The sequence below is a fragment of the Muscardinus avellanarius genome (assembly GCF_963383645.1).
Source record: "Muscardinus avellanarius genome assembly, chromosome: 14".
Lineage (NCBI taxonomy): Eukaryota > Metazoa > Chordata > Mammalia > Rodentia > Gliridae > Muscardinus > Muscardinus avellanarius.
In genome coordinates, this window is record NC_137800.1 from 66,634,582 (window position 1) to 66,695,529 (window position 60,948).

At 37.8% G+C, this 60,948-nt stretch overlaps 1 protein-coding gene across 1 annotated transcript; it reads right to left on the minus strand.

Annotated features, from left to right (window-relative positions):
• Positions 1-32,178: 32,178 nt before the first annotated feature.
• On the minus strand, positions 32,179-49,038 carry LOC308273180 (adenosine 3'-phospho 5'-phosphosulfate transporter 2; the record flags this gene model as incomplete). Its single annotated transcript, XM_080710271.1, has 9 exons — positions 48,823-49,038; positions 45,812-45,933; positions 41,188-41,342; positions 39,676-39,783; positions 38,783-38,880; positions 36,122-36,214; positions 35,613-35,724; positions 33,562-33,631; positions 32,179-32,329 (listed from the first exon to the last, which is right to left on the minus strand). The coding sequence occupies exons 1-9, from the start codon at positions 49,021-49,023 to the stop codon at positions 32,179-32,181; spliced, it is 1,110 nt and encodes a 369-aa protein (XP_080566397.1). The 5' UTR covers positions 49,024-49,038.
• Between the last annotated feature and the right edge of the window lie 11,910 nt (positions 49,039-60,948).

Consider the following 60,948-nt stretch of genomic DNA (forward strand, 5'->3'; position numbering starts at 1 on the left):
TCTCACATTATATGGAAACACTAACTCAAAAAGTATAATAGAACTGAACTAAAACCAAAGCTTAAACAAATATTCCAGAAGAATGTATATAAAAATTTGATATTGGATAAAACAAAGATTTATTGGAAATCATCAAAAGCATGATTTAGGGGGAAAAGATAAAATGGATTAAATTTAAAAATTCTTCTCTTTGAAATAAAAGAAAGAATGAGAGAGAAAAAACAAAGAAAAAGAGGAAGAAAAGAAAGGGAAAAAGAAAGAAAAAAAGAAAAAGAAAGAAAGAAAGAAAGAAAAAAAGAAAGATAGGCTCGAAATATAGGTTAGTGGTATTTGCCTAGCATAGTCAAAGCATTGCATTCAATCCTCAGAGACGATTTTTTTTTTCTTTTGGTAGTACTGGGGGTGGAACCCAGAGACTTTCTACTTCCGGGCTATACTCCCAGACTCATTTTATATTTTATTTGGAAACAGGGTCTCACTAAGTTGCTGAGAGCCTCACTAAGTAGCTGAGGCTGGCTTCCAAAATGCATGATCCTCCTGTCTTAGTCTCCCAAGCGTGGAGATTACTAGCGTGCACCACCACACCCAGCTCAGAGCCAATTTCTTTTTAAAGAAAACATACTAAAAGAAAATATTTTCAAAATATATATGTGATAAGAAACTCGTATTCAGAATACATCCTTAAAAACTCATAAAGCTCAATAATAAAAAAAACTCAACAAATAAGCAAAAAATTTAAACAGATATATTGCCAAAGAAGACAAACAGAAAGAAAACAAGCACATTAAAGATACACACATTATAATTATTAGGGAAATGTGTATCAAAACTGCAATGAAATCACATACATTACGGATAGGAAAAGAATTTGGAAGCTTATTAATAAAGTCAGACACACACTTAACATAGACATAAACATTCCCACTCCTAAGTAGTTAAATGAAATCAGACATGTTTACATAAAAAACTGTTCATAAATGTTTAGGATGACAAAAATTATATGACAAAAATTAGATATAAAAACAAAAATTAGAATGACTCAAATGTTCACCAGCAGGTAAAACGGTAAAACTGTGGTGCAATCATACAATGAAAAACTACTTAGCAATGTAAAGGGATACGGTACTGATACAAATCGTAATATATTTTAATTTCAAATTCATAATGCTGATCCTGCTGTGAGGCAAGGCTGGTGCTGGGGCCTCCAAGGCCAGGATTGGAGCCAGCCGAGGGGTTAGGCCGGAGCGAGGGCAGAATCGGGGCCTCTCATGAGGCAAGGCCGGTGCTGGAGCCAGCGAGGTCGGGATCAGAGACCTCTGGGTGGCCAGGCCACTACTGGGGCCATCAAGAGTGGAATCAAAACTTGCAATGCGGCATTCACAGAGAAATATCACAGAAAATAAAAACCAGATGCTTCCCCTAATTAGCAAAAACTAGGAAGAAAGGGGTAATAGGAGGAGGTCAAGGTGTAGAAAGGGCCCTATAGAGAAGCAATTAAGGTGACCAATCAGAGGGTATGGGATGGGGGAGGATGGAACCTCTTTAAAATTCATGAGGTACATAAAGAAATGTATCAAAGATAATCACCAATCAAGCATGGGATCGAGGGAGGAGGAAGGAATGGGATGGGGACTGAATTAGGGCTAATTGGATGATGTGTGCTTGTATATCCTCTCAAGTCTTGTATTCCAATGTGATATATGATTATAATGCATCAATAAAAATTAAACAAACAAAAACACAATAAATAAATTCATAATGCTAAGCAAAAGAAGCTAGATTCAGAAGGATGAACATACTATTTGATTTCACTTTATATGACAGTCTGGAAAAGACAGAACTGTAAAATCAGAAAATACATTGGTTGTTTTTTAGGGGTTAATGGGGTAAAGGGGTTACATGCAAAAAGATGACAATACTGCACTATTCATCTCTTTATAGTGATGGAGTTATATGTTACACTTTGTGTGTTATTATCTGAATTCATAGAATTATATATGATAAAAATGAATTTTGCTAAATGATGCCTATGCCTCAATAGATCTGTCTAAAATTAAAAACATGATAAGAACAAACAAAATTCTGATAAGTGTGTCAAGGGATAGGATTTTGCTTTCAGTTTGATCATTTCTAACAACCAAATTGTATTTTTTTTCTCCCTTAAAATGACTAAGGAAACAAATGGGCTGTCAGCTTTCCCTGCCATGAAAATTCTGAGGGAGTAGTGAAATGTGAACCCCTGCTTGCTGTTGTGATTGCCTTTATGTGTCTCCCCTTACTTATTACAAAGGCTTAGGATGTAATGAAATGGTAACCTGGTAGCTCAGTGAGATATTAAGACACCCTGGGGAGAGGAAGCCTTTTGCTCTGTTCCCATTATTTATTCAATAATTGGTGGGATAGAATAAATGTTCCACAAAGCCACAGATAGTGTTTTCAGAGAAATCTCAGTTTTTAAGAAAATCTAGGATTTAATTAAATTGTTAAGTTGTATCCCACTTATTGACTTAAAATTGTCATTAGAGACCAGTGTGGGGATGCACATCAGTAATCCCAGTGCTCGGGGGGCTGAGATGGGAAGATCACAGGTTCGAAGCCAACCTCAGCAACTCAGCGAGCTTCTCAGCAGCCTAGGGAGACCCTGATTTTTTTGGTTTGTTTTGTTTTGTTGGTGGTACTGGGGTTCCTGGAAGCCCTTCTATCTCCAGGCTACACTCCCAGACAATCAGAGAGGCTGGCTTTGAATCTACACGATCCTCCTGTCTCTGCCTCCCAAGCATGGGGATTATAAGCGTGTGCCACCACGCCTGGTGTTAGTGAGACCCTGTTTTTTTTTTTGTTTTGTTTTGTTTTTTGTTTTTAAAAAAGACTGGGGTGAGATCATGAGGTAGAACGCTCCTCAGTTCAATCCCCAGTAGTATACACAAACACATACACAAATTGTCTTTAATGGTTCTTAGTCAGCTCACCTCTGCATGTGTTAGCACCAGAATTTTCAGATATTATGTGGAAAACAAATATTAGCCAGTCTCTAGAAGGCCAATAGACTTTCTGATTTGAAAGTTTGCAATGAATACAAAAGAGTTGAGAAATATTAACTGAATTATACAAAGTCTTACTTAACATATCTAATTTCCAGAACGTTCTATCTCCCTATGAGACCTCACAGGAGTTAAACAATTTGCCAACAGCTGGTAAGCATCGGGAATCATATTTAAACACAGGTTTTGCGACTCTGAGGTTAGTGTGCATTATATCGCTTTACTTTGCCTCCTAGAAGTTCACAAATATGTAATCCAGGATGCTGTGTTAAATCATGCCAAGAAAGGCCAGCAGTATTTCTTCTTAGGCTCTAGTGCTGTGGAGCTGAATACAACAGTTTTTAAATTAATTCTTAGGTGGCACTCCATTATCATTAGATTGATTTAGCTCAGCTACATTTTTAATATTTCAAAGTTGGAAGATATATGGCACAGGATTTCATTTTCTTTTATGACTTTTTAAAATACTGTAGAGATGAGGAAGGAAAATACCCAGTGACATTCTTCACCAGCACACAACATTGCTTTTCTCCTTCCTGCCATGGCTCCAGCCTCTGGACTCTCTCTCTTTCCTCTTCTTTGTGGGCTCCATCTGCTTGCCCAATAGATGCTGGTGTTTCTCAGCACTCTGCCCTTGGGTCTCCTTTTTTCTCAGTGAGTGTGAGTGGATCACGACCTGTCCCATCTCATTCATCTGTTTCTACTACCATCCATAGATTAGTGACATCCACTCTGATACACACCATTCTCATCTGTAGAACCGAACCATAGATCCTATTTTTCTCATTGGACAGTGCTGCCCGTATGACCTATAGAAATGCAATCCCAACATGCTCCAGAATAAACAGCCACTTCCCCACACCTGCACTGGGTCGCCAGCTGCTCCCCACATTCTTGTTGTCCTCAGCGGTACTTGGGAGTCATTCTCAGGAGCTTCCCTTGCTCCTCATATCCAAGAACCCATCCAAACTTGATGTTCTTCCTCTTTTATGTCTCTCAGAGTCTTCCCCTCCTCTGTATCCCTTCATTCCAGCGCCCATCAAGTCTAACCTGCATTTTTCTCCTGCATGTCCTGACAGAACCCTCTTCATCTCTGATTTCTCCCTCATTATCCAGGTGTGCTGTGGGGTCATAGTAGTTCCAGTAAAAAGCTCCACAGTGGCTTCTTACTCTCTAAGGAGAAACCCAAACCCCAAAGCCTACTGCTTCCATCTGCAGCCCACACTCATTGAACCTGAGTTTCCCTGCCCTGAAATACTGGAACCCCTTTATTATTAATCGTCTGCCACTATATGTTGATGCTGCGAACTCCATCCGACCTCTCAGTGCTGGCATCTTAAATCATCTCCTTGAATCCACTTGTCATCATGGCTTTGTATATCCTTTAGCACTTAAAATTATTTCCTTTTATTTTTGCCTTCTTTCTCCCCAATTTTCCAACAAGGAAGCAAATAATCTAACGTTTAAAAAAAAACACCTAAATGAATAATATCCTCACTTTATTTCCTCTCTTCTACTTATTTTTCTGACATGATTCAGGTGAACACAGGAACTTTAAAACTTCAAGAGGGTAATTATTGTTTAATGTGCAAGATTGTCAATATTAGGCATAACTTTATTGGTTTGGGGGCAAGGAAGTCTGGGGCTCTTGGTTTGTAGACATCTTCACTAAGAAAAGAAGCTGTTCTTCACCTATGGTGACAGGACTCTTAAAATTCGTTTTCTTTGCTTGTGAAAAACAATGATTAGTAGACTTTTAAAGTATAATTTCAGATTTATAGTATAACTGGAAAGTTGCATATAGAGTTCCATATAGGAACCCCATTGCCACCCCATACATAATTTCTTTAATATTAACATCTCTTGCTAGTGTTATACTTTTGCTTTGTTAGTTATACTTAACACACCAATATCAATCATTATTATTAACTTCATTCTATAGCATACGTTAAGGGTCACTCTTGGTGTTTTTATTTTTGATGGGGTTTGACCAGTGTGCAATGACGTGTACCTACCATTAGAGTGTCGTAGGGATGGGACTGGTGTCACCTGCACTTTGCCTGTTCATCCTGCTGTCTCCTTCTCTTCTCCCCCAACCCTTGGCAAATACTGATCTTTTACTGTCTTTGCAGTTTCACCCAAACTTCAAGCCAAAGTTTTCATTGCCCTTGTAGGAAAACCTTTTCTAGTTTTCTTAAGATTAAGAAAGAACGTCTTCATGAAATTTGAATTATTTTTCATTGTCAGGAAATATACACAGACAACATTTTTAAGAAAATTAGTAGTCTTTGGCCAGGGATGGAGGCACAAGCCTATAATCTCAAGAATAGGGAGGCTGATACCATTCTGCTTAAAACAACTTTTTTTTTCTTTTTTTCTTTTCTTTTCTTTTTTTTTTTTTTTTTTTTTTTTTAGTACTGGGGATTAAAGACAGGGGCATTCTATCTCCCAGCTACACCCTGAGCCCTATTTTTATTTTGAAACAGGGTCTCATGTTGCTAAAGCTGGCCTGAATCTGCCATGATGCTTGTCTCAGCCTCCCAAGGACTGGGATTATGGGTGTGTACCACCACACCTGGTTCCATTGACATTTAACAACACCTACAGCAAAGAATGGAGTGTATGGCTACCACTACTGCTTTGGAGGGAGTCATCATAAAATCAGTTTAATAAAGCAGGTAAAAGCATGACTGAAGGGCTACTGTGCCACAGCATATGGCACGAAGCAATGATATATGGTCAGTTGATGGGAAATGGTGTTAGGAATGGAGAAGAATTGGAGGTTTAGATGAGATATGACCAAAGTTAAAAGAGAAATTCCATTCAAACTGATGAAAATGTATTGAAGGTCCATTTGTTGGATTAATTATAACCTGTCGCTCAGCTAGCATGTGACTTGTATTAAAACTGACTTTATCCCCTTTTCCTCTTCTCTTGATAACAACTAAGATGTTCCTATCAGTCTACTGACCAAAGGAATGAAGACCAGAGGACAGCAAGTCCAAGGAACTTATCTCAAGAACAATGTGAACATAAATTATATTTTTTGATAAATACCTGGAACTTTATTTTGTTTATTTTTTGCGGGTCTGGGGGTAGAACTCAGGGGCAATCAACCTCCAAACTACACCCTCTGCCCTATTTATTTATTCTTTATTTTTGAAACAGGGTCTCACTAAGTTGCAGATGCCTCACTAAGTAGCTGAGGCTGTCCGCAAACTGCGATCCTCTGGTCTCACCCTCTCTAATGCTGGGATCACAAGCATGTGCCACCATGCCCAGCAATACCTGGAACTTTAAAAGAAATTTTTTTCCCTTTGATTTTCAGAAAAGCAGCCTTTTTCTTTTGAATTTTTTATTCTTATTTTTATTTGGTAGTGCAGATTAAACCTAGGATCATTCTACCCCCAAGCGACACCACCAGCCTTTAAAAAAGTTTTTTTTTTTAAAAACTGAGGAACAGTGTCTCATTAAGTTACTGAGGTCTCTGGCTAAATTGTTGAGGCTGGAACTTCCGGGAAGATGGCTACCGAGAAAAGCAGCATTACGAGTCCTGCTAACACTTGATCTCTATTGCCAGAAAATCAGCGCTTTTCATAGTCAGAAAACACTATCAGCAGAGAATAAAAAATGTAAACATAAGGGACAGAGAAAAAGAAGACTAGAGGAACAACCAGAGATCAGAAAAGAAAACAGCCTGCATTGTGGTGGCAGATGCTGCACCGTTGCCATCTTGCCTCACAGCACCAGGCTCCAGAAAGGAAAGGTAAACAAGGAGCTGAAGTGAGCAGCTGCAGATCATTCAAGTGTAATTCAGCAGTTCTTTCAGCACAAAGAACATCTAAAACTCCCAGTGGCCAAGCTCATCACGCCTTCCAGGGACTCAGAAAGGAGCTCAAAACCAGAAAAGAAATACACCAGGCTCACGGCTGAGGGTGTGGCAGCGGCGCCATATTGCCAGCATCAGCGGGGAGTTCACACACCCCTGACAGCTCCAGATCAGTGCACACAATAACCGTAAGTGAAATGTGGCCCCTAAAGGAGAAATCCCAGCACTGCACGCCCAGGGACTTGCGCAGCTTTGATAATCTCCCTGGGTCTGAGATTTTGCAGTCCAACCCAGTGAAGGAGTAGCTGTGGCAGAGATACCACACCCTACTTGCAGATCCCTATGGGGAAACGCCCAGCCTGACACCCCCAAGGTCTCGTGCAGCCTCGATTAACTCCCTGGGTCTGAGCCTTTACGATACAACCCAGTAAAGGAGTAGTGGCAGTTGAGATTACCACAAACTCGAGATCCAGAGCACCCTAAGTGAAGTCATGGTGACCCAGGGAAGAACCCAGAGAAGGCACAAACTTCTGAAATCATGGGAAAGAGGAACAATAATAGAGCAATGAATGCCCACAACCCCATAATATCAGAACCTGATAACATAGAAATTCACAGATCTCTAGAAGATCAAATCAGGAATATAACTGTAGAAATAATACAGGACTTTTGAAAAGAATTTAGAGAAAGTCTAAAAGAAATAAAGGATGCAATCATTGAAGTAAAGGCATCAATTCAAACTATAAACAATCGATTAGACCACATGGAGAACAGAATCTCACTCCTAGAAGATGATCACTCCAAAAACAAATGCATAATTTATAACTTAGAAAAAAAATCAAACAGCAGGAATCTGACATTGAAGAAATATGGGCCCATTTCAAGAGAGCTAACCTAAGAATAATTGGAATAGAGGAGGGAAAAGAAGGTGAAACCAAAGGGATCAACAATCTCTTCAAAGAAATAATAGCAGAAAATTTTCCAAACAGAGCAAGAGGTCGATACACAGGTCCAGGAAACTTATAGAACTCCCTTTAGATAGGATCAGAGAAAAGGTTTCCCACGCCACATAACTGTCAAAATTACCAATGTAGAAGCCAAGGAGAGAATCTTAAAGGTAACAAAAACAAAAGGCCAAGTGACATTCAGAGGCAAACCAATTAAAATCACTCCAGACTTCCCAAACCAAGTCATGAAAGCCAGAAGGGCTTGGAGTAACATATTCCAAAATCTGAAAGAAAACAACTTCCAGCCAAAAATTTCCTACTCAGCAAAACTATCTATCAGGGGAAGATGGCGACGGAGGAAAGTGGCACTTACAAGTCCCGCTAAGAATCCAACTCTACTACCTCAAAACCAGCGCCTTTCAGAGCCAGAAAACACCACAGCAAAGAAATAAAAACGGTAAATACAAGGGACAGAGAAAAAGGGCTGGAAAAACAAGACACCGGAAAAAAAACAGCCCGAAGTGCTGCGCCCGCGCGGCGCGGAGCGGCCGAAGCAGCCGGAGTGGCCAGAGCCGCAGCGCGGATTGGGGGGAGCCGCGGAGCGGAGCGGCCTGAGCAGCCGGAGCAGCCAGAGCCGCGGCGCGGAACGGCCGGAGCGGCCAGAGTGGCCAGACCCGCGGTACAGAGCAGCTGGAGTCGCGGTTCCGAGCAGCTGAGCAGAGCGGCCAGAGCAGCCGAGCGGAGCGGCCAGAACAACCGGAGCAGTAAGAGCTGCAGCGCGGATTGGCTGGAGGGGCGGCGCGGAGTGGCCGGAGCCGCGGAGTGGAGCGGCCGGAGCAGTCGGAGCAGAGTGGCCAGAACAGCTGAGCGGAGCGGCCAGAGCAGCCGGAGCGGAGCGGCCAGAACAGCCGGAGCAGTCAGAGCCGCGTCGCGGAACGACCGGAGCGGCCGGAGTGGCCAGACCCACGGTGCAGAGCAGCCAGAGCCGCGGTGCAGAGAGGCCGGAGCAGCCAGAGCGGCCAGAACCGTGGTGCGGAGCAGCCAGAGCCGCGGCTCAGAGCGGCCGGAGCGGCGCGGCCTACATCTCCCCTAGCAACACCAGGCTCCAGAGAGGAGGGAGACTCAAAACAGAGCTCAAATCCAGAGAGGAGGTACTCTGTCCTCGCGGCCTAGGATGCAGAAGCAGCGTCTTACTGCTGGCGGCAGCAGCGAGTTCACCGGACGGCCCTAGACCAACCCACTCAACCAGCCACCAGGTGCCTGAGAGGAGGGGTGGACAGCGAGCCGAGGTGAACAGGTGCTGAACAGCCGGGTGGCAGTCAGCAGTTTTGTTGGTGCAGGGAACATCTAAAGCTCCCAAGGGCTGGGCGCAGCACAACTGGCAAGGACTCAGAGCAGAGTTCAAAACCAGAGAAGAAATACGCCGCATCACGGCCGAGGGCGTGGCAGTGGTGCCATATTGCCAGTGGCGGCAGCAGCGAATCCACCGAGTTCACTACAGCTCCAACAGCGCACACAACAACCATGAGTCAAATTGCGGCCCCTAGGGGAGAAAACCCAGTACTGCACTCCCAGGGACTTGCACAGATAGTCTCCCTGGGTCGGAGATTTTAGCAGTGCAACCCAGTGGGGGAGTGGCAGTGGCAGAGATATCATACCATAGTCACAACTCCCCACTGGAGAACGCCCAACTTGGCACCCCCCACGGTCTAAGCAGCCTTGATTGACTCCCTGGGTCTGAGACTTTGTGATACAACACAGTAAAGGAGTAGTGGTGACTGAGATACCATAGACTAGAGATCCAGAGCATCTTAAGTGAACTCGTAGTGACTCAGGGAAGAACCCAGAGAAGGCACAAACTTCCAAAATCATGGGAAAGAGAAATAACAATGGAGCAGTGAATGCCAACAACACCACAACATCAGAATCTGATAACACAGAAACCCAAAGATCTCTAGAAGATCAAATTAGGAAAATAACTTTAGAAATAATAGAGGACTTTCGAAAAGAATTTAGAGAGAGTCAAAAAGAGATAAAGGATGCAATTAATGAAGTAAAGGCCTCAATTCAAAGTATAAACAACAGATTAGACCACATGGAGAATAGAATCTCGCTTCTTGAAGATGATCATTCTAAAAATGAACGCATAGTTTCTAATTTAGAAAAAAAAACCCGACAGCAGGAATCTGACATTGAAGAAATATGGGCCCATTTCAAGAGAGCTAACCTAAGAATAATTGGAATAGAGGAGGGAAAAGAAGGTGAAACCAAAGGGATCAACAATCTCTTCAAGGAAGTAATAGCAGAAAATTTTCCAAACATAGAGCAAGAGGTTGATACACAGGTCCAGGAAACTTATAGAACTCCCTTTAGACAGGATCAGAGAAGAGGATCCCCACGCCACATAATTGTCAAAATGACTAATGTGGAAGCCAAGGAGAGAATCTTAAAGGCAACAAAAACAAAAGGCCATGTGACATACAGAGGCAAACCAATTAGAATCACTCCAGACTTCCCAAACCAAGTTATGAAAGCCAGAAGGGCTTGGAGTAACATATTCCAAACTTTGAAAGAAAACAACTTCCAGCCAAAAATTTCCTACCCAGCAAAACTATCCATCAAATTAGATGGGGAAATAAGAAGCTTCCATGACAAACAGCAACTGAAGGAATTTATGTCTTCAAAACCAGCGCTAGAGAAAATACTCAAGGAGATTAACTGCAAAGAGGAAATGGGTAATTCACGCCAGAACCAAAGAAACAAGAATTCCCATCCAGCAGACAACTAAGCAAAGAAGAATAAACAGTATCTCAAACAGAAATAAGATCTTAACATGTTGGGAATTAAAAATTATCTCTCTATAATCACACTGAATGTAAACGGCCTCAACTCCCCAATAAAAAGACATAAAGTGGCAAAATGGATTAAAAGCCAGAATCCATCCATCTGCTGCTTACAAGAAACACACCTCACAAGTAAAGATAGGAACAAACTCAAGGTAAAGGGCTGGAGCAAGGTAATCCATGCTAATGGTACTCGAAGACAAGCAGGAGTAGCAACTATGATATCAGACAAGTTAGACTTCAAACCCAAACTTATTAGAAGAGACAAAGAAGGTCACATTTTACTGGTAAAAGGAATAGTCCAGCAAGAGGAAATAACAATAATCAACATCTATGCCCCAAACATAGGGGCAGCTACTTTCATAAATCAAACTCTTTGTGACATGAAGCCACACATAAATCCCAACACAATAATACTGGGAGACTTCAACACACCTCTCACAATACTAGACCGATCTTCCAGACAAAGGGTCAGTAAAGATGTCTCAGAACTAAAGAACACCATTAACCAAATGGACCTTTTGGACACATATAGAATATTTCACCCAACTACAGCAGAGTTTACATTTTTCTCAGCTGCTCATGGAACCTTCTCCAAAATAGATCACATCCTGGGACACAAAATGAGCACTAGCAAATTTAAAAAATGTTACATACTTCCCTGTGTCATTTCAGACCATAATGGACTGAAACTAGAAATCAACTATAAGAAGACCCAGAGAAACAACATAAACATGTGGAGACTGAACACCACACTTCTGAATGAAGAATGGGTCATAGAAGATGTAAGAGGTGAAATCAAGAAATTTCTAGAAACAAATGAAAATAAAGAAACAACATATCAAAACCTCTGGGACACTTTGAAGGCAGTATTAAGAGGAAAATTTATAGCACTGAGTGCTCACATAAGAAAAACAGAAAATCTTCAAATAAATAGCCTTATGACACACCTCAAAGCCCTTGAAAAGCAGGAACAATTGAACCCCAAAGCCAGCAGAAGACGGGAAATTATTAAAATTAGAGCAGAAATTAATGAAATAGAGAATAAAAAAACAATACAGAAAATCAACAAAACCAAAAGCTGGTTTCTTGAAAAAATTAACAAGATTGATAAACCACTAGCCAACCTAACTAAAAAAAAGAGAGAATCAACCCAAATTATGAAGATAAGGGATGAAAAAGGAGAAATTACGACTGACAGCATAGAAATCCAGAGGATTATCAGAAACTACTTTGAAAAACTATACTCCAACAAAATGGAAAATCTGGAGGAAATCGACAACTTCCTAGATAAATACAACCTTCCTAAACTGAGTCAAGAAGATATAGAACACTTAAACCAACCAATAACAATCAAAGAGATTGAAATAGCAATAAAGAGCTTACCATCAGAGAAAAGCCCAGGACCAGATGGTTTCCCAAGTGAATTCTATAAAACCTTTATAGGAGAACTAATCCCAATACTACTCAAACTATTTCGGGAAATAGAAAAAACCGGGACTCTCCCAAATACATTCTATGAAGCCAACATCACACTAATACCCAAACCAAATAAAGACAGTTCAAGGAAGGAAAACTACAGGCCTATATCTCTGATGAACTTGGATGCAAAACTATTAAACAAAATACTGGCAACACGCATTCAAAACCACATCAAGAAAATCATTCACCATGACCAAGTAGGGTTCATCCCAGGGATGCAAGGCTGGTTCAATATACGAAAAACAATTCATGTAATTCATCATATAAACAGAATCAAAGACAAAAACCACATGATCATCTCAATAGATGCTGAAAAAGCATTTGATAAAATTCATCATCCATTTATGATAAAAACACTGCAGAGAATTGGAATAGAAGGAACATATCTCAACATTATTAAGGCAATCTACAATAAGCCCACTGCCAACATCATATTAAATGGGGAAAAACTTCAAGAATTTCCCCTAAAAACTGGAACGAGACAAGGATGTCCACTATCACCACTTCTCTTCAATATAGTACTAGAGACTCTAGCCAGAGCAATAAGGCAAGAAAAGGAAATCAAAGGAGTACAAATAGGAAAAGAAGAACTTAAGCTTTCACTATTTGCAGATGACATGATACTATATTTAGAAAACCCAACAAACTCAACCAAAAGGCTTATAGAACTGATCAACAAATTCAGCAAGGTATCTGGATACAAAATCAATCTTAAAAAATCAGAAGCTTTCCTGTACACCAACCATAAATCCACTGAAAAAGAAATTCAGAAAACACTTCCACTCAGGATCTCCCACAAAAAAATAAAATACCTAGGAATACACTTGACCAAGGAAGTAAAAGATCTCTACAAAGAAAATTATAAAACACTGAAAAAAGAAATCGAAGAAGATCTTAGAAGATGGAAAGACCTTCCATGTTCATGGATTGGCAGAATTAATATCATTAAAATGGCCATCCTCCCAAAAGTGATCTACAGATTTAATGCAATGCCCATTAAACTACCAAGATCATTCCTCACAGACATAGAAAAATCAGTCCTTAAATTTATCTGGAATAACAAAAAGCCCAGAATAGCCAAGGTAGTTCTCAGCAACAAAAACCACGCAGGAGGAATCACAACACCTGACTTTAAACTATACTACAAAGCCATTGTAATAAAAACAGCATGGTACTGGCAAAAGAACAGATATATAGACCAATGGAGCAGAATAGAAGACCCAGAAACAAGTCCACACACTTTCAGCCAATTGATTTTTGACAAAGGGGCCAAAAACATACACTGGAAAAAAGATAGCCTCTTCAACAAATGGTGTTGGCAAAACTGGTTAACCATATGCAGAAAATTGGATGTTAATCCCACTTTTTCACCCTGTACAAAAGTCAACTCACAATGGATCAAAGACTTGGAAATTAAACCAGAGACCTTGAAGCTCCTTGAAGAGGGCATAGGTCCAACACTACAACACATAGGCACAGACAAACATTTCCTTAACAAGACCCCAAAGGCACAACAAATTAAAAGGAGAATCAATACATGGGATTGCATGAAACTGAAGAGCTTCTGTTCAGCAAAGGAAACTATCAAGAACCTCAATCGAGAGCCAACAGAATGGGAGAAGATTTTTGCCACCTACACCACTGATAGAGGACTAATATCTAGAATATACAGAGAACTCAAGAAACTCAACACTAAGAAAACAAAGCATCCAATAACAAAATGGGCAAATGAACTAAATAGACACTTCACAAAAGAAGAAATTCAAATGGCCAATAAATGCATGAAAAAATGCTCAACATCACTGGCAATCAGAGAGATGCAAATCAAAACTACCCTGAGATTTCACCTAACTCCAACTAGAATGGCCATCATTCAAAACACAAACAACAACAGATGCTGGCGAGGATGTGGAGAAGTGGGAACTCTAAGACATTGTTGGTGGGATTGCAAATTAGTGCAACCACTCTGGAAAACAGTATGGAAAATCCTCAGAAGAATGGGAACAAATCTTCCATTTGATCCAGCAATACCACTGTTGGGTATCTACCCAAAAGAAAAGAAACCAAACTACCAAACTAATGCATGTGTATCTATGTTCATAGCTGCACAATTCACCATAGCCAAACTATGGAACCAGCCAAGATGTCCATCAACAGATGAATGGATTACAAAACTGTGGGATATGTACACAATGGAATTTTACTCAGCCATCAAAAAAAACTCAATTACATCATTTTCAGGGAAATGGATGGAACTGGAGGACATTATGCTAAGTGAGATTAGTCAGGCACAAAAAATAAGAAATCAGATGCTTTCCCTAATATGTGAGAGTTAGGGAGAAATGGGTCATAGGAGGAACTCTTGGAAGAGGATCAGTAACTTTTAACTCTGTTTACATTGTCTTTGGATATACAATATTTTTTTTTATTTTTTAGGGAGTTTATTTACTCTTTTGTTGCCTGTGCCATTGAAATCATATCCAAGAAATCACTTCCAATTTCAATGTTGTGAGGTTTTATGACCCAGATTTTCTTCTAAAAGCTTATAGTATTAAGATTTATATTTAGGTCTTTTATCTATTTTGAGTTAATATTTGTATATGTGTTAGGTAAGGGTCCAATTTTATTCTTTTTCATTTATTATTATTTTTCAACAATATTTAGTTAAAAGACTAGTATTTCCTCCACCAAAAGTTCATGGAAACCTTGTCAAAAATAACTTGACAATGTATGGAAGAATTTATCTCTAGGCTTTTATTTAGCCCCAATGGTTTATATATCTGCCTTTAGAACAGTACTACACTGTTTCAATTATTGTAGCTTTATATGGTTTGAAATCAGAAAATATACATCTTCTAGCTTTGTTCTTCTTTGAGACTGTTTTGGGTATCTAGAGTCCATATTCCATATCAGGATAGATTTTTTCTGAAAAATAAATAAATAAATGTATGATAGTTTCACCTAAAAAAAAAAGAAAAAAATATTCTCTGGTAAGAAAGAAAGCAAAAAGAAATATTGAAATGTTATCTTTAAGTCATCAAAAGTTTGGTACCAGACAAATGAAACTGTTATGTGAGATTATCAATGTTAATATTGTATAAATTGCTATAATACTAGATGTCAACCAGTAAGCCAAGCGTGGGAAGGAGGGATGGGGAGGGAAGGGGGTGGGGATCGTGGTAGGGGCTAACTGGGCGAGATGTGCATGTATGTCTACAAAAGTGTTTTCTTTATACCACTATGATGTATGAATACATTGCACCAATAAAAAATAAATTAAAAAAAAAACTATCTATCAAATTAGATGGGGAAATAAGAAACTTCCATGACAAACAGAAACTGAAGGAATTTATGTCTTCAAAACCAGCACTAGAGAAAATACTCAAAGAGATTAACTACAAAGAAGAAATAGGTAATACATACCAGAACCAGAGAAACAAGATTTTCCATCCAGCAGACAACTAAGGAAAGGAGAACAGATAGTATTTCAAACAGAAATAAAATATTAACATGTTAGGAATTAAAAGTTATCTCTCAATAATCACGCTGAATGTAAATGGCCTCAGTTACCCAATAAAAAGACATAAAGTGGCAAAATGGATTAAAAACCAGAATCCATTCATTCATCTGCTGCTTACAAGAAACACACTTTACAAGTAAAGATAGTAACAAACTCAAGGTAAAGGGCTGGAGCAAGGTAATTCTTGTTAAGTAGCCATCCTAACAAATGTGAAATAATATTTCACTATAGTTTTTATTTATATTTCCTTAATGATTAGTTATATTATGCTGATGATGAGTGATATGTGTTTATTGATCATATAAAAATCTTTGGAGATTCATTATCTGTTTTAGTCTTTTACCTATTTCTAAATTGTATTTCTGCTTTTATTGTTGCTAATTCTTAGGATTTCTAGTTGGAATATTAATATACTTTTAGATATAGTATTTGGAAATATTTTATCCCATTCTAGCAGTAACTTTTAATTCTGTTTACATTGTCTTTGGATGTACAATAGTTTTTTATTTTTTATGAAATTTGTTTGTTTATTCTTTAGTTGCTGGTGACTTTGGAATCATATCCAAGAAATCACTGCCAATTTCAATGTTGTGAAGTTTTATGACACAGATTTTCTTCTAAAAGTTTATAATCTTAAGATTTACATTTAGGTCTTTTATCTATTTTGCATTAATATTTGTATATGGTGTTAGATAAGAGTCCAATTTTATTCTTTTTCATGTAATTATTATTTTTCAACAATATTTAGTGAAAAGATTATTATTTCCTTCACCAAGTGTTCTTGGAAACCTTGTCAAAAATAACTTGACCATATATGGAAGAATTTGTTTCTAGGCCTTTTATTTTACTCCACTGGTTTATATATCTGCCTTTATAGTAGTACTACACTGTTTTGATTATTGTAGCTTTATAAGGTTTGAAATCAGAAAATGTACATCTTCTAGCTGTGTTCTTTTTTGAGATTTCTTTGGGTATTTAGAGTTCATATTTCATGTTAGGATAGATTTTTTCTGAATAAAAAATAAATATAAATAAATAAATAAATAAATAAATAAATAAAATAGGGATAGTGTTGTAGCTTAGAGATAGAATATCCCTGGGTCCATTTCCTGGCAAAAATGAATATGATTAATAATATGATGAAAATGTTCATTATATTCCTTTATAGGATAATAGTAACATGAAGTTTCTTTTCTGAAAAATATTGGTTTTTAAAAGTCAGTAGAATAGTGGAAGGGGTTTGAAAGGGAGGTAGGAGGGGTAAAAGGAGGCTTGAGAAATGACACAGTTTAAATAATGTTATGTCCATGTAAAAAGATTTTACTACCCATCTCACTAACACGTGAATGAGGGGGGCGGCAGAGGGAAATACATCAAGTGCTGTGTGCATATGTGAATAATGTTTCACTTTGAATTTCACTGTATTGTATAATCAGAATGCAACATTAAAAGTATTAAATCTAATTAAATATTTAAAAAACCTAAAAATAAATAAATAAATAAATAAATAAATAAATTGCTGAGCCTGGCCTCAAACCTTCTATCCTTCTGTTTCAACCTCCCAAGTACTGGAATTCTAGGCCTGTGCCGCCATGCCCTCAGCTGATTTGAACTCTCATTCACTGATTTTCTCATTCGCTAGTAGATCAATATGATCCCTATTTTCTTCTTCCCTAAAATTTGTCCCAATTATCTGATTTGGCAAAAAGGGGCAAGTACCAAGTTTTCAGCTAAAAAAGCAAGATAATTTTGGTCAAGCTTCGCTTGGATAGGAAGCTGAAAGAGGAAGTGGCTGTGAGGAAGCAGAATGGAAGATAGGATGGTGGTAGAGAAGAGTGTGGTCAGAAGAAAGTTTCCCAAAGATCAATGTGTTTATAGAGCTTGAGGGATTTCTAAGTGCCTTTCTATTTTGCCACAAAGTTATCCTTATAATATATTATTGTCATCATCATCATCATTATTATTATTATTATTATTATTATTATTATTATTATTGTGCTAGAGCTTGAAACCAGGGGCTTTCAGATAGATCTCTGAGCTGCCCTATTTTTTTTTAATTTTGAAACAGGGTTTCACTAAGTTGCTGAGGGTCACATTAAATTCCTGAGGATGTCCTCAAAACTATGATCCTCTTCTCAGCCGCCCAGGTGCTGGGATTATAGGCACGTGCCGTCATGTACCTGGTTCATATGGTGTTATTAATATAGTAGTGTTTTAAGATATCAAAGATCTTTTGCTGAGATCAACAGATTAGAGTGAATAGAAATGATTCTGTAGTTTTCTCCCCGGGCTTTCTGCAGTGAAATGCTTGAAAGCCTACTCTTTCTGTGCTGAAAGTATGACTTGTAATTCCAACACTATTTTAGTCTCAGCAGAGAGGGAGTTTGCACACGCATTTTCTATAAGTGAGGCAGATTCCCATTAGGTTGGAAAATTAAGTATATGATTCATAATAAGAGATTGCTGCCTTTGAAATCACTTCCTACCATAATACTGGCCACTTCATTAGTGGTAATTAGAAAGAAAAAATAGAAATGGCTATTTGAGGGGAAATTAGTGCTTAATTTCCAAGACTGCTTTATTTTAATGGATGCAACTCTGGCAAGATTTTATACTGAAATTGCAAACCTAAGAATGATAAAGCTGGCGTTTTAGACATGTCTTCTAAATGGAAAAATGTTAATGCAGTTTGTGATGAAAAAGTATCTAATAACTAAAAACATCCCTTAAAGTCAAATATACCACTTTAGAAGGAAGGTTTAATTAATAAATTCTCGTAGGCGGATAGGCACATGTGAGTCTAAATTGTATCCATTTAATCAGTGGCTGCTCTCATTCACCAAAAAACCCCCATTTCAGTGTACACCTTGAACTTGCTAAAGATACTTGCAAAGATTAAGAGAAAACAGTTATAAGAAAATCTGACATGTTATTAAATGTGTCTGATGCAGTCCAAGGGAAAGACTGCATCTTTCCTTCAAAGAAGAGATTTCAGACAAAGAAACAGCCACTAGGCATAAGAGTCTCCATTTTTATTTTTTAAAGAGAGTTGATAAGTTACCGTTAAGGTAATGTTGCATTTCCCACTATTCCTCTTTTAGAAAACCCTTTCATTGTGGAATGTAATGCACTTACAGAGAATTCCACCAGTGAAAAGGACAGCTCACGGGTTTGTCTCCACAGTGGGCATGCGCTGTAACCATCGGCCAGGGCAACAAGCAGCGCCCAACACACGAGGCCCAGCCTCCTCCCCGACGCCGCTCCCTGTGCTGCCCCCAGTGCACCTGACTCTCATGCTATCATTTCCTTGTTTGTCTTGATGATTCTCCCATCAAAACATGCATCCCTGAAGATCACAATTTTGCTTTGCCTGGATGTTTTTCAGAATTTTATATAAACAGAGTCACACAGTTCATATTCTTTTGTATCTCTGTTCTTTGATGTGAAATTTATACTCCTTCATATGAGTAGTGGTAAATTTTTCTTCCTTGTTCCATTATATGTATATATCCCATTATCTTTACTTATTCTATTCCAAGTGGCTATTCTATCAGTTTTTGCTTTATGAATGTTGCCACTAAGATATTGTATTCGTATCATTTTATATGCACACATTTCTGTCATTTGTGCCTATGTGGGCAATTTCTGGGTCACTGGGTATGCTGGCCTCTTTTGTAAAAATGCCTTAAGTCTCTTCCGACTTTTGTCTTCGGTTGACACTTTCTTATTGATTTATAGAGGCTCTTTATATATTCTAGCACAAGCTTATTTTGATTATATGTATGGTACATTTCTTTTCCCAAATATGGCTTCTTCTTCTTCTTTTTTTTTTTTTTTTTACTTTCTTAGTTATATCTTTGTTAAATATAGTGTTTTGATTTTCTGGGTTTTTTTGTTTGTTTGTTTTTGGATACTGGGGATGGAACTCAGGGCTATACCCCCAGTCCTGTTTAGTTTTTATTCTGAAACGGAATATCAATAAGTTGCTTAGGGTCTCATTAAGTTGCTGGGAATGGCCTTAAACCAGTGGTCCTTCTTTCCAGTTCTGAGATTAGAGGCCTCTGCCATCAGGCCCGGCTAGTGTTTGGATTTAAAAACTTCTTATTTTGCATTAATTTTAGATTTACAGGAGAGTTAGAAAAGAGTAGATTGCTACCATATAAACTCTATCCAGCTTCCCTGATGTTAATATATTGTATAACAATTTATCAAACATATCTAATACTTATCAAACTCAGAAATTAATACTGATGTGATACTGTTTATCAAACTACACATTTTATTTGAATTTTATTGGGTTTCCACTATTGTCCTTTTCCTGCTCTAGCAAGCAGCACAGAGTGGCCCAAGACATCTAGCCTGTGTCTATGGCAAATTCTCAGCCCATTTATTCCATGACCTCTATACTTTTTTTTGTGTGTGTGCGTGTGTGGTACTGGGGTTCATGGAAACCCTTCTACCTCCGGGCTACACTCCCAGACACCTATTTTTTTATATTTTTATTTGGAAACAGGGTCTCTTAAGCCAGCGAGGCTGGCTTCGAACCTGCGCGATCCTCCTGTCTCCGCCTCCCGAGCATGGGGATTACAAGCATGCGCCACCACGCCGGGCCATGACCTCTATACTTTTAAACAATACTTTTAAAAGGAACCTCAACTGAGACTTCCATATTTTCTCAGAAGATGGATCTATTACTTTATTTTTTATTTTTATGTGGAACATATTGAAAATGGCATACATTCAGACTGTGCTTGGTGCCCTCTCCCCCACCTCATTTTCCCTCTCCCCCTCCCCACAATGAGTGTCCAGGTTAACCATGATATAATAATAATAATAATAATAATAATAATAATAATAATATTCAGATGTAGCTCCTCCATTATTCAACCTCAGCCTTCTTCCTCTCCTATCCTTCCATTCTAGCTTTGCTGAGGTTTCCCCTCCATTATCTGGATTCCTCTGGTATTACTTTTTAGTTCAGCACAGTTTCTCCGAATTTCCCTTTTATAGTTAATGCTTACGTTCTCTTTTAAAAAACTATTTTCCCTAGAAAACCTCTGTTTTGCTTTTCTTATCTTCTGAAAAACCATTGTTTAGCTTTTGCATTTTATTCTATAACTTTCAAGGCAAGTTCCATAGTCTCCACATAACTGATCCAACATCATTTATTGAAAACAAAGTTTTCCCTCTGACCTGTAAACCCACCTTTGAGGTAAATAAAGTATCTTCAGGTGCATGGGCTAGTTTCTGAATTTTCTAGGCTGTTCCTATAGTCCATTTGTGTCCTCTTGTGCAATCGTGCACTGTGCTAATTACTATAGCTTTTTAATAAGTCTTGACGTTGAGGGAGAACATCTGCCCACCATTCTGCTCTTTTTAAGAGACCATTGGCTATTAACCTTTGAATTTCCTGATAAATTTTAGAGTCTGCTTGTTGATATCCCCCCCCTCTCTCTTAGAAACACACAGGCATGCAGGACCTTAGTTGAATTATTGGATCTATGAGTCATTTGGTAAATGACTTATACTGCATTGGACAAAGCATGCACATTAATCCCTTCATTAACATTAGTTCTTTAATTTTCTCAATTTATAATGTTAATAGAGATCTTACATAATCTTATATTAGTCATAAAGAATTTCATGGTATTTGATACTTTGTGGACAGAATCACTTTCAGAATTAAATTATTCTGGTTGTTTTCTAGTTATTGCTGTATCAGAATTGATTGTGTGTGTGTGTGTGTGTGTGTGTGTGTGTGTGTGTGTGTGTGCGCACATGCATATTGACCTGGTATCCAGAGAGTTTGCTAAGTCCTCTTTAAATTTAATGACTTATTTGTAGATTCTTTTGAATTTTGTGTGTACAGAATTGTGACATTTGTAAATTAAAAGTTTTTTCAGTTTTAATTTTTTTGTTTTTTTATCTGTATTGACCACAATCTCCAGTACAATGTTGAATAGCTGTACTGATAATAGAAATGCCCATTCATCCTTGAAATCAAAAAGAATATTTTTAGCAATTTAACCACCAAATATCGTGCTTGAGGTAAGCCTTTTGTAGATACTTCATTATTTGTAGGTTCATTTCTTAAGAATATGTATAAGATCAATATTGAATTTTATGAAGTAGTTTAATGCATCTGTTGAGATAATATGTCTTTTATTCTGTTAATGTAATGAGTCGCATTGCTTTAGAATGGCAAGGCAGCTTGAATTCTTGAAAGAATCTCAGCTTGATGATGATATATTATCTCATTAATGTATCACTGAACTTGGTTAATATTTTGTTAGGAAACATCTTTATATTCATGGGGGCACTGACCAGTAATTTTCCTTTCTCACAACATCTTGATCATTTTGCTTTCAAGATCCCCCTAGTCTAAGAAAAGAATGTGGAAAGTTTGTCCACTTTGGTATTTCCCAGAAAATATTTTTGTAAAATAACATTGTTTGTGACGAAGGAGATACTATAGACGAGCAAATAAGGTGACCTGAGGGGATGGGAGCGGGGGAAAAGGGAAATTCCTTAATGTAGATGATGTACATTCACAAACATATCAAAGTCAATCACTAAGCCAAACATGAGGAGGCGGGAGGGGAAGGAATGGGGCAGGAATTGGGTAAGGGCTAATTGGGTGATGTGTGCATGTATGTCTCCACCATCTTGTACCCCATTAAGATGTATGACTACAATGCACTAATAAAAAAGTTTAAAAGAAAATATTGGGATTTTTTCTTTAATATTTGGTAGTTTTCTTTGAAAGACTTTTAGTTACAAATACATATCTTTTATTTTTTAATTTTTTTAAATATTTTTTTTATTTGGAAACAGGGTCTCGTAAGTCAGCGAGGTTGGCTTTGATCCAGCGTGATCCTCCTGTCTCCGCCTCACAAGCGCGGGGATTACAAGCGTGCGCCACCACACCGGGCTCAAATACATATCTTTTTAAAACAACAACAAATATGGAATTATAAAGATTTTGTGTTTTCCATTGTTAGTTTTGGTAGACTGTATTTTGTAGGAATTTGTTGCTTTCATCTAAATTTTCAAATTTTTTGGCACAAAATGCTTCAAAATAATCCTTTAAAATATCCATAGGGCACACAGTAAATATCCCCTTTTTATTTAAGATATTATTTATTTGTCTTGGGGTTTATTAATTTTAATAGCCTTTAAAAGAGTCAACTGTTTAAAAAATTCCTCCATTATATATTTCAATTACCCTTTAGTTGATTTATGCTCTCATTATGCTTCTGTCTACTTCTTTTAGGCTTGATTTGTTGAATGTTTTCCTAACTTAATAGGTGCTTAAGAAAACATTCATTTATGTAAAATGGGCTGTTCTTCTATGCACATTCTTTTGTTTGATCTTCAAAGTCACTTTGAAAGGTATGCTAATTCCATTTTTCTTGATAAAAAGAAAATAAGGTAAATAATTTGCTGTGAATTATGAAGCAGGAATTCAAATTAGGTCTATTTGTATGGAATGCCTATACTCTTTAAGTAGCTTGAAATTTTTTTTTATTTTTTTGGTGGTACTGGGGTTCCTGGAAACCCTTCTACCTCTGGGCTACACTCCCAGACTTATTTTTTGTATATTTTTAAAATTTGGAAACAGGGTCTCTTAAGCCAGTGATGCTGGCTTTGAACCTACGCGATCCTCCTGTCTCCGCCTCCCAAGCGCGGGGATTACAAGCGTGCACCACCACGCCCGTCTTGAAGTTTTTATCAGTGCATCGTAAACATACATCTTGCTGAAGTTCAAGGTGACAGAGGCACACCTGCACACAGCCCTCACTGAGCCCTCCCCAGTTCTTGTCCTAATCCCTCCCCTTCCTCTCCTTCCTGTGCTAAGCACAGTGATTGGCTCTGATAAGTTTGTGTATGTACATCATATCCATTAAGGTGTTTGCCTCTTCCCCTCTCCCACCTCCACTTCTTCACTCAACAAAGGTTTTTCCTCCTTTGTCTGGAGGCCTTCCTATGCCCAAATTTCTCCCTAGCATCCACATATTAGAATTTAAACATGATTAATAACATTTTTATTTTCTTCAGTAAATTATATTTTGTAATGAAAGAAAAATTTGAAATGCCATTTCATTTTTACAATCGAGGGAAATCTAGCTCAAAGAGGAAATTTAATTATTTTTATTCTACCTCTGAACTACACCACTAGCCCTATTTTTATTTTTTATTTTGAAACAGGGTCTCACTAAGTTGCCGAGGGCCTAAGTAACTGAGACTGTCTGCAAATTGCGATCCTCCTGTCTCAGCCTCCCAAATGCTGGGATTACAAGTGTGCCCCACCATGCATGGCTGAGGAAATTTAATTTTTAAAAATCTATTTTCTGATTATATTTAGGATTAATTAATTAATTTTTGCGATACTGGGGATGGAACCCAGGGGCATTCTACCTCTGAGCAATACTCCCACCCTATTTTTTTTTTCATTCTTTATTTTGAACTAGGTGTCACTGAGTTGCAAAGGGCCACACTAAGTAGTAGCTGAGGCTGTCCTCGAACCACGATCTTCCTGTCTCCACCTCCCAAATGCTGGGATTACAAGCGTGCACCATCATACCTGGCAGGAAAATTTTTAATCATCTCCAGAGCAGAGTGGAATACTGACTCTCTTTTGGCATCATCTCTACTTTTAGCTCTCTTGAGTTCACACTATCTTCTTCTGACCACTTACTATCAGTGTCTCCATGGGTCCCTCTTGCTTTATCCACCACTAAGTACCAGTGTCTGCCAGGTCTTTGTAAGCGCTCACTCCGCTTATAAAAAGTCTGACCTCAATGTCCATCAACTAGATGGCAACAGATAAAGAAAATGGGGGTAAAGACACACAACGGAATTTGCCCACTTGTAGGAAAATGGGTAGAACTTCAGAAGGTATGCTCAGTGACATTAGCCAGTCTCAGAAAGTGAAGGGTTGTTTGTTTTTGCTCATTTGTGGAAGCTACAGAGAAACAGGGAAACAAAAGGAACTTTAGATAAACAAGACCAGTAGAATAACAGAAGGAGCCAGGTGTGGTGGTGCAGGCTTGTAATCCCCGCGCTTGGGAGGCGGAGACAGGAGGATCGTGCAGGTTTGAAGCCAGCCTCTCCGGCTTAAGAGACCCTGTTTCCAAATAAAAATATAAAAATGGGTCTGGGAGTGTAGCCTGGAGGTAGAAGGGTTTCCAGGAACCCCAGTACCACCCAAACCAAAACCAAAACCAACAAAAACAAACAGGAGGAGATTGGGGAGCGAGGTGGATAGGGGAAAAGGAGGCTTAAGGATGGAAACAGTTCAAATAATTCAGGTTCATATATGACTAGTACATATAGGAAGGAGGACGAAGCAGGTGAGCTAAGAAGGGAAACACGTCAGATGCGGTGTGGATGTATGTTTGTATCCCTTTGGATGATGTATAATTACAATGCACCAATAAGCATATTTTCAAAAGTTCATTGGTATTCTTACGCACACTCTTTGGGTCTTAATTTTAACTGTTAACGAAACAAAAGGCTCTCAAATTAGGATTCCCAGATCTCTTAAACTATAGTAATCTCAATGCCTTTGGAAATTGTTCACTGAGAAGTTCCCAAGGCAAGCCTTAGGAACTTAATCATGTACAAAGCTATACTTTAACATCCCATAAAGATATTTTTTTTCCTGAATTGCTTATCTCAGCAAAAAAAAAAAAAAAAAATTCATCCAGCGTTCTGAGACAGGACTGCAAGTCATTCTGCAATGCTTCCTCTCCCTAGGGCCCCTGATATTAATCACCTTCTAAATCTCTCTATTATCCGTCCCACTCTCTCTAGCCCCCAATGCATGAGCGCTTTTTCAGGCCCTCAGTAATTTCTTACCACAACTTGCTTAAATGCTACATCATGGAAAAAGTCTTTCTGGATAATCCTATTGTATTTTCTACACATATTTAAAATATGAAAATTGTTATAGCACAACTCCCAAACTACTTCTCTCTCCTCACTAAACTGAAATAACTGGCCAAAGGAACTATGGTGTACATACGTGTCTCTTAAAAGCATTGTAAATTGTTCAGCATATATTTTGTCAATGGATGACATCAACAAAAAAGAAAAAAATGAGAAAAAAAGAAAAAAAAAAGCTATTATCTCGGTTATTACAATGGCTGGTAACTCATACTTCTCCGTAGCAGGGTCCTGTGGGTCCACAGACAGTTATTATTCAAGCTTCTTAGAAGTCAGTTTAGATGGCACTAATACTCTGAATGCATTTATTATCAGTCACTTTATTATTTTTTTATTTTTATTTTTTTTTGGCGTGTGTGGGGATGGAACCCAGGGACATTTGGCCTCCAAGCTACACCCTCTGCCCTAATTTTTTTTTAATCTTTATTTTGAAACAGAGTCTCACTGAGTTGCAGAGGGCCTCACTAAGTAGCTGAGGCTGTCCACGAACCGTGATCCTCCAGTCTCAGCCTCCTGAATGCTGGGATTACAAGCGTGCGCCACCACGTCCAGCTCATTGTCACTTTAAAATAGAAAGAGTATTAAACCACTCATGATAGTTCTCTGCTGAATATAAAAGCCATGTTCATGTGGCTTAGAAACATTTGAATACTTTGAATAGTCATGTCGATTTGGAAGACAACAGACAAAGCCTAATGCTACTGAAGGTATGCTGAAGAAACAGGGTCATGTAGTTTGAGTTTTTAATATAATTTCGAGTTAAAAACCACTTAAGAAGAGAAATATCATAAAGAGAATTCAGTTCTACAAATTTTAATCACTCCTTTTCCAGGGTGATGAAAGCAGGGCAAAATCAACAATCCACATAGACTCTCATGGTATTACTAACAAGAACTTGGATTCCAGATTCCTGATTCTAATCTCCCCTTCCTTACTGCGGTAAGTGTAAACCATTGAGCATAACTCCTGACCAGGGTCCTACATCCCGGATATAAAAATTGCCATCACCAGGGACCTTTAATCCTGACTTGAGTGTTAGGCTTGGTCCCACCTTGATCTCTTCCTGGGAGAAGAAAAAATCCTTGGAGTTCACAGCTCAGCAAACCAGATTCCCCTTTTCTCTGACTTTGGTGCCCACATTCTCTCTTTTTTCTCCTGATTAAGCTTCTGTCTGGTATTCTGTTCCTGGTGGCCTATTCTGTCTTGACATTTGTCTCCTTGCTCACTTTTATTGAACTCAACCCTGATTGGTCTTTTGATTCTGTTGGCCTCTCTGTTGCCCCCAAACCCCTCTCCTATGATTGAGCCTGTTGATCTCTGGTACAATACTCACAGGATCTACCTGCAACACAGGCCACCTCCCTCAAACGCAGGTGGGTTTGGCTGACTGGGGACAGCAGGCAGATGATCTCTCTCACTGTACCAGTGTCCTCACATCCTCCTAACACCTGGTTGGAGACCAATCTCCTTAGATGGGCTAATAGGCGAACAAGCAGGTACATCTACAAAATTTCTTGAAAAAAGTTTTACTTAGTTTAAGTGGGACAGAGAAGGCAGCAATGTTAAGTCCTCTGGGAGGACAGTGGAGAGGATGCCAGTCCCAACCTGCTGGTAGGGTGGTTGAGGAGGATTCTGGAACAACCGGTTACCAGACAGACTCTAGGGTCCAGACTCAAAAGAAGTGATTCGGGGGTTCACGCTGCCACTTGTGCTGTCAGCCATAGGTACACTGTTTACCTTTCTGAGACTGGTTGCCTTGTCTGCAAAATACTATTTCTTCCCTGCCTGCCTCGTGAGATTTGCACAAATGATGTGCACTAGATGATGGTATAACTGGGAAATCTTACAAGGCATAGGGATCGGTATCCTGTCAACTCATCAAAGCTTTAAGGAGTAACATTTTCCAAAATCATTTGGGTGTATCAGCTTACCTAATAGTCACAATGCAAAGCACGAGTCCCTGTTTGTTGTTAGGACTGAACAATGGATCTCTCCTTCCTCCTTCCTTTCCTGGCTTTCTTTCTCTCTTTCCTTCCTTCCTTCCTTCCTTCTTTCTTTCTTTTCTTTCTTTTCTCTCTCTTTTTTTTTTTTTTCAGTACTGGGGATGGAACCCAGGGGCATTCTACTTCTGAGCTCCATCCCCAGCCCTATTTTTTATTCTTTATTTTGAAACAGGGTCTCACTGAGTTGCAGAGGGCCTAAGTAGCTGAGGCTGGCCACAAAACTGCGATCCTCTTGTCTCAGCATCCAAAATGCTGAAATTACAAATGTGTGCCACCATGCCTGGCTCCTGGCTTTCTTCCTCCCTTCTCTCCCCCTCTTGCCCCTCCCCTTCTTCTTCCTCTTCCTCCTCCACCTCCTTTTCTCATTCCTCTACTTTTTTCTTTCCTCCTTCTCCTCCTCTTCTCCTCCTCCTCTTCCTTCTTTCTTATTTGGGATTGAAACCAAGGGCATTCGTCCTCCAAATTACACCTCCAGGTGAAATAAGGCTGAAGGTGTAGCTCAAAGGTAGAATGTCCTTTGGTTCAATCCCTAGTGACACACAAATATATACATATACACTAAGAAAAAAAGCGATTATTTACTTTTTATGACTTTTCCTTAGTTACAGACACAAAAATATTCTTCACAATTAAAAAGTAAGATATATAGCCAGGAGTGGTGGTGTACACCTGTAATCCCAGTATTTGGGAGGCTGAGACAGGAGGATCATAGGTTCAAGGACAGCTTCAACAATACAGCAAGACTCTTAACAGCCCAGCAAGCCCCTGTCTAAAAACAAAACAAACAAAATAAGGAGGCTGGGGGTGCAGCTCCAGATAAAATACCTCTGGATTCAAGATCCAGTACCACAAAAAATTAAGATATAAATTAATACATTTTCAGAATATATAAAAAATTAATTTTTACATGCTCAAATAAATTCTTCAATGTTTATAGAGTGTCAGGTCAGAAGTGAAACATGGTCTACACTTGATCTGCTATTCAACCTTTCACTGTATCTGGAATTAGGAGGAAAAAAATTAAAAGAACTAAAGATCTATAATAATCAGACACCACAGTTTTATTGCTATTATTTTGAATAATTACATTTCTTTATTTACTTAAATTTTACCAATATGTTAGAATTGATTAAAATGGCTTGTTTTAGAAATTGGGGCCATGATAGAACTAATATTTAATAACAATGAGTTTTGTGATTAGTCTCAGAAGAATCCCTGAAGTGTTAAGTCCTACTTCCAGGATCTGTGACACAGTTCATTCTGACAGAGCAGCAAATTTCCTTCATAATGCTACAACATAGCATAAAAAGTGCTTTAACGCCAGGCATGGTGGCGCACGCTTGTACTCCCCGCGTTTGGGAGGCAAAGACAGGAGGATCAGGATGGTTCAAAGCCAGCCTTGCTGGCTTAAGAGACCCTGTTTCCAAATAAAAATATAAAATAGGTCTGGGAGTGTAGCCCGGAGGTAGAAGGGTTTCCAGCCAGGAAACCCAGTACCACCAAAAAAAAAAAAAAAAAAAAAAAAGTGTTTTAACTACATGCCATGAAATTAAAACAAAAGATCATGACTGCGAGAGAATTATGGGCTTACCTTACTTTTGTGAAGTTTTACTAAAAGGTAACATTTATGAGGAAAGTAATGAATATTCAATTTTTCAAACACCTACCACAATGTGAGAAGTTTTCACTCATGCGAGAGATTCTCTTAAGTTTTATTCAGTTTGAATGGAGACTTTGAGAGAAGTTAAATAGGGTCAGGCTATACAGCATTGGGAGTTTGAAAAGCAAGTAGAAGAAATTCAGGTGAAAATTACTCAAATAGCTTACAATGTCCAGATATTTTAAAATACCTGAAGGTTTATACACTATAACCTCAAAACTCCAAGTATGGTTCATGGACCAGCAGCAGCAGCAGCAGCAGCAGCGGCGGCGGCGGCGGCAGCGGCAGCAGCAGCAGCAGCAGCAGCAGCAGCAGCAGCAGCAGTGGCGGCATCTAGGTGAGCTTGGTGGCACAGAATCTCAGGCAACCCCAATCCTACTGAGTTAAAATTTTCCTTTGGTGGTTGAAATATATATGAAAGCTTTAGAAACACTACCACAGCAATGGGGAAATTTTCTACAAATTTAAGGTTAGTAGGACAACCTGTGACTGCAAGAAAACCAATGCAGTTCATGTATTTTTATGCAGTGACTAGAGCAAATTTAGAGACTGGGGGATCCAGTTGGTGAGGGGTGGGGGTCTTATGCTATCGTGCTTGCGTCCTCAGAATCTAGTACAATGCCTGGTTCATACTTGGCCCCGTGAACAAGTATATTTTAATAGCAATGAAGCAATCATGCTAGTGATGCTACATTACATGTTTAAGAAGTTTACGATGGCTGGTTCAACAGGGCTGGTACAATGATGTACAACAGAGATAAATGAAAAGGGGAATAAAAGTAGGAAAAAATTTTGTTCAAAAATATAATAGGGAAACTCATCAAGTGCTTAATTAGGAAAGAAACAGCAAAGATTTTGAGTATGAAGATGAATTTATGTGAATCTAATAGATAACAATGTAACTTAGAGGGCACATGTGATTTCATAATTCATAAGTACTTGCAATACTAAGCAACATTAGCCCATTATCCTGGTCAGATTTTGCAACAATTATACACCCTTTGAAGAAGAATCTAGAATTTAAAGTAGGTTCAGAATCTACAAAACAGAGGGCTTAAGATGAATATGGTAGTGGTAGCACATGCCTCTAATCCCAGTACTTGGAAGGATGAGACAGGAGAACACAGGTTTAAGGCCAGCCTCAGCAACTTAGTGAGGGTCTCAAACACCTGACAAGACCGTGTTTCCAAATAAAAATAAAATGGGGCTGGGGATGTAGTTCAGAGTACAGTGCTCCTGGGTTCAATCTCTAGCAACACACACACACACACACACACACACACACACACACACACACACACACACACAAACACACACACAAATAAAAGAGGGCTTAGGATAAAAAGCACTTGGGAATTGGTTAAGAGCCCAGAAAATGCTAAGAGTAACAACTGTTATTTGACTGATAACCTGTAGTGGAAATCTGAGCCCAAGTACCTGGAGTTAAGTGCAATGTCAAGAACCAGACAGTCTCCAATGGCTGCTCTCATTACACACACCAACTGCAAACCTGGGATCCCCCAGCACTCACACTTTAGGTAGAATATAGGCAAGATAGTAAAAGCAATGGCATCCTGCACCCCATCAGTATGCATCACAAGGATAATTTGCTCCTGGTCACAAACGAAGTGTTGGAAGAATTAAGTGCTGGAAGGATAGACAGGCTCTAAATCCTTGGAGCTTCCCAAGTGATAGGGTCCCTAAACTGGTAACAAGTACAGGGCTTGTATCCCCTCTGGTCCAATGTACCACAACTTGAAGTGTACTTCCTAACACAGTTTTACTGTAAAGGTACCAATCAAGACAAGCTGAAAGACCCATGGGGCCAGGTCAAGGAGGGCTGCAGTGCTTAGCTTCCCTGTTCTCGGGATGAGTCTTAACCAAGGAAACGCTCCCGAGCATCAGTGTGGTTCTCCATTGGAGACCAGTGTGTGGCCATATGGTTCACCGATTAAACGTTGCCCATCTGATTGACCGAGCCTCACCTTCAGCTTCCTTCCTCTCCCTGGAGGTTGGCCGCTTTGATGTCCCTCAAAACCCCAACCCCATAGCCACATACTTAAGTTTTTCCAGCATGGCTAGCCCTGAATCTGAAACAACTGAGGGACCTTATCACTTGGGAAACTCCAAGGATTCAGAGGCCGTCTTCCTGGAGCCAGGGACATGGGCCATGTCAACTGCTTTCCTCTCAGTTAACAAGTCCAACTCGTGATTCTTCCAATACTTCTTTTGTGACCAGGAGCAAACTATTCTTGTGACGCATACTGACGGGATGTAGGATGCTGCTGCTTTTACTGCCTTGCCTGTATTCTACCTAAAACTTACGGCGTGTTTTCTATGAAGAATATTTTTATGTATGAGAGTAAAACAAGTTTTAAAGCTCAGATTAATACTTCTACTTCTCTAGAACAAAATTCTATTAACACATTCCTTAAAAAAATCACAAGATAATTTTATTTATAATGAATGCTATTCTCTCCAGACTTTAAATCATCAATTTACTCTTATAACAGAGAATCAATTTAAATATCACCAAAGCGGAATGAAGACAGAACGGTGCTATTACATATCAGTGTTAACAATGTTTCTGATGTCATATTGTTATTTGATCAGTCTTTCAGAATGGTCCATTTCCAGTGAAATTCTCAAGAAACTGCTAGGAAGTACAGTCCTTCATATTGGAATCTTATTGTAAAGTGTGCTGAGTGCGGCTCTCAATTGCTTCAGAAGTGAAATAATTCAACAAGTGTTCTGAAAAAAGGCTGAGGCCTGGAAGCTACTTCACACGCAGTCCATTCAGATGGGAAGCAGCCTTCAGACCCTTTGGTTTTTAAAACAATCCTTTTGAAAAGTTAATTAAAAATTGTTCCCTTAAAGTTCTATTTCAAACAAGACAAATCAGTGTCTATATAGTTTGCGCCAACGTCCTTGACTTTTTCATTTCCACTGATTTGTTTATCAGAGTATACAGTGATGGTAGTCTTATTTTATCCATATTTTTGCTGTAAACATTGAGAAATATACCAAGGACAACTAGTAAACCAGACCATACATACCTAAGAAAAAGAAATAAAAAAAAAGTTACAATAAAACTATGTAACAATTTATTGCAAACAACAGAATTTGGTGGTGAGTTCATAATAATTCTTCAATAAAGTTATGCTATTAGAGGTCTACAATAACATTAAAAAAGTACTTTCAGATGAAATTAGATTGAATTCCATATATTTCATGTTAAGTATATATACTTATGTTTTACTATATACTTATGTATTACATACTTGCATTTTGTATATTTTGTAAAATCATTTTCTATACATAGAAACCCTTGTCACATGTGTAAATATAATCTCATACGTACATACATACATACACACACAAATATATGTATATGAAAAAACTTTTTTTTAACAAAATAAGTATCATTTGGGAATAATAGCATATTTAAAGCCCAAGCCCCTAACAAAAGTCTTAAGATTATATCTAAAACACGGGACTTGTCAACCTATCAAAGGCTGTCTTGGGAATTCAATTCAGCAGTCCAACTATTTGTCCTACTGCGTAGAATATAAAAGGATAAAAGAAACACATCCCTCAGAAAGTAGGAAAATCACTGTAATTTAATTACTGTATTGTAATTTCTCTCATTCAGGAAGGAAAAGTAATTTACACACAACAAATCATCTGTAATATATTAATGGAAATTTATGTTAAAAATGTTAAGTTGGAGGTTCGAAACTTCCTAATTACCAAACAATGTACGTTTAAATAACACTACCTTCAAATATAGACTAGGCCATACAGAGAATAGCCACTAATTAAATATGTTAATAAGACACAATTTACCAAGTACTCTTCTACCTTGAATCCTTTATGGAAAGAGGATATAAATAAATAATTGTAAAATCATGCACTACAAATACATAGTTTAAATGCCTGCCCTAGGGAGGAGGGAGTCCCTTAATCTCCACAGAGCATACACCACTCACATTTATTCATTATCCTGGAAACAGGGACATATATGCACTGAGCTCTGGTGAGGAAATTTAAGTATACAAAATGATAAATTTAAAACAAGAAATTGTGACATTTCTGAAAGAGCAGAAGACTCTTCAACATATAAAAATTCAAGATGAGGACTCTTTATAAAGCCTAATAAAAACACACTAATTTACATGAAAATTAACACACTTTCTGCAAAAAAGTAAAGGTTGATAATAAGGCGGTTAAAGGGGGAATGTGAAACAAAGTCTAAAAACTGAAATACTTAGGAGTAAAAAGTACTTACTGAAATGTGAACGGTTTAGCAAAGAACACAAATGAAAGTATAATGGTCATTGCTTTTCTTCCTGTTGTCACTGTAGAGGCAAAGACTTGGTTTAGAATGTGCCTACTACACTGGTAATATTTTAGAAAAAATTTACTCAACAAATACTTATAGCTGAAGATATGTCAGAATCATGTGAGGTCCAGGAGCACTGTAAGGCAGAAGACAACCAGCCACTTGTTCCTGTTATGGGGCTTTGGGCTTTATCAGGAACAGACATTAATATAGTTAAAGTACAACTGTAATAAGTACTCAATACAAACCGGGTACTATGGGGCCATCATCCCTGAAAGAGAAAAGAGTGGCAGAAAAGAAGGGCTTTCCTAAGGAAGATATGAGTAGGTAGACCAAGAGTTATTCACTAAAAATAGCAAAGAATATACTAATCTTCATAGTGATTATCTCTGTAAGATGAGTAATTTGTATAATCCATATCATGTATTTGTATTAATTTTCCCTGTCTTTCTAGGTATTACACCTGAAGTCTGCCATAAGGCCTGAAACCGTCGTCCTTTCGCCCAGGCAGAGAAGGAACTACACCCACGTCTCCATTATAGCCCTTCCCCCACATCAGTGTGCACTGCTGTTTCCCCAGAGAATGTGTGCTTTACTTACTTTCTTCTCATTGATCCTTATATTCCAAGAGTCTACAGTTCCTGGCACTTAATAATATTCAATGTATGAATGAAAGAATGCCAAGTGAAGAAACAGTCCTGGTAAGAAGTGTCAGAGCCTGATTCCCAGTACCTACTTTTAGTAGATGAACCCTAGTTTTAGCTGGGCATATGCTCCAGTCTCTCCTACCAAAAAGTATGGTCACGTGCCAATGAAATGTGAGATGTGCTATTGCTAGGAGTGTGGTTCCTTCGGCAGTTTCCATAAAGAGAAGAGTATGTTTCTTATCTTCTCTTACTCACCCCACTCCTGGCAGGCATATGATGATGGCAGAGCAGGCGGAAGGAGCCTGGGTTACTGAGGATATGGACTCTTCACACTAGCTCAGGAGGCAGTACAATACAATAGCGGTACGAGTCAGACGACCCTGGTTGGAATCCTGACTCTCACTGCCCAAGAGATAAGTCAACCTCCCGGAGCCTCAGTTTATCCATGTGTCAAATGGAACATTAATAGTGCCTTTTTTTTAGGATTGTTATAAGATTAAAATGATCGATATATGTAAAATATCTAGAATGGCATCTTGTATATAATAAGGGCTATGTGTATATTTAATTACGATCGCCTCTGGCTTTAACATAAGAGAAAGAGAGGAGGGGAAAAGCTGCCCACACCAGCACGACAAGCACTGCATCTCACAGCTGTGGGAAACAGCACCAAACCTGTCACCAGCCCGTCATGTGGCTATAGACTCCTCTAAAGCAGAACAAATTCAGCCTTCAATCCTTTAGAGTGCCAAGCAAAGTCCCTGCACAAAGCAGGTGCATAATTATTAGTGAAAAGAATAGCTAGTCTGGTTGTTGTTTCAGAAAATATATGTAAAAGGTCTAAAAAGCTTTGTTTAAAATGAACTTAACCTATTTTAAATCCAAGAAAAATGGAACTTTGGTAATAAATTAAAAGTATATAAAGCCGGTATTTTCTGAAAACGTATTAATACCACTATACTTTTACAGCAAGTTTTTCTAATGCTTTTCAAGGTTACTATTTAGACAAATGTATACATTTAAGTTTCAAGTAAGCCTTGAGAGAAGAAGGCATAGCTCAGTGGCAGAGTGGTTGTGGAACATGCTCCAGGTTCTGGGATCCACCCCCAGCTCCACAGAAAGACAATAAAAAAAAAACCAAAAAACAATCAAACTTAGAGTAAGAAATTAAGATGAAATGCCATTTTTCTTAAGAATTAAAAAAAACATACCATAAACCAAAGAATAAACTGGTGTACTATAAAATTTTCTTTTCAATGAAGAAGAGGTGTGACCCTTATCTTTTGGAAAAGAGTACCAAAAAAGATACAAATGCTTATTTCATAATCTAAACCAGTGAATCCATCCTACCTGTGACAGCAACGAGGGCACCAAAATTTTTTATCAACGCCAGCACAAAGGATATTCCAAAATACCCAGTGAGGGAAAAAAGGAAAGCATAACCATAGGTCCCAAGAGGATCCTGCAACAAAGGAAAGTGCCTGTAAGGAGAAGATGAAACAAACCCGAGGTCCTACAAACGAAATACTACCTCTAATTCTATCAACTTCTTAAGCAATGCTGAGCCATTTGACGATGCCGTCAAGCACATACTACTTTTGATTTAATGGAAAAATAATGATGAAATTAAAATTCCTCAACTTCTCCATTATGAACTGCTTAAAAATTAACTTACAGGGATATGATAAGATAAATTTAAATATCAATCATTTAATTTCTGAAATAATCTTTGATTTGAAATATATTACAGTAGTTATCAAATTATATCAATAGCCTTTTGGAACTAGGAAAATTAGAAATATAGAAAAATCTATTTAATGAAAAATGCTTATTTTTGTAAAGACGTGATTGGTATTTACCTTTGAACAAAATGTTACTGCAGGACCTAATCCACTAGTGCATGTCAATCCCAATAAAATGTACACAAAACCGATTGAATACGAATAGAAAACCTAAAGTAGATAAAAAATACTATCAAATCCAAAGTGGAAAATTGAAAGCTTTAAATATAGAGCTCAATTAATTTACTCAATTAAGTGTGCAAAACTAAACCTTTGTAAAGTAACATCATTTCCACATGGCCTAACTTTCTGGAAATGATGGTTGATTCTAATGGCTTATCAATCTACAACTTAATTTTATGTACCAAATAATACAGTGCTACTCATCTTATCACATATGCGTATGTAATTATTCATTTCTTGCCTGGTGAATTCAAATCTGATTTTGATGTTAGTAGACTAAAAATATAAACAAAACAAAATCCTTAAATCTACTTATGAAAAATGAAAAAACTAAATGCTGTTTGCAAATGATATTAAAACAAAAGCCAACAAGCAGTTGATAGCATATCTATTTCTCAATTTCCCTGCCAGCCTTTTTGTCTTAGTTTATTATGGTCTTTACAGTCTCAACAATAGCAAGTACAGTATTAGACTTGAACACCTGCTGTGTCAGTTTCTGTGCTACTGATCTATAAGATTACTCACACCACCAAGAGATAGATACTCTTAATCCAGTGCTCAATACCAATTTTTAAATGAAGGAGAGGGGAAAAGGAAGAACTGAAGAAACAGTTCTAATTATGGACTGCCCATGTGTGAATTATGGTATGCCCATGTATGAAGGTATCACTACCCATCTCACTATTATATATGGGGAGTAGTGGGTGGGACCTGAAGGGAAACACACCAAGACCTGTGGGCATGGTTTTTATATGACATTGAACCTCACCAGGATTATAATTATAATGTAACAATAAAGCTCAGCATGGTGGCACATGCTTGTAATCCCAGTACCTGGAGGTTGAGACAGGAGGATTGGAGGCAGCCAGCCTCAGCTACTTAGTGAGGTCCTCTGCAACTTAGTGAGACCCTATTTCAAAATAAAGGATAAAACGTAGGGCTGGGGTAGCTCAGATGTAGAATGTGCCTGGGTTCAATCCCCAGTACTGGAAAAAAAGTAACAATGAAAGTATATGTTAAAAAATCCTAAAACTTAGATATATTAAGTAATTTTCCCCAAATGAGAGCTAGTAAAGCTACGATGTGAAATGAGGCTACCCTTGGGAGACTGAGACCCTGTTTCAAAATAAAGAATAAAAAATAGGGCAGGAGATGTAGCTCGGAGGTCGAATGTCCCTCGGTCCCATCCCAGACCCGCAAAAAAAAAAAAAAAAAAAAAAAAAAATGAGGCTACCTTATTTCAAAACTGACCACCAAGTCACTGCATTTTATTAATTTTCACACCATGTGAATTTCTTTAAATTTTCTCTGAGGCCATCTTTACCTTATCTAGAAAGAGTTGTGATGATGATCAAGAAAATGCCTGAAGATGCCCTACTCTGTGCTGAGACAGTAGCAGGAAAGAATATTACTATATGTCCTTAAATGTACACATACACATGCTCACACACACACACTTTCCTATATATAAATAAAAACATGTTAGAAGATACATTGAAAGAAAAAGAATATTTACAGTAAAAGCATCAAAAAGAAGACCTAATAACTTTAAGAAACATGCTAGATTTATATAAAGAAAATTTAAAATTTTAATAAATAGTAAAAAAAAAAAACCCACTTGAAAAAAGAAAGTCATACCTTATTCTTGGACTGAAAGAATCAAGTGTATAGATGCCATTTCCCCTAAATTAATTTATAATTCAATGCCATACCAATCACAATACCAATGGGATTTCTAGTTTTTTGGGGGAGTATGAACACCCAAGAATAACTATTGGTAGTAATTTTCTGAAAGAGAAAAGGAACAATGGTGGCTAGTCCTAAGAGATGGTAAATGTATGGTAAAGCTGCTATTAGTATATGTACTAATACAGAAATAAATTCAAAAGAATTTAATTCTGTACCCTACATTAGAATGTGATAATAATAATAAAGAAGGCATTTAAAAGAAGCTGAAAAAGCATATTATTCAATACACATAATTGGGATTTATGGGTAGCCATATTGAAGAAAAAATTTTTACAGTTTTAGATCAAGATTTAGAAAGAGAGAGAGAGAGAGAAAGAGAGAGAGAGAGAGAGAGAGAGAGAGAGAGAGAGAGAGAGATATCATGAAACGACTAGGCAGCATAGGTAAAATTCTTAAAATGTTAGGGTTCAGAAAAGTCCTTTATAACCATGAAAGTAAAAGCCATGAAGATACAAATAAACTGGACCATATAAAAATTTTAACTTCTACATGTAAAATAACACTCAATACAAAAAGGCAAGCAAACAGCATAGCAAAAGACTCTCTTAGTAAGAAAAAAGATGCTAAATGAATGAGGAAAAAAAAAATCAAACAACAAATTGTTAGCAGTGGTAATGATAATTTTTTTTACCTTCTTTTAGTGTATTACTTTTATGAAATATATTCCTGAATGTGTTACTCATATAAAAATAATAAGAAACTAGTCTAAAATACAATCCAAGTCTTTGATACTTTATTTCAAAAAGTTAGGTACGTCACCATCTTTTAGTCTGTCTGGCATGAAGAAAAATGCGCAAGAGTATTTACCATTTCGGAATTCGAAGCATTATGCTGTTTCATGGCTTTCTCCTGAACGTTCCCAATGACGGCGTCTGCACACAGTGCCAGGGAGATAAGCATTATGCCTTCGAGGAGGTAGAAAAGAAACAACTGCCTTAGTTAAACACAGAGACCATGATCAAGTTCTATCACATATTAAAGTGGGCTAAAAACCAAAAGCAAATCTTCAACAACATTTGCTCCATAAAGCTAAATACTTTTAACCACAACCAGTTGCAAATTAGCAGTTGAGAGTAAAACAAAATAACTAACACTAATAAACTGGATTAATGTCATCATGACTGCATTTCCACATCCTTTTAAATAAGTTATACTTTTATCCTAGATTATATGTTTAAAAGAATTACTTTTAAGCAAATATAGAAGAAATTCTTAGATGATTTGCAGGGATTCGTGGTTAGTCAGCTAGGTGAAAAATATAAAAAGAAAAAACATAAAAGAATGCCTATGTTACTAAAATGTCCAATTTAAAACATACACATGGAGGCAGCTCTAAAGGTCTTTTCTTTGATGGTTCCTGACTAGAATTCGCTAGTTTCTTTTTTGAATAAACCATATTTATAATATACATAATACATATTCTCTGTGCCTTATAAGCTATTTTATTTAAAAGAGCACCCAAAACTTAGGATCTTCTGAAGCAACTGAAGTGCAGAATCTTTTCATATTTTTAATGAGTTCCCTCAGCTTTACAACTATTGTATTTCCAGAGTTGTGATGGGAAGTGTGAACGTCTCATGGTAGATATGAGAATCACATACATCATGCCATCATTTAGAATCCTTATGAAATTTTAGAGATTTTTACTGTAGAGTAAAAGGCCTATAAAATCTAGGAAAACAGTATATGTATATAAATACCTGTCAGGTTGAAGTTGGGTACAGTCGTGCTGTCCGCAAGAGTAAACCAGATCAGGCCGAGGCTCATACAGACTGCAGCAGACGCATCTACAATGTTATACCGCTTCCCTATGTAAAACAAAGGTCATCCACGTCTCATATGCAAGTATCCAACCAGCCTAATGTCAGAGCTATGTGCTTAGCAAGTAGAGCAGGGATCTGTTTTTCATATCTAGTGCCCAAAATGTGAAGAACATCTAGGTCAAGGCATGAAACAGTCAGAGAAGGGCTTCTGATGATTAAATTATGAGTGGGCACCAACGTCCTTAAGTAAGAAATGAGGTCCTACTTTATCTGATAGTGAATAAAATACAAAAGGTCATAATGGCCAGGATATGCCCTGAGAGGTACATCTTAAGGTGATTCTGCTGTTGTGCACTGGAGTATACTTACACCAAAAAGGCTATGATGGCTGAGTGACACTGACTTACGGGGCTACCTTCGGATATGTGTCCACTGCTGACTCAAACACAGTATGTGGTACATGATTTTGGCAAAAAATGACAAGAATAAGGTGCATTCACAAATATTTAAAATATTATAGAAGTTAGTGCTTTTTAAACTTAATAGGTAATAAAAGATTATAAATTTTCTCTCATGGTTTCTAAGTTTACAAATGCTATTACATATTAACTTGTAGGCAGGGAAGCATTACCTTATTTTACTACATCCATATTTTTAAAAAAATGTAGTCTAACTTTTTGTAAGGACTATAAGGAATTATAATATGTACCAAATCTAAATGGTAAATGTAATTTTAATAAATATTGATATGAACATTTTTTCCTATGTGGACCATTACCCTGAAATGGTATGTGAAGTTGTTATAATACACACTTTCATTTTAAAAGATCTATTTTGGGAAATGCATAAAATGAAATCAGGTTGAATAAGGCCTTAAATGACGCAGACGTACTCAATTACTGAAATATGAACATCCCTGTTAGAGTGAGTGGGAAGAACAATGTGTTTACTGCTTGTTGTTCTAGCTGCCTCTTCTCCCAGTAACTTCACACAGCTTATAGCTTAGCAGGGGCTTTAAACACCAGCCAGTCAGCATGGCTATAAGAAAACAGTTCTACTCAGATCAAGCTTTATTTCAATATAAGAAAACTGTCCACTGTGCAGTGGAGGAAGGAAAACGAATGAATTAAAAAAGAGGAACTTTCCAGGTACTTTTGAGCTGGGCCTTCAACATGTGAATCAGAATGTGTTAAATTCCAAAGTAAAATAATAAAAAAAAAATACTTTTTATTTTTTTCTCAAGTCTAAATTACTGATTTCAAATAATGATGTATACCAGAGAAGCATCAATGTTTTTAGAGTTTCTTACTTTTATAAGATATCACTCAGAATTGTTAAACTTAAAATGCTCACCACATATATTATAGACGTTTAATGTTTTTCCTAATGCTAGATGCCATAACATAGCCTATTAGTTTCAAGTAGTATGAAAACATATCATTACTATACCTTGAATAAAAATTCCGCCTAGCATAACAGGAATCAATTTGCAGCACTTGAAGATGACTTGGGTAGGATAATTCAGGTAGCCCAAGGAAGTGTTTGATAACCCCATAGTACCCACAGTTAGAAAAGCTATTATCATGTAGGTTTTTCCTGGTATTCTGTAAAAGACAATTTTTAAGACCTTCATTTTGGGACCCAATTCATACTACTTTAAGATAATGTATTTACAATGTGTAAATACTAATTGTTGGTTAAATATTTCTGGAAATACTAGTAAAACTAGATACTAAAAAATTACTTCTTAAAGTTGAAATACTATGTAAAAGAACTATAATCAGCCATAAATGAGGCCTATCAACTGTGTAAAAAAGTAATAATATTAAGAGGTACTGATATTTTACTGAAGGTATTAAATGGGGATTGAAGTGCTCTCAACAGCAGTTCTACAGACAAAAACTATCTTGACCAGATTTAGAAAAAGAAACCACTTTAAAAAATACTGACCTACATAATGTTAAAGGGCACCTCAACTAACTTTTTCAGTAATTTCTAATTTCTATTGTTTCCTACTATTTCCATCTAGCATTAGGAAAAATACATCTATTCATTCTGCTAGCAGAACCTGAGCAAAATTTCTCTAGAAAAAGGACATGTGTTTTAAAACTCAAGACATAATTGCCATTACCATACTCTCTCATAAATCACATCTGAATGTGAGAAAGTATAATAATGAACTTTAAGATACAGTACCTCTCTCATGATCACAAACCTTAATTTTGGCTGTATGCAGATTTTCTAAAGGAGATTCACTATGTGTGTGTGTGTGGGGGGGGGTCTGGGAATTGAAACCAGGGGTGTTCTACTTCCAAGCTACATCTCTAGCCTTATTTATTTATTTGTTTGTTTGTTTATTTATTTATTTTTGCGGGGCTGGGGATGGAACCCAGAGGTATTTGACCTCCTAGCTACACCCCCTACCCTATTTTTTATTCTTTATTTTTAAATAGGTTCTCACTAAGCTGCGGAGGGCCTCACTAAGTAGCTGAGGCTGTCTGCAAACTCTGATCCTCAGATCTTGGCCTCCCAAATGCTGGGATTACAAGCGTGCACCACCACGCCCGGCTAGCTCTTTGTATTTTTGAAACAGGCTCTAGCTAAGATGCTGAGGCTGGCCTCAAACCCTCGATCCTCCAGGTTCAGCTTCCCAAGTACTAGGATTACTGGTGTGTGCCATTACACATGGCTCCTTAAGGAAGTTCTAAATGTGGCATCTTTAGGATTTTGAGCCATTATTGAATCCCTGTGCCCCCAAGGATTGCATACTTAATGGTCTACATAATAGCCTTGTACACTGGTGTGAAGAATGCAATGGGGCACTAATCACATACTTTGATTATGCTGCTACTTAGAAATCATTCCCACTTTGGAATCTGTGTTTATGTGTAAATCAAAGCAACAAAATTCCTCCGTATCTTTTTTATGGTCAGGTACTCAAGGTAAAATAACTTACTGAACAATTTCAATTGGAATACATCATTTGCATTTTGAAGCCTTTCCTACCCAAGTACTAACAGAGCAGTCAACCTTTGAAAGCTACTGGAAATAACTTGGCACGCATAAGTACGCATCAGTGCACACAAACTCCTGTTCACACTGTCCGCCGGGTTAGGCCCCCGCTCTCCTCATCAGCGAAGGAGGGCAGCATCTCTTGTCCCGACAATGATACAAGTCACAGGGGTCAAATTCCTCAAAGATATATCACAGACAGTAGTGGCCAGAAAAAAAGTTAGGTCAGAAAAATTAAGAGGAATAATTAGAAAGTCAGCACAGTATACGTAGAAAGAAAATCCGTTTGAAACTCAGGGTACCAGACAGTAGTGGCCAGAAAAAAAGTTAGGTCAGAAAAATTAAGAGGAATAATTAGAAAGTCAGCACAGTATACGTAGAAAGAAAATCCGTTTGAAACTCAGGGTACCTAAATTCAGAAGGTTTGGATTCTGCCAGCAACTTACTATAAAATCTCACGGAGATCTCAGCACTCCCCTGGGTTACTTTTTCCTCATGGGTAAAATGAGAACGCTGGATTTCATCAGGTGGCCTCTAGGAGTCTCATGATTTGTATTTTATTTAATACCTTGATTGCCTACTTGACAGATCTCCTATATTAAAAACTGAATTTTTTTTTTTTTCGTGTACCAGGGATAAAACCCAGGGGCATTTTACCTCTGAGCTACATACACCCCTAACCTGAGTTTTCATTCTTTATTTTGAAACATAGTCTCACTGAGTTGCAAAAGGCCTAAGAAGCTGAGGCTGGCCTCTATCCATGATCCTCCTGTCTCAGACTCTCAAATGTTGGGATTACAAGCATAAGCCACCATGCCTAAAACTGAAAGTATTTAATAATAAAGTTATAATTTTTGATAAAAAGTATTAAGTAGCATATTTAGGATATTATATTTTACAATATAGTTTGGTACACATTACCATATTTGATTCTCAATAAAACTGAGAATTTCAGAAAGTTTCCTGAGGTCTTACCAGAGCCATTACCAAGCAATGCCTAAAATCAAATCCATTCCTTCTAATTTCAAATACCATTCTCTTTCCAATACAGTTATTTATATAAAAGTAGAAAGGAGAAAAGAAGAAGCAGTAAGTTTAACAAAGGTCTAAATAACAGTCAACTTGAATAAATTCAGAAGTGGGTATATGTTAAAAAATAAATGTGATTTGGCATATTTTCATTGTAACATACCTTTAATGAGTTTTTAAAATCTTAATGTGCCTTGGAAAGAAAAGATTCCAATTCATAATTACAGCTGTCTATAAATCCTTCTAAATTCTTTCATTTGTCTTTAAATTAAAAATGATTATTTTATTCTGTGGTATGTTTTGTTAATATGGTTTAAAGGCTGGCATGAGCACGGCCCACTCCCATCTCATCTGGGTAACATACAGACAACGGTTGCTTTCTGAAATTTTAACAGTCTGGACATACAACATCTTTGTGTCACTTTATACTTAGCAAAGGCAAGTGTCTTTTTTATCTTAGAAGCAACCAGAGGCCTATCAGTTTGGTTTCCTTTTCAATTAATCTCTATCCACTACAGATATATGGTTTTAGATCATGAAAATAAGGAAGATGATGTTCTCATATTCAAATATTTTTATTATAGTTAGTATAATAATTTACTGGCAATAAAGAGTTTGAGAAACAAAATTAAATCTATGAGAAAAAATATGTCAGAGTCTTCCAGGAACAATCTTGTTTCACAGAATTAAATATTTAAAATTACAAAGTTATCTTCATACATACTTAAACACCATTTCATACACACACACACACACACACACACACACACACACACACACACACAAATATGCTGTTAAATTTTTTTCTAAAGGATTAAACATTCACATGAAAAAGACAGAATATTACTATTATAGTCTTTATTGTACTTAAAACTGTCAATACATGAACTACCTATCATTAGGGTGTGATAGGAAAGGATGACATTTATAAAAAATATTTCATATTAAAATTCCTACTTTGTACTCAATTTCCTTATTTTTATTTTTTATTTTTTGCGGTATTAAGGATAGGACATTCTGAGTCTGAGCTACACCCCAGCCCTATTTCTTCTTTTTTATTTTGAAACTGGGTCTCACTGAGTTGTAAAGAGCCTCATTAAATAGCTGAGGCTGTATTCGAACAGCAATCCTCCTGTCTCAGCTTTCCATAAGCTGGGATTACAAGCATGTGCCACCATGCCCAGCTCTACCTTCTGTTTATAATGTTTTATTACATGTTTAAAAACATGTTCAAGACATACATTTTTCAAATATAGATGGCTGTCACTTTAAAAGATATTACCAAAGTCGGGCTGGTGGTGCATGCTTGTAATCCTGGAATTCGGGAGGCGGAGACCAAAGGATCGAGATTTGTGGACAGTCTCAGCTACTTAGCCAGGCCCTTCACAACTCAGTGAGACCCTGTTTCAAAAATAAAAAGACTAAAAAAATAGGGCTTGGGGTGCAGCTTGGAGGTAGAATGTCCCTGGGTTCCATCCCCAGTAATGGAAAAAAAAAAAAATAAAGGATATTTTTGAATCTGTACTTTTTGCCTTAAAAAAAATCTTTCTCTAATTTTTAAGAATGCAAATCTGAGCTATTGAACATTACATGATAATATTAGTTGGATATACAGCATAAAACAAAACTTTACATTTTAAACTTGGTTATAAGATAGACACCGATTATTTCTCTTTATCAGTCTAATGTTAGTTGCATTGGAAACCTTTCAACAATCACACCTATTTCAGTGAACTTTATAAACACCTATGTGTCTCTGAACACTTTCTTGTGTTTTAAGAAGATATGCTTTACCAAAAGGTGTGTTTAAACTATTTTATTTTATAATTTTACATTTTAAAGAGATGCCTGACTTCTTTCAGGTTACAGAGGACCCATATTAATTTTTTTCAGTAATTATTCTAACAAAACCTCATGATGAGAAATGTTAATTAAAATATAAATTTCATGTGTATTCAACATGCTAAAATTTATTTTAAAAAAGATTCAACTAATACTAGCAAAAAACTAACAAATAAAACAAACTACATACCTTCTCCTTTTGTCCTGAATAAGCTGAAATTCTATTAGGCCAAATACGGAGTAAAACGCAAACTGCACTAAAGTAAGGTACCAGCCATGAGACTTAAAACCCTCCACTGAAAATATCAATTCCTGTTGAAAGACATGAATATTTTTGTTAAGTTCAAAGGGGTAGACCAATTTCACAGTAAATCTATAATAAACACAACATATTCAAAGGAACCAAGCCATACTCTCAACCACCCCCCCCAAAATCAAACCACAGGCTTTATGACAGGTATTTTAGAGGTTAGAAGTTAGTTCTTTCCAAATAATAGACATTAAGTGACTAGGTATGAAAGGAAGCAGAGAAATAAGTAAATATAAAGAAACACTATCCTTTGCTTCTTTATTTAAAACACCAAAACCAAAGATTGGTATAACCCAGTCATATCACTCCTTGGAATCTTTCCAAAGAATTAAAAGTCAGAAAAACTATAGTAATTCATGCATATCCATGTTCACAACAGCACAACTGTAACAGCAAATTATGGACCAATCCAGGTGTCCACCAACAGATACATGAATAAGACGCAGCACATGCACACAGGGGCATTTTACTTAGCCGTAAAGAACAAAATTAAGCCATTGCAGGAAAACAGATGAAACTAGAGAATATTGTGCTCAGTGAGATCAGCCATCTCAGGTCAAGGGTTGTGTGTTTTCTCTCATTAAGTGGAAGCTACAGAGAAAATGGTAAACAACAGGGACTTCAGAGGAATGAGAGCAGGAGAAGAGCGGAAGGGGATGGGAGGGGAGTGGGAGGGGAAAGCAGGCTCCAAGAGGAGGCAGTTCAGTAACACCAGGTCCATGTATGGAGGTATCACTACCAATCTCACTAGCATGTCAGGGGCGAGGGGTGGGATCCAGAGCGACACACGGCAAGCGCTGTGTGCGCGTGCGCACCACTGGAACCTCACTGTGATGCATAATCTCCACGTACCAGTAAAAGCATATCAAAAAATGAAAAAGATGGATGTCAAGACCTTGTTTATTATATGAAGAGCCTATTTCACTAGAAGGACATCATCTCAGGCCTGTTTATCTGCAGGAACACACTGCATACCAATAATGGTATTTTGCGAAATTCTTGAACCACAGATCAAGTAAAAATTCCCCTTGTAGAGAGAATTTGACTAAACATAGTGTTATGATCATAATATCTGTTAATTGTTAATAGACCATTTTAACAAGTCACTAGAAGTAGTCTTATAAGATTATCTGGCTTAATTTACCTGATATCAAATTTTTTATCTTGTGTGTGTGACTGAGACACGTATTTCACTTGTTACCAAACCACAGCCACCATTTTCTTTAAACTATTTTAACAAAGTGTAAAAGGAGCAATGTCAGTTTTCACAAAGTGAAGATGGTAGCCCACAAGCAGGATCTGCAGTGGTTTATGTAATTTAAAATAAAACTTTGCAAGCCAGGCGTGGTGGTGCCTGCTTATAATCCCAGCATTTGGGCAGCTGAGGCAGGAGGATCGTGGTTCACAGCCAGCCTCAGCTATGCAGTGAGGCCCTTTGCAACTCAGTGAGATCCTGTTTCAAAATAAAGAATAAAAAATAGGGCTGGCGGTGTAGCTCAAAGATAGAATGCCCTTGGGTTCCATCCCTAGTACCCCCCCCACACACACACGTAAAACTTTGCACATATTAATTAAAAATTATAATATCTGACTACTAATAAAAATGAATCTAATACACCGGGCCTGATGGCGCATGCTTGTAATCCCTGAGCTTGGGAGGCGGAGACAGGAGGATCATACTGGTTTGGAGCCAGCCTCGCTGGCTTAAGAGACCCAGTTTCCAAATAAAAAAATATAAAATAGGTCTGAGAGTGTAGCCCGGAGGGAGAAGGGCTTCCAGGAACCCCAGTACCACACACACAAAAAAGAAATGAATCTAATAAAATTTGTAAGGTAAATTTCCCTTCCACTCCAAACTATTTGTAACAGTGATATAAACAAAGAAAAAAAAATTTGTTCAACAAGAAATTTTAATTTCTAGTTCTAATTGCTACTCATTGAAATAGCAAGTTTTCTACAATCTTCAGTTGTAAAGATTTACTATTTTTTGTCATGTCTTTGTTTTACATTAATATTCTTCATGGCATTTTTGGGAGCTAGCTAAAAGTTATAACTCTTTCTTATTTACATTTGCCTTTAAATTTGCCTCTAAGACAAAGACAGAGGGTAAGATTTTTAAGATTACTCTAACTTATTAGTACTAATGAGTATGAGAATCATTTTAAGAAAATACAACACTTTCCTTTTCTTGAATTTTAAAGGTTCTCTCATGTTATGGAGTCCCATACAAAAGGTCAGAAATTTGCTGCTTACCAATATATACTACTATCCCCTAATACAGTGCAAATAAGAAACAAACTGTTACATATTACAGATGTTTTGTGTAAACAAAAATAAGATTCTGGGGAAGTTAGATAAAAAAATCAGTAAGAATGAGGGCACAATAATACTTCAACGGCCAACAAAAGAATTTAAATATCACAAGATGTAAAGATACCCATAGAAAAGCACAAACTATCCTGATACATTTTTATAAAATGAGCTTTTATTATGAGCTCCAAGAATTGAGCTATCAATTTTATTGGAAAATTATGTTCCCATATATCTCTTTACCAATACCTGACGCAGTTTTCCTTTAAAAACTAATACAGGGTTGGAATTATCTATTTTGTTAAGTATAATATTTTTAAATTTATTTTATGCTTACTTTTTCAAGACAGTTTCTATATACCCTTTCTTCCCCTTTGAAAATTTAACTCTGAAATTCTGATCTCTGTATTTCAGCAGCCATTTTAAGAAGACCTTTTCTATTATTCTATAAAAAAACACTCAAATTTATGAATCAACTGGTATTCTGTAAGTAAAAATATCTTGGACAAAAGTACTATTAAGTGCTCATACTGATGCTAATTGCTATAAGTAAATAATAGATTGCAAATAACATTTTTTACCTGTAAATATCCATAAATTAGGTAAAATATAAAAACTCCAGCAACACATATAAAAAATTGAGTAAGTTTGTTAAATTTGCTGAGATTTATGCCAAGTACTACAATGTCATCAATTGACTTAATGTGGGGTGACATTGCTTGGGTTTTAGATGGCACAGTGATAGAGATATATTTCCTGGAGTTGTTGAACTTGTGATCCATTTTTCCTTTTTGGCTGCATCCAGAGCTTCCAAAATTATCTTTGTTGGGCTGGTCTTTTTCCTTTAGTGTTTCTTTTGCCTGCCTTGCCAAGTCCTAGAGAAGAAAATATGCAATTAAAGCAAAATGTTTAGATCATAGTCTTATGCTCCAAATGGTAATCAAAATTATACTTTAAAACTGTAAAAGTAAGGCTGGTTCTTTGTGGAATCACTATATTAATTCTCTTTAGTTTCCAAACAACCAAAAACAATATACCTAATCTCCAAATAATTTATCTTCACCCAATAAAGATCAATGCATCAATAAACTGGATATATACTATACTGATTTGCAGAGCAACAAACCAAAAGCTAACCTTGTTTTTATACCTAGCAAAATATACAAATTTTAAAACCTATAATCGTTTATGCATAACATTCTGAACAGTAATCAGTCTTTACTTGGAGAAGAGTAAAGAATAATTCTCCTTTTAATACTAGGACAAGCCAGGTGTGGTGGTGCATGGCTGTAATCCTAGTACTTGGGTATCTGAGACAGGACGATCTCAGGTCAAGGCCAGTTTCAGCAATTTAACAAAATTCTTGGCAACTTGGTGAGACTCTGTTTCAAAATAAAAAGAAAATAGGGTTGGGGGATAGCTCTAAGGTAGAATGCTCCTGGGTTCATTCGCCAGTACCAAAAAATAAATAAATAAAAACTACAACTGTAAAATATGTTTGATCACGATATTTTAAAAATAAAGTAACAAAACTTTAAATATTTTAAAAAGCTAGGTTTATCAGAGGCTACAGAATGGATAATATTAATTTACTAATAGCATCTCTTGGGCTAAAAAGAAAACATTTTTTCCCTTTGTAGAAAATCGCTGTAAGTCTTTGGGGTTTAAACAGCTAGAAAATATGTCATCTTTTGTTATTCTGAAAAAAAAAAAAAAAAAAAAAAAACGATGGCACCGTAGATCAATGTCAGTTTCACTGTGGATTTATATAAGCTGGAAAGATAAATTCCGTGTAAAAATTGAGAAAAGCCTGAAGAATTTTGACAATTAAAAAACAGAATATACTTATAAAGAAAACCTATTTTCCTCAAGACATTATAATTCCGTAAAGAACAAAATTTAGACTCTGAGGGATGAGGAGATAAAAATAGTTTTGGCAGTGAGTTCCGCTTTGGGAATTCTTTAAAAGAAGCAGCCATGTGATAGTTTAAAATGGCAAGAGTTGCCTCTTCAGGATAATTCCTAATTTACTGGCTTAAGAAAGATCAACTAGGCCCTATGTAGTAACTCAAATGATGCTCTGAAAACAACTTTTAATTAATAATACACAGGCATCAAAACATTTTATAGGGCACCCGCCATATCTCTAGGCAGAGTAGTTTTACAAAGTTTTCCTTTGTTTCTTTGTACTTTCTTCTTGCCTCCCATATTAAGTTTCAATCATTGTTAATCTGAGTACAACTTTTTACACTACATTATTGGATGGCCTTGAGATGTGACTTTATAAATTATGCTTTAAATTATCTTCTTTAAATATTTCATCAGCCCCAAATCTCCTTTCTTTTGGTTACGTTTTGAAGTTCACCTTTAGTGTCCCCTCTGTGATACCCTGCCTACTAGTTGGGAGGAAACAACTTGAAAGACAAGACTCAAATTGTATTTGCCTCTGTTTTCATTTATCAGCTCTGTATCCAGTAAGTAGATAAACCAAATAAACTGGTCCTTTCTCTGGATACTCTTAAACTTCAGTTTGCAATCACTCACGGTCTGCTTAAATAAGATATTTTTAATGCAATGTGGTGTTGGTAAACTTTATGGGCAAACTGAAAATCTCATAGAGTATGGAGGTTAGAAGAAAAGTACATTTAATGATTATGTATTTACACATTAAAAAAAAAAACTTCTAGAAAATCTCTTTGCTACTTTTACTGGTAACATAAGATTTCTCAGTATGTAACCCTTTCCCAAAGTCATAATCTTCTGTGATGTGTCCACTTAAGCAACATGCCAAGAAAATTGTAATGACCCCAAACAACTATAGCTAACATTATAAAAAGTAGTATGGTATGGTTTCCCCATTCTTAGGAATTGAGCAAGATCTGAACTTAGGACTGGGCTTTGCTATTTCCTAGCAAAGAGGATTTCGGCAATTTATTTAACCTTTATGAGCTTTAGGTTTTGTATCTGTGGGGGCGGGGAGGGGAGGATTGGGTTAAAACTATAGCTATCGCAGGATTTTTTGTTAGGGTAATATGAGATAAAAGTAAAAGTCCCCAGCACAGAGTTGAGTGTACATATATGTTGACTATCATTATTCAATTTTTTTTTGTAGTGGGTGTCGAACCCTACAGCATTCTATCTCTGAGCTACTCCCCCAGCCCTATTTTTAGTTTTTATTTGGAAACAGGGTCTAAGTTGCTGAAAGCTTCACTAAGTTGCTGAAGCTAGCTTTGAGCCTGTGACCCTCCTGTCTCAGCTCCCAAGTACTGGGATTATAGGCATGCGCCACCATACCCGGCCATTATTCAACTTTTTTAGAAATACTGCTGCTGTGGGCTCATGTGCTAAAGCTGATTCACCCCCTTGAGTTATCTTGAGATAACTCAAGATTCTTTTCTATTTTTCAGATTTCTATTTTGCCGAAAGTCCTATTGACTATATTCACAAACATATTTAAATTTTTTTCTAGCCCTACCATCAAACAGCCATACTTTGTTGGCTAGATTTATAATCTCTTCTCTTTCTCGCACATCTTTTAACTGCTCAATGTGAAATATGACCACACTACATCCTTGATTAGGACCTTGTAAGTTAAAAACAAACTGATGTCCTAGATTCTTATAGCACATTAAATATTTTTATAAATATCTAAATCATAACAGTTATCTTTTCTGTTTTGAGGTAAAAAAAAGCATATGGATTTTATAAGGCAAGAGATGATATCACCTTTACATGATGTTCAAGCACAAAAATTCTAAGATATTAAATGAAGGACTTTCTTGCACCTTTGTAAACACTTTATGAACATCATTTTGCTCCTTTCCACCACTTCAACACTTTGAACACATCCCTGGACAACTTTATGAGCTGCACATCTAGGTCACATATGTGAAGTTAAATCCAGTCCTATCCTTTTTAAACATGTAAGCCCAAATACTGACATGTCTCCTGAATTTCCCATAAAGCATCTGAAATAAACAGGGAAATCAATTCATTTCCATTGCTAACTCCAGGCACCAGTACTACAAAACTGCCCTTTAGAGCTTTGCATTTAGAATGCACTTTTGCAGTATTGACCAGCACACAGCTGGTCAGAAAGAGTGACTGATGAAGGCCTCTGATCCTAAGAATGTGTCCCTAACATTTGCCCTTTCCTTTCCATTTCAAACATTAAGGACTAATATCAACTACCATCTAACAAAACTGAGCCAAAGTTCTTGTAGTGAGGGAAGAAAAGATCCCAAGCATTCAATTAAAAATTAATTTTCAAATTAAATGATCAATGATTTACTTTGCTTTAGAATACCACAGTAACTCTTGAAACTAAGCAGAAAATAAAAACCTCACAGGTGTGAATTACTGCCTGAGGCCTCTGTCTAAACTTAAGAAACTTAAGTTCACGGAAAGTACAACAGCTAAAATGAAATTAAAAGGTAGCATTGCTAACATATATTTGAACATTTCAAAATGGTAGGTACATATAATGACCTAGTAAAGTCAAAATTACTGGTTTCTTAATCTAGACTTTTCCAACTACAAAAAAAAAAAGACTTCCACTACAAAAAGAAAAAAAAGTAAGGAAAATCTGTGGTTACTATGTGAATAACTCGAAAAACATGATTCCACGGATATTTTGCCACAATGTTAGAAAGAAAAGGATCTTGCCATTATTTCTTGATTAACTGTACTCTATATATCAATCATGGTTCATTAAGTATGATTACAAGACAGAAAAAGATTCTGTCTCCTTTCTTTCTACACATTTCATTACAAAAAACTGTAGACACTGTGCTAACTTCTGAAAGTTATTCTTTTTTCCCAAGGGAGACAGCTAAAATTAGGATCTAATCTACATATTAAGTGCAAATAACGCTATCTAAACTGTTCTCTAATGCTGACTGCACCTCTTCCCTTCCAAGTTTCAAACTATCTCAATTCACTATAAAACACCGTTTAACTAAAATCCTAGGTGTCTGATAACCTGTATAAGAAATGCAGAGGTCAAAAAATTTAAAAACTATTAGTACATCAAATGTTTCTGCCTTCTCCTTTCTTTAAAAAAAAAAAAAATTCAAAGACCAGCGGAACGTGAAGAACTTTTAGCGACATAAACTTAATAGACCGGCAAGAACAGTCTCTTTCCACTGCAAGGCAAACGGACAGCAGAGAACCTTGTCCCGCGTCCTTACTGAAAACACACGCCCCGGAAGTGGTTCCTAACTGCAAATGCTGTCCCTGAGCAGGCAGGAGCCTGACAGGGGACCCGAGGGGAGCCGAAAGGACCTCATCCCAGGGAGTCTACAGACGTGGGCCTGAACCGTTCCCGCCAACCAACTGGCGAAGGGGCGCAAGCAGAAGAGGATGCGCCTCCGTGGAAACTGTGCCAGCGGGTTTCGGTTTGTTTAAAAAGGAAGACACCAGCTCCTGCCTTCGGGACCCTTCACTCCTCGAAAGCCCCTTCTGGAGGAGGAAGACCCGCAGTGGGTAGTTCTCCGGGGGGCTGGTCCTGGGTCTCAATACACTGGAAGGGCGCCAGAGGGCCCGCCCACCCCAAAGCCGGCGGGTCACCTCCGTGCGGCGTCTCAGCCACACGGAGTGTCTCTCCCTCCCCAAGTCAAACGCCATCACCTCTTCTTCCTCCGCCTCGTCTCCAACACCAGCACTTCCCACCGCCAAGGCTGCGGGTCCGGAAGGTACTTGCATCACAAGCGCCCGCGCGCCACTTCCGCCTTTGTGTTCTGGCGCGCGTGCGCACGCGCGAGGCCCCGCCCCCGAGGCCAGGCCGGGTGCGCATGCTCAGTGCGCACCAGGAGGGAGGGCGTGGCCTCGAAGGAGCTCCCAGATTTCAGCTCTGTCTACTGAAAAGGAATCCATTGTCTGTGTGTTTCTGGCCTCTGAGCCCGAATATCCCCTGCCCTGTGGATGCCCACCAGGGAGGTGATACTTCATGTTAATAGTCTTGGGCTGAGGTTTGAGAAGGCGGCCACATGGACAATATTGGACCCAGGTTTGAAAATCCTTGGGCTACCTTTTCACCCTAGCTGATTTATATAGGACGAGACAACCTTTGACACTTGTGTCTGCTTCCTTGTTCTTGCCTGATTCGTACTTGCTTTTTCAGTGAAGGTAGATTAAAATAAAATTGAGGTTGCGTGTGATGGAGCATGCACTGGACCAACTCAAAGTGTTACCAGCGTTATATTGATACTACCACTGCTTGAAATGTAAGGCTGCATCTATAATCACTGAAATGTAATAATGTAAAAACCAAGGTGGGACTGCTGATGAGTAATTTTTAGATAACAATGATGTCAAAGGTGATGATTACCATAAGATGAAAAAAAGGAGAAGAAAATAGATGGGTTTGAGAGTCTGCTTTGGATATCAGGAAAGGAATGAATTGAATGAATACAAATGTTACAATCCAAGCATGGTGGTACACACCTTTAATTCCAGTACTTCAGAGGCTGTGACAGGAGGATCGCAGGCTCAAGAACAGCCTCAGAAAGTAGTGAGACTCATCAACCTAACAAGACTCAGTTTCAAAATAAAATAGGGCTGGGGGGATGTGGTTTGGAGGTAGAATGCTTCTGGGATCAATCGAAAGAAAGAAAAGAAAGAAGAAAGGAAGAAAGGAAGAAAGGAAGAAAGAAAGAAAGAAAGAAAGAAAGCAATAAAATCTCACAGGTACTATCCAGAAACAGCAGCACTGACATCGGGCTGGCAGTTAGGGTTCACACTGAAGCAAAGCAAACAACTCCTATCTTAAGTGGTGGTGAGAGAAAAAAAAGGTCTGGCTAAGTATTTTCATGTAATATTTACCAATCTTTGTTGCGTCAGTGTTAGCAACATTTTAGAAATGTTGAAACTGAAACTTGGGAGTATTATAAATATCCTAAAGAGATTGCAATTGACAAAGCTTTTGAATGATGCCATACTGTTGCTGGATAATGTGGCTTCCATATTATTATTAACTGTTCATGCAGTTAGTATTTATCAAGCACCTTTTAAGCAGGCATATATCTGGCTCATCATCTATAAGTTACAAGGATGAGCTCCTTGCCCCCAAGGAATTATGGGATACACATGAGAAAGTAAATGGTGGTATTAAACAACCTACAGTATAAGAGGTAGCAGGTGTCACCCACTTATTCCTGGGCAATCACAGCAGTCTTTGAACAGGGCTTTCTTCTAGTTCTTTATAGTTTAGATCCACTCCGCACCTAGAGTGATCCTTTTAGAATCTGTGATAGGATATGCTACTATTCTACTGAGAACCTTTTAATGGCTTGACATTTTACTCAAAGTTTAAACTCTTACCATGGCTTATAACTTCTTACTAGATCAAATTCAAGGTACTTTTCAAAGCCTATCTAACCTTCTTCAAACACAGCAGGCCTCCGGGCCTTGTGTCTGCTGTCCCTTCTGCACAGAGCACAGCCCTCTCAGATGTGATAGCCACAGGGCTTGTTTCTTCACTTTGTTACAGTCACTGCTCAAATGAGGCCTGACTAATCTTATCAGCGAACTACTTTTACATGCCAAGAAAATGACATTGAACGTGTATGCGATACTATCTAGGTAGTACTTTTTATAGAGTAGGTGTTTAATGAATTATTACATCACTGTCCATTTACTCCTGTAATAACCATGTGGTAAATAGAATTAAGGATTTACAGCCATACATTAGTTTTTCAACTTGTACGAAACTATTAATCCAGCTGTGTTGGAAGTCTTTGGTATCTCAGCATATTCTGAGCATCACCTCTGATTTCTGACTTAGTGGGGTTGGGGTAGGGACCATTTCATGCAAGCTTCCATGCATTTCCCCAGCTTATCTTCTTTAGAGTTTGGCAGACCTCTGCTTTCTTTTTCAAGGTTCTGACTTTGTAGATGCCATCAGTATCTCTCGCAGCCATACAGAGATTAAGGTATTGTTTAGCTTACACTTTGGGGACCCTCTAACCAAGGGGCAACAGTATCTGTTGGAAAAATGTTCCTATTTTATACCTTTTAGCAAGACACTTTTGTAGGGTACTCTGAGAACCTCAGGAAATCCTCATGAAATTAAGTCTAGTTGCACATAATAGCAACTTCAATAACAGTTGTATATCATATTTTAAGTCCTTCTTGCTATTCTCTCATTGTTTCTTTCTAGGATTGTCTCCAAAATAAGCTGTTTTTATGAAAGTAGTTGTCTTAGGTTATGCTTTTGGGGAATACCAGGCTTAAAATGTTTCTGTAAGAATAAAACTTAGAATGCCAACCCTCGGAACTATGAAACTAGCTTACTTGAACTCTGTTGGGAGTAAATAAGGTGGTGATAACCCTTGGTGTGGTATGATGTCACAATTACCTGTGGTGGATTGAGGATGAAGATGAGACATTAGGAGATGTTTCCTTGGAAATAGGCTTCATTGTTTTAATAGTCGTGACATGGGTGATAAGATTCGAGGATAGCAAAAGACCAGTGGAGGCTTTTAGCCAGCAGAAATAGGGTGGATATAATTACCATGGCCAACAACAAAGCCAGAAGGACAGCCAGGTTACCTTGGCCTGTGTACTCATATTCAAAATGTTCCCACAGGAGAGGTAGACACATAGCCAAAGGATATTTCTAGCCTTGACTAACCAATCCAATCCAAAACAAAACAAAAAGGAACAGAAGAGCTACTGGGCAAATGGCTAACATCTGACCTCACACTCAAACCCATTGATTGTGGGGTCCCTTGAAAAGAATGCTGCAGTGCTGCTTCAAGTGTCTTTAATAGGCATATCAAATACATCTCTCAAGGGATATGAAACATTAGCCCAAGGATTTATAGACTATGGAAAATGAATTTCCAGATTCTTACCAACACAGGAACCAAGTGGACACTGTGGACTCAAAGTAGAGAAGTAATAAAAGGAGTTCTGTCTATAGTCTTCTGACAGCGTGTCCAGTGGGTTTCTGGATTCCTTAGGGCATTCGTATGTTTGAAAACTATTGGAGTATCGTCTAATCTGTGGTAAGAGTTATGGGTCAGATTTCTATTTTTATGGAAACAGGTGATGCTAGCCATTTGATCAGTAGCTCTTCTGTTTATTTTTGTTTTGTTTTATTTGGGGTTGCTTAGTCAAGGCAAGTGGACACTACTGAAATTATCTTTCCTTGTACAAATAGGAAATCAGACCCTAATTGCATCTAGGAGGAATTTAAGAGATTGTGCTACCAGCTAAGACTTTAAAATGTAGGACCAATGACCTCTGTCATATCCCTATTGAATTAACTTCTTTTTTGGCTTCTGGAGTAGTTAGATGGATCGTGGTAGATCTTGGTGAACTACTATAGTAGGACCAAAGTGGGGCCATGACAGGCTTCATTCATACAGCAAACATGCTAGGCCTAAGTTTCAGTTTCCCAGGAATACAACTAACAGTTAAGTGCCAGTTTTGGCACCTGGGTCAGAATTTAAACTCCCAACCAACCCCAGGAGGCATAAACTAAATGGGAGGCACCAAGTATCCTGTCTGTTGCTTGTGATAACAGCAGTAAAAATTCCTTTTGGTCTAAAGATAACTCCTTTGTAAATTATAGCCTGAGTGACTGAAATGTATAAAACTGCCTTGGAACAAAGACTCGGGGTCCTTGTCAAGATTCCAATGTGTTGGATGAGACTCGGACCCTAGCTTGAGCTAGTTCCCCAATAAACCCCCGCTTCCTGCCTTTGCATTATTGTGTGTGGTGACCTCTCCCCCAGAGGTCCCGGATTTTGTGTATAACACTGTAAACCTAGCCAAACAGCAGCTCCAATAGCAGTCACTATGCAAGGTATTTGGTCTTTACTAGAATAAAAGGAGGGTCTCCATTTTTTATGTGGTGATTGATCTGGAAAAAAAGCTCTATTGGTAAAGCAGAACAAGAGTGGCTGTCACCTTTATGAAAATGACTTCAATACACATTCAATGACTTTTTCTAGGATTGGTATAACTCTCGTATTCTCTATTATGATTTGGCACATGCAAAAACCTTGATTTTCATGGAGTTTTACAGGTCACCTTATTGTTTTTTTTATGATCTTGATAGGTTATTGGATGTAGAGAACAGGAGATAAGTATTAGATACCTGGAAAGATACATGTGACATAGAATATAAAGCCTGTAATGATTCAGAGTCTGGCAAATTTCAGGGAGCAATATTCTTTAATTTTCTTTCTCCTTAAACAGAAATCTGAGCCAAGAACCTGCATGCAGGGAGTATAGAAGGTCATACCAAGAAGCAGACAGTAGACACAAAGAAAAGGAAGAGAGAGAAAGAATAAAGGCAATACTAGGGCTCATTGCAGAAATGACTGTCCTAGAAAAGGAAGGCAATTTCATCAGGACTGATGACCCAAAGGATCAGCAGCCTGGAAAGAGCTATATTTTTTCCTTATAGAATTGACATCTCTCTTGGTATTAATACCCTGATCACAGTGTCTCTGCCAGCACTACTCTCTCATGGACCTACATGGTTTTCTGGCTGTCTTAGCATTCTCACATATATGTGTGTGTGTGTGTGTATGTATGTATATATATATATATATATATATATATATATATATTAAATGACTGACCATGAAACTAGGAGGAAGGTTTATTTGCTCACAGTTTTTAGCATAAGGGCTGTGATACTCACATCTTGGAGGCCAGAAGCAGAGAATAGTAGAGGAAGAGGAACCATATATAATCCCAAGGCTACACCCCAGAAAGCCCTCCTTAGCAGCCAAGTCCTACTTCCATTATTGCTCCTTGTTTCTGTGAGTACTAGGGAGACATTCTCATTCAAACCATTACACTGACATATTGCCACTGAGTAAAGGAGACACTTTAAGGTAAGGGAGGTGGAACAATGGCACATGACCAAGGGATTCACTGTTCCTACATATATTGTATCACCTGGAGGCAGTTAGCCTGATAGCACATTGACTTGGTCTGATGAACATCAGCAAGACTCTTAGAACAAATACCCCAAGACGGTTGGGATGCTATTGTCCAGGCTACTTCTACTCACACAACCAACAGCTAAGAGATAGGTCTTGTTTCCCCTAATAACTTCAGAACATGAGCCTGGGAACCAAGAAGTGGAAATGGAACTGGCCCTTTTCATAAAACCTCGTAGTAACTCAATGGCAGAATTTGTGCTTCTCACTTAATTATTTCATTAGAGATTCTGGTCTCCATGAAAGAGCTCTTTGGCCAGGAAATAAAGTAGGAGCCATATAAATTAAAGTAATGACTACAGACTATTAGTCGGGTGTCTTGTATTGTTGGACAAGCAGGTAGAGAAGAGATTCAGATTCTTATAAGAATTTGTGACATAAAAAGATTTAATATTATGTTGGAAATAATAAAGACAAAAAGGCTGTATGTGTATAAAGCTGGGGTATTCACTGGACTGTCTCATGCCCAGTGCAAATGACAAATTGCCAATTGCAGCAGTAGTGATTTAAGGGCACAGTAACTGAAAGCTCAGATGTCTCCATCATCCTATAGGGAAGCCATCAGCTGCAGCAATAGGTCACAGGTGAAATAAATCTAGAACAGAGGGCAGAAGAGGGTGAGGATGGCTATCAACTTCTTGCTTACACTGTGCAGGTAGTTTGAAAGTGGTTAAGTCTCCCCTCAAGTCTGCACTCTGGTTTCTTGTTTGTTTGCCCTTTGCTCTTCTGATGTTTCAGAGGCCCAAAGAACCTCCTAATACATACATCTCCCCCAGGGTAGGTTTTTTGGTTAATTGATGCCCTCAGGCAGCAATCCATTAATGACAGCCTGTGAATAAAGGTGCCTACTTCTATCCCTCAGGGGGTTGATTTGGGGACTCCTTCTTTACTCTTCTCCAGGTGTCTTGAGGTATCGAAATGCTATGGCCCAGCATGATGTTAAAACCACCTCATGTTGATTTTTATCCTTCCCTTTCTCATTCCTCTGTGCACATGTTGAAGAAACATAATCTAGTATAATGCCTGGTTCATACTTGGCCCTGTGAAAATGAACAAGTATAATAGCAATGAAGCAGTCATGCTAGTGATGCTACATTACCTGTTTAAAAAGTTTATGATGGCTGGTTCAATAGGGCTGATACAATGACGTACAACAGAGATAAATGAAAAGCAGAATAAAAGTAGTGTTGGGGTCTGGGGAGGCGCCCCACCTTAAAATAACAGAGGACCCGTCAGGGAATGCAAATCGCAAGCAGTTTATTTAAAAAAAAAAAAAAAACTGGCTAGCCAGGGTCGAGCCTCTCACATGGGCACACAGGTCCGGTGAGTCAATTAAGACCCTGAGCGCTTCCAGGCTGCACCTTTTATAGCCCCCCCAGGGCGTTACATCAGGGCCCGCGCACGTGATATTCACAGCCAATGATTTTAAAGAGAAGCGCGTGCGATATTCACAGCCAATGATTTTAAAGAGAAGCTCATTCCAAAAGTGAGTTACAGCAAATAAGTTTGAAGGTCAATCCCCACTTCATAGCCCGCCAAGAAGCGACCCCTCCCGTGGGGGAGCGAGCAGCGAGCTGTGGGGCGTCCTCTGTTGGCCTTCCTAATCACAATCACGTAGGCAGTGCTCTCGGCGTGGCAATCTTTCAATCTGAGGGATTTCCAAAGTGAGTTAAAGAAGATAAGTTTGGAGGAAAAGAAGTACAGGGTATGTGCCTAGTCACCCATGCCTGCATCCAGGCGGGGTTG